The sequence below is a fragment of the Oryctolagus cuniculus genome, chromosome 2, assembly GCF_051225735.1.
Source record: "Oryctolagus cuniculus isolate XC-2025 breed Fujian yellow rabbit chromosome 2, ASM5122573v1, whole genome shotgun sequence".
Taxonomy (NCBI): Eukaryota; Metazoa; Chordata; class Mammalia; order Lagomorpha; family Leporidae; genus Oryctolagus; species Oryctolagus cuniculus.
The window spans coordinates 131,779,537-131,851,625 of NC_142868.1; the positions used below are offsets into that span (position 1 = coordinate 131,779,537).

At 37.8% G+C, this 72,089-nt stretch overlaps 1 long non-coding RNA gene across 1 annotated transcript; it reads left to right on the forward strand.

The window, feature by feature from the left end:
- The first annotated feature begins 29,506 nt into the window (after positions 1–29,506).
- On the forward strand, positions 29,507–48,061 carry LOC138848575 (uncharacterized). The gene is made up of 3 exons (XR_011386509.2): positions 29,507–29,748; positions 34,757–34,833; positions 47,708–48,061. It is a non-coding gene; the product is annotated as an uncharacterized LOC138848575 (long non-coding RNA).
- The last annotated feature ends 24,028 nt before the right edge of the window (positions 48,062–72,089 follow it).

The following is a 72,089-nucleotide window of genomic DNA, read 5'->3' on the forward strand; positions in this document are numbered from 1 at the left end:
GTAATATTTAAAGTAACAGAATGGACCCTGAAGCCAACTTATCTAGGATCAAATTTCAGTCCTATCATTTATTAGTCATAGAATACTGGCAAAGTAGTTAACCTCTCTATATTTCACCTTCTTCTTGCATTGTACTTCTCATGAGATTACTGTGAAGATTAGATGTGTTAATTTATGTAAAGCACATAGAATAAGGTCTGGCATATAGTGCTTATTACTGTTACTACATGTGTGAATTTGCTCAGTCCTTGAAACAATCCTAGGAGGGAGTCATTGTTAATTACACTTTAGGAGTTTGCTTTTCATCATATAAGCCTGTTTTGAAAATCAAGGCAGGAGGCCCGCGCTGCGGCTCAATAGGCTAATCCTCCACCTTGTGGCGCCGGCACACCAGATTCTAGTCCCGGTCGGGGCGCCAGATTCTGTCGCGGTTGCCCCTCTTCCAGGTCAGCTCTCTGCTGTGGCCAGGGAGTGCAGTGGAGGGTGGCCCAAGTACTTGGGCCCTGCACCCCATGGGAGACCAGGAGGAAGCACCTGGCTCCTGCCATCGGATCAGCGCGGTGTGCCGGCTGCAGCGTGCCTGCGGCGGCGGCCATTGGAGGGTGAACCAACAGCAAAGGAAGACCTTTCTCTGTGTCTCTCTCTCTCACTGTCCACTCTGCCTGTCAAAAAAAAAAAAAATCAAGGCAGGATTGCAAAGTGGTTAAAGGCAGTTTTTCAATGTCACTCATTTGATTGTGATCTTTTGCAAAATATTTCGTGCATAAGATATTTTGACCTATAAATTTTTATAACAGTAATGTTATCTCTCCTGGGTGATAGTACATGTTTTGAGGGAGGTAGATTTGCATTGGGACATTCTTAAAGGAGCCCAATAAGCCCCCATAGCCTTAGTGTGTGCATATCTACATCTTATATACAAAATCTTAAATGATGAACAAGTCCATAGAAAAATAGATAACATGTACAGTTGATAAAAGAAACTTGTTTGACTAACAAGCCTTAATAAAATTAACTTCAATATTGAAAAATGTAATTTAAACACCAATTTAAATTTAGGGGGTATACAATTAGAATAGATTTAAAAATGATTCTGACAGTGTAAATTCACACAATTCCTCAGCAGGGCAACTTTGTAATATGACAAATATACTTACATCATAATAGCCAAAAAAGTTTATCAAAATGAATGGATAAATAATTGTGAAATAATCATACTAAGGAAAACAATAAAAAAATCTAAAGTAAAAATAAAAAATCTAAATATTTAGATTTGTGGTATAAAATTAGGTTACACACAGACACACACACACACACACACACACACACACGAAACACAAAATGAATTGAGTAGAAGCAGCCAGAGTCATATATCTTTTATGTTTCAATTTATTTAAGTTTTAAGGGAGGCAAGTAAAAACTGTGATGACAAAAATAAAATAGGGTTTCTCTGACAGGTTAAGAGGGTGGTGGGTAAGGAGTACAGGAAGCAAACTGTCAAGAAAAGAAAATGAAAGAATATTCTAGAACACTGGAATAGTCCCTATTTTGACAAAGTGCCGTAATGTCCTCACACAGTGGAAGGGACTAGGCAGCTCACTGAGGTCTCCTTTAAAAGGACACTACTTTCACTCATGAGAGCTCTGCCATGTTGATCTGATGGCTCCCTGAAGGATCCCCTGCCTAATACTGTCACAGTCGTGATGAACCTTTGACATCTGAATTTTGAAGGGACACATTCAGATCATGGCAACCTCTCGTGGAACATTAGAAACTACTAAGTCATGGCAGAAAACATGAGAACACCCTTTACACGTTTCTGGACACACATTGGACAAGATCCTAATAAACTTTTCCCAAAAGAGTTCTGGTTTGTTCCTTTTAGTCAATTCCCTCAGAATGTCTCTAACATTTCCCCAGTAAATTTTTATTTTCTTAAGTACTTTAAGGCTCTTTGATAGAATTAAGTTCTTCAAAAATAAAAACTTTTAAATAGCCAGTATCTTCAAAAGCAAAACACCCAGTGAAATCATTTAATATGCTACTATAGTCATAGATATGTGCTATTGTAAAATTCTCCAAAACAATAGAATGTACGACACTAATATAAATTATGCACTTTGGTTTATAATGATGTGTCAGTGTCAAATACATCAACTTTAACAAAAGTATCATTCAGGTACTTTTGGAACGTGAGAAGCTATGCATGAGTTGGTGTGGGGAGGGTATACAGGAAGGTACATCTCTCTAAATTTAGATCACTTTTTCAGTGAACCTAAGTCAAGCCATTCAGAGGGGAGGAACTTTGAGAGATGTAGGGAGGGAGGGAGGGAGGGGGAGAGAGAGGAAGAGAATCATGAACACTCACAATGTAAAAAGGCTCCAAACAAAGAACCTTCCCCTCTCCCCGCTAAAGTAAAAACCTGAAAGAAAGCAAGCCCCATCCAAAGAAAAAAATCTGAAAGAAAAAACAAAAAAGAAAGGAAAAAGCTAAGACCTTCCCTTTAAACCATCCGGAGGCTGAGAGAGTGAAGTCTGGATTCAGCCTGTATGAATATTCAAAAAGGGGCAGAGTTTGGGGCGAGTCTCAAGTACTGCCCACTTCTGTGCCCTATTTTCAAAATATTGGAAGTATCACGACTTCAGGTGCATGATCAGAGTGGGAGTGCACCCCATGCCTATTCTATTACAGTGATATTATAATGACCTAAAGGTCATCAGGGGTATATATCCTACAGCCATACTGGGTATTTCCAGGCAGCTCTGGTTCTGTTTGCAACATTGAAGGACTTGCAGATTCCGTTATACAGAAAGGGCATGCGGAGTAGGGGTGAGATTTTTGTGGTGCATGGGAGCGAAGCTTGGGTTGTGCAATTCAAGTGCTTAACTAAGTAGATTCAGAAAAACTGGACAGGAATAGTTTCAGCAATGTGGTTATGAGTGCAATTGAGAAAACCAGTGAAACAGGCAATTAGGAAAACAAGACTGGATCTCAAAGTGATACTGTTTGTTGTGCATTGTACAAGCAAACAATTGAGATTGAACTCTGATGAGCTCACCACCTGGTGTGGGGCGGGGGGGCTTGCTGCCTGCCTAGCCAGCACACCAAGGAGCTGTGGTAATGGTCAACATACAAGTTACTTGCATAGTTTATGCAACTATGAATTGTTGGCTGCCACTTAAATGAAGTACTTTTTGGACTTCTAATACATTCACTTCTGTTTTATCCAACATGGTCCTATGAATGAATGAAATAAACTGGGTAAATATGGAAAATATAAAGGATTTTATTGTCCAGTGTCGTATGTTTTGCACCTTCGTTTTTTCATTATAAAACATGTCCAGTTACATCATCCATCAGCTGACAAGCTCCAAAGGTTTTACTGTTGTAAAATAAAAGTTAAAACAAATATTTTCACAAGAATATGTAAGTACAAAAATGAGGTCATTTATTGTATTTATATTTTTAGTGATGTATATATTTTTAAAAATTTATTTTTATGTATTTTCAGCTAATGAGAAGGCAGAGTGACAGAGAAAAAGAGAGATAGAAACTGAGACTGAGAGAAAGAGAGCTTTGATCTGCTGGTTCGCTCCTCAAATGCCTGCAACAGCTGGGCTAGGCAAGGAACTCTATCTGAATCTCTCATGTGGTGGCAGGAACCCAATCGAACCACTTGAGCCAACAACAACAACAACAACAAGCCAGTTTCAGTTTTCCTGCAAATATAGTGTTGTTAAAGTCTGTTTTAAATATTTGTCAAACAAATTGTTAATAAAGATATAACTACTATGGTGTTAATGTGTATGCATTATGACTATTTTACTGTATGAGTAAAAAAAAAAGTGGAATAGCAAAAAAAAAAAAAGTGGAATAGCATTATGAAATGGAATGTTGACATTCCAAGCCCTGAACTAACTGCTTTGCCAAACACCCACCACAGTGGTAAGTACTAGCAAAAGAAGAATGTCACAGTTGGTGTGAGCAGTGTGGTACAGCCAATAATGCAATACATGGATGTCCACATCCCATTTGGAGTGATGGAGTTCAAGTTCCACCTCTACTTCCTATCCAGCATCCTGCTAATCTGTACCCTGGGAGGCAGCAGGTGAGAGCTCCAGTACTGGGTCCCTGCATCCACCCGGCAGATCTAGGTGGACTTTGGCATGTGCCAGCCTTGGCTGTCAAAGCCATTTGGAGAATGTACTAGCAGATGGAGGATCTCTCTCTGCTGCTTTTTCACATTAATTAAAATAAATTTGAAGAAAAAGGCATGACTTTCCAGCTCTTGGCATGATTATCAGTGTGGCTACTACTTTTAAATGTATGATGTCCTTCAACAATATTAGCAACTTTCAGTATATATGTCTAGAAATATTTTCTTAGAAGATAATATCAGCTTTGAATTGGCAAAAAATGAGAAAACTAATTTGTCTTAAAAATTTGAAAACAGTGATTTTTATTACTTAATATTTCTAATATTAAATATTTTTAATGTTTTTTCAGGGGTTTTGATAATTCACAAAAGGCCCTAAATAAAACTTTTCCAAAGTTTGATATTATTAGTAAAAGAATCAAGAAGATAAATGTATGTATGCGTATATGATTACATAGGAATCTATGCACATGTATTCTTGAAATTCAGAAACATCATTTTAGCACCTAAATTTAATTTTTGCTTTGGATCTTCAATCTTTATGGTACCATGTTAAACAAATACTATTTAAAATTTCTCCATTACATTCTTATCTACTTGAATAATTGGTTTATCTTCCTCTTTTCAGATTTTCAAATGAAAAGAAAATTCCTTTTCCCCTTAATGAAAATATGCAGAACACTAAATGCATAAATGCGCACATACACATACAAAACCCAACAGAGCTAAGAATGGCTTTCCCAATCATAGGCAAATGCCTCTTCTGCTGGCTCCCAAATATTTCCACAACATCTTTGCGCTCTTTACAGGACTATTAACAAACCACTTTCATAGATGGATACAGTTGTGTGGTTTTCATTTGTTTTTAGTATCAGCAAATAGAAATGACCCATACCCGTTTATTATTTAACCCATGCAATGAACATTGAAATAGACCTCCTATTCTTTGATAATTTAGTTTTTATGTGTGCCCAGAGGGAAAAACAAAACAATAAACTTTTCAGAAATAATTTACGAAACACTTAAATATTTTAGGATGCTGGTTTACTCATGTGAAATACAGTAGAAAACACATTCCCATTAGTGGACTTGATTTTGGGGTCAGTTTTGACTTGCATGGTGCCTATAGCTCCCCATGGCACTGGCCGGTAAGTAACGATGTGAAAAGGGAGCTTTTGTATTCTGTATTCTCCCTTCTGTCAACTTCCCGTGGACCTCATGACTGCTCATTTCTCAGGATCAAGTCACACATTTCAGCCATGTGCAGTCTCAAGGACAAACAGTCCATCAATATGGGCGATCTGTGAGCCAGAAAGGTATGTATTTTTTTATGCCATTCATGCTGGCACATGCGGATTTACTGTTGCACAGGTGAAGCCCAATTCTAGTAACAAGATAAATGAATTCCTGGAAACTGGAAAAAAAGAAAACTCCAATTTCCTTAATTATATAAATAAATGTATGGCATGGCCATTTTTTTGTTTTGTTTTGTTTTGACAGAGTGCACAGTGAGAGAGAGAGACAGAGAGAAAGGTCTTCCTTTTTGCCATTGGTTCACCCTCCAATGGCCACCGCTGCCGGCGCACTACGCCGGCGCACTGCGCTGATCCGAAGCCAGGATCCAGGTGCTTCTCCAGGTCTCCCATGGGGTGCAGGGCCCAAGCACTTGGGCCATCCTCCACTGCACTCCCTGGCCACAGCAGAGAGCTGGCCTGGAAGAGGAGCAACCGGGACAGAATCCAGCGCCCCGACCGGGACTAGAACTCAGGGTGCTGGCGCCGCAGGCGGAGGATTAGCCTATTGAGCTGCGGAACCAGCCAAGCATGGCCATTTTCACTAGCATGATCTTTTTCATTAGTTTCTAGTACAACAATTTAGCTAACTTTATACTCCCTGGTGTAAGCAAGTCTGTTTTCCCTTTTAGGGAAACCTTGTTGACCAGATCAAGATGGATGAGTCAGGGCATCCCAGCTCCAGCTGTCCTCCATCTACCATCGTTCTCCTCAGAATGGAGAAGGGCAGCTCTTGGTCAAACATGAGTGAAAAGGTTGAGTAGAAATGGCCACTGACCTACTTTGATCTCATACTTTATTAAAATGCCTCTACTTTAATTTGATAATGTTATCAGGAAGGCAGTTTAAATTATATCAGAAGTTTTTACCATCTATCAAGGGAATATTTTTATCCTTTCAAGTATTAAGATGATAATTTATGCCATATATATCCAATGGTTGACTCATTTCTGAATTCCTGAAATAAATTCTAGTTAGTGATAATACATTTAGCTTTTGTTATACTCCTAGATTAGATTTCTTAAAATTTTATTTGGGACTCTTTAAATATGCATGCTGTTTCTCAGATTTTATTACTGGAATTATGCTAACTTTATAAAGTCAACTGAGAAAGCTTCCTCCATTTTCTATATTCTGGGAACCTGTAAAAGGCAAGGAATTATAGATATTTAGAAGTTTTCACTGGATTCACCTGTGGTTATGACCCAACTGCTTTTTGGGTGCTATTCATTAGCTTCCCAGTTGCTACCCTATGTGTAACTCAGCTGGGGTGACTCATTTTCCTTCAATGAATCTGTAGCTGTTTTTTCTAGATTTCAAATAAAAGAACACAAAATGGCAAGCACTAATATACCTGATTATTGCTCTGTTTAGTTCATACTACATGGATTTTTCTCTTTTTTTTCTCTTAACTAACCTTCCTTGGCATTTATCTATGTTATGGATTCTTCCAAAGAATTAGATGATGGATTTATCAAGCTTTTTGGTTTTTTTCCATTTTACCTCCTAATGTCTGCTTATATCCCTATAACTCCCTATTGCCGCCTTTAGATTTGTCTCTTTTCTAGCTTCTTGAAGTGGGTTCATTCTTAGGTCACCTGCATTATTCTTATTTATGATGGATCATTTGAAAATGATTTTGTTTTGAGTACCAATTTAAGTTTCCATATTTTCATCATTGCTAAGTGATTCGTAGCTAGATTTAAAAAAAAAAAAAAAACAAATATTTGAGAGGCAGAAAGAGAGAAAGAGAAGAGAGAGAGAGAGAGAGAGAGAGAGAGAGAGAGAGATCCCATTTGCTGATTCAACAACTAGACCTGGATTAGGCCAAAGCTGGAAGTTGGGAACTCAATACAGATCTTTCATACAGGTGGCAGGAACCTAAATTACTTGCGTCACCTCTGCCTCCCAAAGTCTGCATTGGCAAGCACCTGGACTCAAGAAAGGAGTCAAGTGTCAAATCCAGGTACACTGATGTGCAATGTAGACATCTTAACTGGTGACTTAACTACTAGGCCAAATGCCTGCTCCTATAACTATAATTTTGATTTCTTAAATAACTTGAATATTTGGAATATTTACAATACCTACCAATGTATCTGTAAATTTTTAGCCATTTATTTTTATATTTCTAGTTTTATTTCATTTTTAGGGATCTAGAGAGGAATGTAAAAGTCAATAGAAATATGTATGAAGGTAGAGATGGATTACAAACTACCAACAAATTGAAATAATGCAAAGGAAGGTAAGTGTGGAATTATTTCATTTTAAATAAGATTAATTCATCAGATGAAATACTGTCACTGAGAACTTACTGTAAGATTGTAGGTGAGCATTCTGTCATTGATAGGATACCAACAACACCAATGCATTATATCATTGAAAGAAAATAAAAACTAACATGACAGTAGCACCAGAGGACACTTGTATGCCGTGAACAGGACAGATATGTCTGTTGGTGGCCAAGAATGATGATATAAACCTACTGCACAAAGCAATGGCTCTATCAAGGCCTACCTGCAATCAATCCACTCCACAAAACTTACTGAAGTTTTACTTTATCCTTTTAAAATCCATTTTACTCTGTAATATTAGCACAAAAGCCTTAAATTAATATAGTCAAAATTCATCAGCTAGTGCATTTGCACATTTAAATGCAGAGAATATTGTGAAAACCTGGGTGTTTCAGATTTCAGAAAACATCTAAAAAGTTTGACTGTATAGAACATTCTAATTATATTCCAATAAGGCTAAATGTAAGGCTTTTGGCTTTTATCATGCCAGATGATTTATTGAAGATTATATTTTTTCCTTAGCCATCTCTTAGATTAATTATATTGTCAAGACTGTCAATTCTAAAACAGTAAAAGGATACTTCTCATCAGGAGACATGTCAATTTTGCCAGAAATCCTCTGTTCAAACTTAGCAATGTGTACATCTTCAGGCAAGTCTATTTCTATACTGTAGCCATTTTATCTATCACAGAGGAGTTCAAATAGACTTTACTTGGCTGATCAAATGCAACTTATGTCAAGGGCTTACAGTTTCATTATAAACATTAATTTCTGGTTTACTTTAGCTAGGGGCTCTCAGAATTAGTTAACTTTTATAGGTACCTATCATTTTAAATACATTAATTTTACAAAATTTCAAACTGACAAATTCAGGACAGTAATTTATATAATATGACTTGAAATTTTTCTCTAATTATTATACTTTCTGCATGATTCTATACAGGCATCCTCACAGCAATACAAGAAAACATTGCCCAGCTCAGGCATGGAATACTGAGGTAATGCCGAAGAAACCAGAATAGATTCTGGGGAGTTCTAAGGCATCAAGATAGTTTTGTGATCCGACAAAAAGGACTGAAAAGAACAAAAACAGATCTTCAAGGGAAGTAAGTAAGGTTATTTCACAGTTATTTACAGAGACACCAGTATAATGCATGGAGGTGTACATTACCTAAGTAGGCTGAGTTCATTTTAAGCTGATAGTCCTGTTTGTTTTAGCTTATGGACAAGTTTATGATGAAACTTTGACCAGAAAGATATGAGACCACTGCAGGGATGCTGAGAAGTTTTTCCTCTCAACTGGATAGAGTTTGATTATTTTACCTGTGAGAGCACCACCTGTTGGTGATGCCTGGAATTGCAGCAACAATGTGGGATTTCTCAAGGAAGCCAGATCACGCTAACGCGCTAAGGATTTCAGAGAAGAGAAATCAACAAAAAATCATGAGGACATCTCTGGGCCAGTGAGTTAATTGGACCTAACCTGATCTCCTGTGTGAACTGCAAAGCGTGTTATGAGAGATAATCAATGGCCCTAAAAGAATTAAAATTTTTCTTTCAACTTTTTTTCCCCCTGCGAAAGGAAACAGATAAACTCAGATTGGGCGTAATGGTAAAAAAAAAAAAAAAAAAAAAAAAAAAAGTGGAATTCAATTATGGCATACAGTTTCTGAGCCTCGGGATCATGTGGACTGTTCACCGGGGTGGTTCAACCTCAGAATTTCTCAGGAGGTGTTAGCAAACTGTCTGTTAGGACTGTATTCTCAGCTTCCAAGCTCATGCACATAGCCTCAGGTGGGAGGCACCAACTCCTTACCACCTGATGTATCCAAGGAACTGTTCCCGCTAGGCTCTTGCCTAAGCAAAGAATCCCACAGAAAGAGAGGAGCATACACACGTGAGAGGCAGCATGCACTCAAGATGGAAGAGCCAGTCGTTCTATAACCTTATCTTGGAAGAGATGCACCATCAAGCCTGCCCTACTCCACCCATTCCAAATTGCTACCTCCAGCACATACTCAACAGGGAGGCATTAACTTCCACTCTGAAGAAAGGAGAGTCAAAAATATTTTCTGGATCTATGTTTTGGAACCATCTGAACCTTGTTTCTAATACAAAGCCATTTGAAAATATCTCAGTAGTGCTCAAAATAATCAGCAAGACAAAGAATGTGTCTGTAGCTGGCATCTATTTTCTCTGTGTTAGAGAGTGAATGACTTGCTAAAGGTGTTTTGATAGGTGATAGGGTTAAAGGACTCAGAATGGAAAGGAATGGCCATCTCTAATGTTAACACTAGAGATATGATAAACTTTGTTAAAAATTATTGAATAATTTATGTATTATATATATAGCTCTACATGAATCCTTAATGAAATGGATACATTTCCATGAAACTAAAACCATAGTTGTCTTCAGAGAAATTAGACACCTTGATTTTAAGCTAAATAAGATAATTTGTTTAATTTTTCAAAGAATAAATCTCATCATACATGCATGCACACTAATATTGAAAGCATAATATACAAATGGTTTGCCTGAAGAATTCTTCTAAATACTTATGAGTTAATAAAATTTGCTTGCTAAATAAATTCTTTAAGAATTGACAAAAAAGGAAAAAAAATCACTTTACTGAATTCTCTCTTGCACAAATGTTAATTCAATCATTTAGATAATGAAAATAGATAAACTTAGTGACTTCTCTGGGGTTTTCACATAACAATGGGTTTTTGTATATCTCAAGATTCCCTATTACTGACCTTTTTTTTTGTATTTTTTTCCTAGAACAGTGTGAAAAACCATGCTGTATTAGACAGGTCATAGCAATGCATAAGAAAATTCAACAAAATTCAAAACAATGTAATGTACATGAGTGAAATTGGTAGGTTGAGAATTGATTATTGTCTACAGCCCTTATCTCAACTTTTGAGAAACAGTGCTCTTTTTTCCCTTACTTGTCGAATTCTTTATTTAGTAGAGGGTTAAGCTTATGAATATAAAGTATATTGAAAGAATGTTATTGTAAAAATTAAAAGAAAGAATCAGAAAGGAAGGAGGAGGAGGTGTGTAGGAGTGTCGGCAAGAGGGAGGGTTGAGTGGTATCACTATGGTCCTAAATCTGTCCATCTAAAACACATGGAATATGGTCACCTTATATAAATAAAAAATAAGCAAAAAACCTAAAAAAGGCAACTAAAGTGACTTAGCAAAATACAGCTAACACAACTATATATTAAGGGAAAATGAAATATGACTTTGTATAAGATAGTAATATCATTTTATGCCTCAGTTGATAAAAGAAGGAAATAGGGGAAAGCTGGTTGTCTTGATAAACGTTCGCAAACAATGTGATATAATTCAACACCATGGCTACTGGGAACTTGCTTAGCATAATGAAAGTATCTGAAGGCAACAGCTTACTTTATAATTGATAGTTAAAAATTAATTAGAATACACACGAAAGCCAGTGCAAGACAATTGCAAATGGAAGAAGAACTCATCGTCCAATTACTACCCCCACTCCCAGCAGAGATCTGCTTTAAAATCTGATCTAGCCCAAATTTAAAAAAATCTGTCATTTTACTACTTTGGCAGTACTTTGCATTGCTAATAGTGGAGAAACTGGAAGATGGCCCTTTAGCCAAATTATCTTCCTAATGAATACACGGTTTTTTGTACACACACAGTTATGCAAGTAGCCCAAATTTTTGGACAAAAATTCCAAATGTGTTTGAAAAGTGATATTTGTAAAAGCTTTCATGGTTTAGTAATAGTTAGATGACATGAGAAATATTCTATGTGGGACATTAAAGAGAATGACACCTAATAGTGAATTGTAAGCTGTTTTTACATCCTCTTTTTCTATGTAGACTCCCTTCCTTCTACTATCAATGTGTTCATGGTACATTGTGTTATAGAAGAAGTATAGTCACAAAAGCAGAGACCACAATAATTAGACCTATTCTAATTTAAAGTGAGAAATTTAAAATGAGATGAGATCACCGGAGAATATAAGCCCCAGAATTCTTAAACAGTGCAAAAGGAGTTGGACTCCTCAGAGATCTTGAAAGTAGCATCTTACCTTTTTCAATTAGAAAGTTAAAGAAAATGGAAATCTAGAGAATAAGATTTTACAAAGGTACCACCACTGATATTATTTAACTCTGCTTTTACATGTGTATGTAATGCAATCATACATGGAAAATGAATGCAGTATGTAGATATTGCAAGAGAAAGGGCAAAAATATCATTCTTTGGCAAAGGTATGGTTGTATATATCTGGAAAACTCAGAAAAATGAGAAAATTCAATGAGATAGCTTGATTAATATATGAAAAAATCAGTGCTTTTTTCTACTGGCAATAACCAGTTTGGAAGTGTGGTGACAAAAAGATCCCATTTACTATAGCAACCAGAATAGAGTTACTATATTCAGCAAATAAAAATCTGGGATGCCCAGTTAAATTTGAATCTTAGATACACAGTGTTTGGTATAAGTATGCTCCATCTAATATCTGGGACATTATTTATGCTAAGATATTATTTATTGTGTTTCTAAAATTTCAGTATAACCAGCTGGTCTGAATTTTACATACCTCCCCTAACCAGAAGTGTAAAATGTCACTTGGCAAAGCAGGATGCAGCTCATAGAGCTGTGTGAATATATTCACCAGCTCTACCATTCAACAATGATTTTCATTAGAGTCTGTACTTTAATATCCTTTTAAAATTGCATCTCAGTTGTGGAATATACCTTTAAGTAATTAAAATGAGTTTTAATTCTGAGTGAAAAAATTGGTTTCTCTGTTGTTGGCCCAGTGAGGCCTTCCCACATCTGGCTGGATTTCCCAGGCCTCCCATCTCAGATGGCCAAAGGTGATCAGCATCCTGAAAGCCATACTCCCTTCTCTAACAGAAGTCCACCTGCTGCACTCACACAGCCTTGGCAGCGTCTGCCGGCTCCGCAGCAGTGCCCGTCTGGTGCTGGTATCAACAGCACATTCAGCTCTCCCATATGGACTTGCAGGGCCCTAGGGAGTACTCAGGGCACACTTTGGAGGAGGAATCTGCGGCACTGCATTAAGCACTGACCACGGCACAGGAGGGTGAACCAGCTGTCCAGCCGGAATATCCTAGAATCTGACTTTGCAAACATTTTTTTTAAGGACAATGTTTCTGGCAGACAAGCCACATTTCCCTGAAGGGTGCTGTGTTCTTGGGAGGCAGCCATTCCAGTATTTCAAAGATTAAGTTATAACTGAACAATGTATGAGGATGTATAAAAAGTAATTTACCATTTTATAATTACTTTTAATTAACTATTTTATAATTACTTCCTCCATGGTAATGCCTTTGGGCCTAATTGTGAAAACAATTATAGGCTGGGAATTTGCATACCAGTAATAGGCCTTAACATAAACGCCATAAATGCAGCTATTTCTTGGTACTTATTTGGCATATCATGAAATCACAGCTCTAACTATGCATTACTCACTCTCAGCCTTCTTCCAAATTGGAAGGGAAAATAAAAGGAGAATATGCGTTTTTGAAAAAGACGTTTGAAATAATTACAGATTATTTTACTCAATTTTCACTTAAATGTTTTAAGGCTATCTACTTGCTCAAAGACCAAGTCAAAATGTTCTTTCTTGGCCTTCAAAATGTATTCCAGACCAACCCCACCTTTAACCAATTCCACTAAGCTCTCCCAATGTCAAAGATATGTCAGCACACAGGGACTGTCTACTTTTAAAAACTACAGTATGTGCTTTTGTCTGATGATTAATACCCTAACACTATCAGTTAGATCAATTACATTTCTTGAAATAAAAATAAATTTGCAAGTGTCAGAGAGTGAGAGAATCAGCCAAGGATTCGCAATAAAAATCCTACTTAAACGGAAAAAGAACAAGGAAGCAGAATGCCCTTCACTGTGAGTCTGGCTTTCTCTTTCTCATTAGCTTCAGTGTGGATTACTCTCACACCTGCGTGAGGAAAATTAACTGAAGGGTGGATGACCCTTGTCTGCATGTGCTGGCCACAGCGAACACATTATGGTTCCTTGGGAGAGACTAATGAGAAAATTATTAATAACTAAGGGAAGTTTATTGTCCCCTATTAGCCAGACACTGACGTAGCAGCCCTGACCTAAAGGTTAAAATAAATAAGACAGGAAAAGAGTCAGGGCTTTGGTCAAGCAAGCCTGGCCTTCAAGGTGTCCTCCATAGTCTAGCCCTTACAATACTGTGCTGTGCTCTTTCCAAGTGCGAATAGAGGAGGAGTCATCACATACAAAATGCCTACATTTTAAAAATTATTTTCAAGGCCATTACTCATATATTACTCAATGTTCTTATTATAAATGCCTCCGGAGCTGAAGGAAGGGAAATCAGTTGTGCTTTCTTACTTTCCTTTGGTTGTAGGAAGCTCAGAGATCAGTTCTTTTTCAGCAAGCAAGACTGTTGGGTAGAAATACCATCATTCTCTTTTAAATTTGCAGTTTTCCTTTTAGTTACTTAATAGGTGTTGATCTCTCACATATCTAAGCAATTGGGAATCCCTCTGAGGATAAACAGGTCAGATTGCTTAACTATAAACTTCAACATAATTATTTCATGAGATGTTCTACATTTTTCCAACCTCAAACTGCAGTAAGCCATTGAGGTAACCTGCTGAGTGGTGGCCAACCTTCTGATTTCAATCACAGAAATCCCTTTGCCATGCAAACCCTCAAATGTGGCCCTGAACTCACTTTCACAGCTCAGCACTCATTCTCAGCCACTGAGCCTTCCTGATTTGCAACCCAGTCTGATTTTCAGAACCCCAAAGCTGTTAGTATGGATGCTACTGTGTTCTTCAGTTAACTTTTTCTTCCAAGTCAGTGTTAAACACTGCCTCTTGAAATGATAAGCTTTTTGAGGCCAATATTCAAGTTCTTGCGCTTAAGTAGAAACTGGAGAAATGTTTAAGTTTCGGTCACTTACAAACATAACTTTCCTCAGTTGAACATTACTGGTGCCACATTATGGCTAGAACAAATGCCCAAAATTCACTCAAAATATCTCCAGAGTTTTTTTAGGATTCTATTTGCCAGTTGTTTGACCAAAGCACCTGATTCTTTCTTGTATTTGTTTTTACTTTGGGTTACCTGTGTTTCTGGCTACTAGAGAATATTATTCTTCTTATTAACAATCTTTTTACTAATCTTTTCCAAGAGCACACAATGTGCTAGCTAGTGTAGGGTATATAAACACAAGGCTCCCACAGTCTTCAGTTAATTTCTTTAATAATTTTAAGAAACTATTGCCTCCTAAGCTGTACTGATGCAATGCACTAAAATCAAAGCCAATTAAGAATATTATGCTACTTTATTCTTTCCTCAATTTTAAATTTTCAGGTTTTTTTTTTTTGTGAGTCTTTTAAAAAATCTATTTTAGAATTCACCGTTTTTATTTCAAGTAGCACAATTTTTCTGGCTAATCATGTTGTGATATTTTAATCAGCTTCTATAAAAGAATATCAAATAACACACCAAAAAATGGCAGTACTGAGGATATACACATAGTACGTGTATCATAAATGCTTGATTCACAAATAAAGTAGAATTCATAAAGGATGTAACACCAGTGGGATAAATAGTTAAATCCTGCTACCATCCATGATAAACAGGTTAACATCAAACAACAGAAATAATTCTGTTAAAACTATTAAGTGGACATCATAGGGTAAACAGTTGGGAAAGAACAAGGCAATTGGGTTTTCTGAAAAAATAAAGAAAATCTTCACACAACATAGCCTCTTTAGTGTATCCCTAGAGGCTTTAAGTAAAAAAGAAATAAGAATTTGAAAATCAATTTTCGTTCAAGTATAACATCCATTGGGATGATTTGTTCTTTACCATAAGGGTATGCATATTAAATTCAAAGGCTAGGAATCAGTTAGCTGGAACTTAGAAAGCATTGAATATTCAAAGAAGATGGAAATTCCAAGAGAATTATGTCTTTGAGCAAATCTGATTTGGTTAGAATTCTCCACACGTTGGTCATCCTGGTCCAAGAATATTAGTACTGAGTTTTCTATGACGCAAGGAAGGAAGTGAAGCCCCTCTGGGAAGAAATTGCATTAGGGGAGTAGTTAAACTTAGCAAATATGTGAAATTAAGATGCATGTGGTCTGTCAAGAAACTAACATCATAAGCACAAAACTAAAAATATACATAGGGACGATGGTTTTGTTTTTCTAGCCCATTACATAGCTGGTCTCTGATTCACTATTATTTGCATTTATGTTTCTCAATTATAAAATCTACAAATGCTGTTTTAAAATCCTAAACTTTAAATAAGGGGAAAAAAAGCTTTATTTAAAGTCCAATCTTTGAGAAAATTAATTATAATATTTTGTCATAAATCCTCAACTTCTTATTCACAACACAAATACAATTATTGCTTTTGATGCTTTATTTTATATTTCCAGAACAGTAACAATATTGTAACTATGCATTATAGTGGAAAGAATAATGCTCCTTTTCCCTCAAAATATCCACAATGTAATCCCTGAAACCTGTGAATGTGATAGGTTACATCATAAATAGAGACCGAAGCTGCAATTGTAATTAAGGATGCTAATACATTAACTTTGTGACTTTGAGTTTATCCTCGAATATGTAGGTGGAACCAACGTAATTATGAGGGTAATTATAAGTGGAGTTAGTCAGAAGAAAGAAAAATAGGAGGACCACACTTGAGAAAGACCAGACCGGATGCTCCCAGGATTGGGGTTGGGGGGGAAGGTCACAAACGAAGAACACTGGTGATCTCTATAAGCTGGAAAGGCAAAGACATCGAGTTTCCTGGAGCCTGCGGAAGGAACACGGTTCTGCTTACACTTGAATTTTACTCCAGTGAGATCTTTACTGGACTGCCCACCTCCAGAGTTATCATGTAATTGGTACTGTGCTAAGCTACTATATTCCTGCTAGTTTTTTTTTTTTTTTTAAATAGAAGCAGGAGAAGATATACTAGATGTCCATTATTTGATTCTATGTAGTATTTTATTTTTGGATGAATTATGAATTTTTTAACCAACTTGGGAGTTGATAAGCTTTTTCTTATAGAAACAAATAGCAAAAATATTTCTTTGTCTGCTACATCATCTGTATTGGAACTAGAGAACTCTACTATTATAGTACAAAAGCAGTCATAGACAATATGCAAACAAATGGAATTCAAAGTATTCCAACAAAATTTATTTATAAAAACAGCCTACAATTTGGTGATGCCTGAATGAATTCCCTAATGCATATTTAATTATTTTAAAGCACATAATTTGCTTTTGTAATTTTCTGATTAATAAAAAATGCAAATAAACAGGATGTACAATTTCTCACTGACATATGTTGTAAATATTACAATCTTTTTAAAAATATTTATTTATTTATTGAAATGCAGAGTTACATAGAGATGGGAGACCAGGAGAGAGAGAGATCTTCCATTCCCTGGCTTACTGCCCAAATGGCTCTAACAGCTGGGGTTGGGGTAGGGTTTCCATGTGAATGCAGGGGCCCAAGCACTTGGGACATCTTCCATTGCTTTCCTAGGCTAATTAGCAGGAAGCTGAGTTAAAGTCATGGGTGGCAGCTTAATCCACTGCACCACAACCTTGGTGTTAGTATTATCATCTTTAACTGTGATTTTCAAATCAGAACAAGCAAAAAGCACCTATTTACCTTGTAGTCAGGCACAAAAGTTTAAATGTTAAATGTTGCATTTTTGTTAACCAAGAATAGTTTAATTCAAAAAATGAATATGCATATTTAATGCAAAAAACTAAACTTCTGAGCCTCAAGCAGAGATGACTAAGAAGGCATTGATACATAAAGCCCTTTTCAAGTAATGGGATTTTAAGTTGTGTAATATACATAGCAAGAGACATCTGAGATAGACAAGATAGACACAGATTTTAAAGTAAACTTCCCACTCCCTGCATCCCATACAATTTGCCAGGTAAGGTCATACCTTAATGATTAGAAATACCATTGAAAAAATATCTAATATTTTGACTTTTCCAATGTATCAAAGCAGAGTTTTCTGTTTTTGAGGGCTTTCTGGATTTTTGAGACTGAGAAAAGGAAAGAATGGTAACTTTTACTTAACCACAGAGATTAGGATAAACTAAGATTTGGTGGGAGAAATGTTGGCATATATACAAATAAAACAAACAATCCTCTGATTACACTCCTCCCCAAAGCCACAGGAAATGAAAGAAGTGCTGATGAGCGTGTTTGACGGATATGTCTCATCCTCCTCCCGAAGCCGCGTTGACATCACAGAGACTCGCGGTCCCTCATCTCCTGAGTAATGTACGGACCCAAACGAGAGGGAATGTGCAGGTGGCAGACAGCATCAGAGAAGCGGATACTGTTATTTGCATCTGCAGTTTCTAAAGAAGAACTCAGACTTGCTGTGTGCTTCAAAAGCACTTATTTCATTTTAGCTGCCGCAAATCCATCACCCTACATTTTCAAAGTCTCCTTTCGCTTGGCGCTGATTAAATCCCAGTGCATTATGTGCTTCTCACTAGTGACTTCCTATTTGTGTACAGACACTGATTTTATCTTCTCCTTCAGTCCTTTCCAAATATTCTATAAAACTGTGGTAACTGAACTCAGAAAAGTAAAACAGAATGAAACTAAAGCAGTCTTAGGCTTCTAGGTGTGATAACAGGGCATGGAGTAGAATGAACCAAATAGCGGTACTTTATGTATGCTTTACTAACCGATATTTAGAAATGGGAGAGGACCGGCACCATAGCTCACTTAGTTAATCCTCCACCTTCGGTGCCGGCATCCCATATGGGCGCCAGGTTCTAGTCCCAGTTGCTCCTCTTCTAGTCCAGCTTTCTGCTGTGGCCTGAGAGAGCAGTGGAGGATGGCTCAGGTGCTAGGCTCCTGCACCCACATGGGTGACCAGAAGAAGCACCTGGCTCCTGGCTTTGGATTGGCACAGTGCCACCTGTAGCGGCCATTTGAGGGATGAACCAATGGAAGGAAGACCTTTCTCTCTCTCACTATCTATATATCTACCTGTGAAAGAAAGAAAGAAAGAAAGAAAGAGAGGAAGGAAGGAAGGAAGGAAGAAAGAGAAGAGAATCATCAAAGAGAAGAGAAAAAATTAACTTCAGGGTAAATATTGGCTAACCCCTGAAGTCAAAGTCTTTTTCTAAACGCAAATAAATTCTGGCAAAATTATGTATTATGAAAACAAATACATGCCAATAAATTAGAAAACCTACAGGAAATGGATTTTTTTAGATATATATAACTTGACAAGTTGAGTCAGGAAGACAAAGAACACTGAACAGACCAATAACAAGTAATGTAACTGGTAATAACGTGTCTCCCAACAAGCAGAAGCCCAGAACCAAATGCCTTAATTGATGAATTCTACCAAATTAAAAAACAAACAAACAAACAATTTATTTTAAAGGAGAGGGAGTGAGTGAGCAATCTCCAAACCACTGGTTCACTTCCCAAATGCCCACAACAGCCAGGGCTATGCCAGGCTAAAGTCAGAATCCAGGAACTCAATCCAGATCTCCCATGTGGACAGCAGGAACCCAACTACTTGAGCCATTACCCACTGGAGTCTTGTATTATCAGAAAGCTGGAATGGAGCCTGGCACCAGGACTGAGACTCAGGCACTGCAGTCTGGGAAGATGCCATCCCTTGAGGAGCATAACTGCTATTCCAAACATCAGAACTTACTAAACTTTTAAGAATGAACTATTGCTAATTATTCTCAAAGTATTCCAAAAAATGAGAGATAGAATGCCCCTAGGCTCCACAAGGCAAAACTACTTTGATTCCAAAACCAGATGAAGATGAGAGGAAAATGAAAATTTAGATCAATATTCCTGATGATGCAAAAATAGCTTTAAAATTTCTTGAGAATAGTAGGAAATAGAATCCAACAATGCAGCCAAAAATTATCCACCTTGAACAACTTGGGCTTAACCCAGGGATGGTTCACTACTCACAAGCCAGTAAACATGTTTCATCACATCAACAGAATTATGTACAAAAATATGATCAACAGATGCAGAAACAGCATCCAACAAAATTAAATACCCATTCATGATAAATACCAATATATAAATAATATATCTCGATAAAATAAAGGCTATTAAAGTGTACTTGTATTTCTTGTATAACTACTACTAAGTTGTGTATGTGTGTTTGTATTTTCGTGATACTTGGACAGGTAAGCAGCTCTGGAAGATGTTCTATTACATTATGAACTATTTCTTCTATCAAGGTTCTTGATGCCTTCTTTGAAATTGTCACATTTTAACTTGTGTTTCCACAAGAATCTCTTGGTTTAGGACATTTGATAGCTAAAAACTAATAATAGAATAATTACAACAATATAAGTTATTTAAATATGGAATATGTTAGAATAATCAAGATAAATATATTTTCAGAAAACATTTAACCATGGTCAACTGAAATCACAAAAAGGAAAACTAATGTAATTATACTATAAAATAATAATATATAATATTATATATGATATATGGTATATATTATATTAGTATAATATATTGTAATATGTTTAATATGTTAATAAAATATATATTAATATACATCATATATTCTACATGTTGTATTATATATAATATATAATACTATAATTCCTTGATAATTTTTTTGACAGGCAGAGTAGACAGGGAGAGAGAGAGAGACAGAGAGAAAGGTCTTCCTTTTGCCGTTGGTTCACCCTCCAATGGCTGCCGCGGCCGACGCTGCGGCCGGCATGCTGTGGCCCGCACGCTGTGGCCGGTGCACTGCGCTGATCTGGTGGCAGGAGCCAGTTACTTATCCTGGTCTCCCATGGGGTGCAGGGCCCAGGCACTTGGGCCATCCTCCACTGCACTCCCTGACCACAGCAGAGAGCTGGCCTGGAAGAGGGGCAACCGGGACAGAATCCGACCGGGACTAGAACCTGGTGTGCCGGCACCACAAGGCGGAGGATTAGCCTAGTGAGCTGCGGCGCTGGCCCTGATAATGCTTCTTTCAAAACTCTTTCAATAATAATTTCAAAATAATGAAACTCTAGAGTTTTCCACGTGGGTATTTTATCTTGTAGGAAAAAAAAAAACACTTCAGTATTCAAGCTGTCATATAACCCAGGGGTACCAAAGCCAGGTTCCTCTATTTTAGCAAAATTAGGAAGAAAAAAGGAGTAGTGCATCAAACACCATCAAGCTATTTAAAATTTGAATGACTACATGGGCGCATTGAAAATGCCAACGGATATCTGGAATCTCACATTATCCCCAAAGTCACACACAATCTGAGAAGGCATATTCTAATAGCCTCCAATCAAAAACCCATGCATGTTTTGGTAGATTTTTGATAAAATTGGTAGGTAGGATTACAGACAGTCAATTAGTGCCAAAAGCTGAGTAATGTTTCAAGGCGGCATCTGAGAACTGGAGATGCTACTCATCATTTCCTAATTCTTTCATAAGAATATTCTGTGTGCAAAATTTCCCTGACAGGAATCTGACTTGCCCCAAATGGTAGAGCTTGAAATGTGCCAGGGGATTCCAATTCAATCCCATCAAGGTGGCATGTACCAATGCCATCTCACTAGTCCAAGTGATCAATTTCAGTTCATAATTGATCACACTGATAGGTCTAATAGTCAAAGGGATCACACAAGCAAGACTAGTGTCTGCTACTACTATCTGATACAATTAAGAAGGAGAGAACGATCCAACATGGGAAGCAGGATACACAGCAGACTCATAGAATGGCAGATGTTCTAAATAGCACTCTGGCCTCAGATTCAGCCCTTAAGGTATTCGGATCTGGTTAAAAAGCCCATGAGAGTATTTTAGGCATGGAAAGCCAAGACACTCTGGCAAAAAAAAAAAAAAAAAAAAAAAAAAAAAAAAAAAACAAAACCTAAATGAAAGATCTCTGTGAGTGAGATCCCAGTAGAAAGAACACACCATCAAAGAAGGAGGTACCTTTCTCTGAAGGGAGGAGAAAACTTCCACTTTGACTATGACTTTGTCTAAATAAAATCAGAGTCAGCGAACTCAAAATGCTTCCATAGCCTTGGCAACTCATGACAAGAGCCTCGGGTGATTACTGACGCCATAAACAAGATTGTCAAATTGTTAAGTCAACAACAGGAGTTACTGTGCACTTACTCCTCATCTCTGTGCTTCATGTGTTGTACAATGTGAATTAATGCTATAACTAGTACTCAAACAGTATTTTACACTTTATGCTCTGTGTGGGTGCAAACTGTTGAAATCTTTACTTAGTATTTACTAAATTGATCTTCTGTATATAAAGATAATTGAAAATGAATCTTGATGCGAATGGAATGGGAGAGGCAGCAGGAGAGGGGAGGGTTGCAGGAGGGAGGGAAGTTATGGGGGGGAAGCCATTGTAATCCATAAACTGTACTTTGGAAATTAATATTAAATAAAAGTTAAAAAAATAAAGTAAAAAATGGTATAAAAAAAGAATAAAGCAGGAATACTAGGGGCCCAAGATTTCCTCCACAGTCTACGTGTCTGTGAAGGTCCTTTCCCCGGAGATATGGCAGAAAGCAAGTTAAGTCTCCGGGGAGGATGAAGGGCAGAGTCTGAAGTCATCCAAGAGGAAGATTAGTCATAGTCCAGAGGAGAAGGAATGAAGTGAATGCATGCATACCACAGACTGTGCCACTGAACCTCCCTCTGCCCAACACACCAGATACTATCAATCAAAGTCCCATCTGTCTATTCTAAAGAATTCCTCTATGAGACTCTGGTTAGCACAAGAGGCAACACCTGTATATACTGACATTTTAGGGCAGCTATAATGCAGCTTCCTGCCAATGGACACACAGTGAAGCCAAGCAGTCAATAATGCACACAGAAATTCCAATTATTTTGATTTCTGACCTTACTATGAAAGGACAGTAAGGGATAATCAGACATCGCAGAGAGCAACTATGGTAAAATTAAATTTCCATATGAATCAGAAAAAATGGTCTTGGAATAGAAAATATCAGGATTGGAAAACAGCTGTGCCTGTATTCTGAAACACACTCACGGTCACACAGAGCGTGTTCTAAACAGATTTTGAATGAGTCTTTGCTAGAGCACTAGACAGTTTCAGGTGCTAAAATCCAAAGTCCTCACTCTAGGGACATGAACCTCTATACCTCAATCAGCCTCAGTGGTTCATAAACTTGAGTCTAAAATTCCCTGGGGAGATTTTAAAAATGTATTTCTAGATGTCACTTTTTTTTTTTGATTCAGTAGGTATTGGATAGGTCCAAAAACTTATATTTCTGAAGAGTTCTTAGATGATTTTGAGGATGAGTGTTCTAGGAACACACACCTGTGGCCTAAGTTCTAGCATCCCTGTACATTCAACATTTTCACGTAATTGTGTTAAGAAAATAACTGGATAAATGCATGTGAAGGATTAAGGAATATTAATAGTAAGGAAATGATTGAGATTATATATATATTCTTTTTTCTTTTTGCTGTTAGGTGCTTTCAAGTGTTCATATATTGAATATGTACTTCTTGTATAACAATGTGACTACATTATATTTTTACAAACCATAGCTTGACTTTTAAACATCTTCTAAACACATATGGAAACCAAATGTCTCAATCACACCCACCATATTCACATAGTATATACTCCGATAAAAGACCACACTCATATAAATGCAGGCATATGTCATGTATGTGTTCAATGATACTCTGATTCATATGAGAATTAAAATTAGCTAGTTGAAATTAAAATATCCAGAGAATGAACAGAATGGGAGAAAACTCTGTGCTAATAAAAGTCATCTGGAAAAATTTGCATTGATTTTTAACATCACGATCCGTGTAGAGTCTCATTTTAACTGAATGATGCCAGAGGCTAAGTTCTGAACCCTGCCTGCTTTATGCCTCATAATTTCATTCCACCCAACCATTTTGTTCTTCACACAGTTTTGTGAAATAACTCTACTTTCTCTTTTCCCCCTGTGAAATAGTTTTCTAGACGTGGTGCTTGTAGCTTCCTATCTTTTTACTTAACAAAAGGATCACACACTTCAAAGCTTTGCTTCTGTTATTGAAGAGAGAAGTTGTATGATTACTAAAAATAAAATCTGACCCAGGGAACTCTGGTTGATTACCTTTGAGGACAAAGAATGGCTTAAAAGGAACAGTCAGATCATGCCCTTTGTTCCCTTTATCCTTTAGGACTAGAACAGGAAGTATTATACACACCCAATCAGGTCTTGAAGAGTTAGTCAATATAAGCCAAAGGCAAGGGAGAGATTATATATCAAATGTTTGCAGAACACTTCACTCTGGGTCATTAGTCATCTATTCACAAAGTTATTCTAATATGAACTGACAAGAGATACACAAACATGTCAATATTGTAGAATTGTCCCAGACTGTGACCTCAAACCAGCGAGTTCAGATGCCTAGAAAGTTTAAAAACTCCACAGGTACTTAAAGTATTGTCTATAGAATGAATAATGTCTAATGCCAACTCATACACATACCCCACATATATCCAGATATTCATTGTTTTGTCAAGGGATTATATTCATAGTTATGAATAAAATATAATTTACCCTAAAATAAATTTTGTTTCTTTTCCCTATAATTTATTTTCACACTGAGTATTTAAATTTCAACACATTATAAACAATATTTTCACAATTTAATTGAGAGGAGCTGTTGTCATTCTTTAAGTTAGAGTACCCTCAATGTAATTTTTAGACTTTATTCAGTAAGAGATGAAAAAGAGATTTTAAATAATGGACATGAGAATATAGGGGGAAAAATCATGGAAAATGGGGTAAGACTGCCTGAATTTAATGACCTGATTTCATCATTTGTAAGAGATCTGACATTGGACAATCTATTCTCTGCCCCTAGTTTGTTCCTTTTATAAATGGGAACAGTGCTGTTTAACATCAACCTGTTGTTTGTTGTGAAAATAAAATGAGTGTGTATGTGGAAAAACACAACAAGAACTGTCACTAAGTGAGGTAGATTAGATCATCATTTAGCAAAGATTCCCTCTCTTCCCAAAGTCATGCAAAGACTTGCCTCATTGATGCTGACCTTTGCCAATGGAGTAAGATGGAAGTCTCTAAACCAAGATCTTCAGAAGCTTCAACGCTTTCCAGTTGACCCTACTGTCACTTCTGTTATATCATCACACAGACCGTGGTGGTCGACCTGTAGCCTGGCCTAGCATGTGTGGCAGTCACCCGAACTACCCATGGGCACATGAGCAGGACTAAGTGCTTACTACCCTGTAACACTGTTTTCAGGTGTTTTGCTACACATTAATGACTAACCAATATACTAAAAGATAATGAACATTAGGTATGACTATTACACAAGTAGAGTGAACTGTTTTTTCAGGCAAAATTAGTGATAGTCATTGGGATTCTCCAAAAATATCTTGTCCTGCTCTCTGCTTCTAAGCACGTTGAAGGGTGGCACTTTCTTGCTCAATAAAACATACATAAACAGCTGGTCAGCTGTATTGGGTTGAGTAGGACTTGTCTCCCCAAAATTCATGCAAGATGTTTCAACCCAACCTTTTATTTTAGACATTTATTTATTTATTTAAACGTCAGAGTGAGAGAGAGAGAGATCTTTCATCCATTGGCTTACTCCCAAAATGGTCTCAAAACCAGAGATGAGCCAGGTCAAAGACAGGAGCCAGAGGCTTCTTTCAGGTCTTCCACATAGGGTGCAGGGCCCAAGAACTTGGGTCATCTTCTGCTGCTTTTCTCAGGCCATTAGCAGGGAGCTGGACAGACAGTGGGACAGCTGAGACTCAAATAGGCACCCATATAGAATGCTGACATTGAAGGCAGCTGCTTTCCCACTTTGCCACAACACTGGCTCCTCAACTCTAAATTTTAATGTAATTGGCAATGGATTAAGGGTGGAGACTTTAATTGTGGAGGATAGGAGGTGAGCAAACTGGAAAGTCTTTGAGTTATTGAGGGCTTGTCCTTGGAGGGAGGTTCTAAGCAGCTTGATTATTTGAGTTCAAGTTTCACCCAGCTATTCTCTCCACTTCCTGGCCCACCATGTGATGGTTCTGCTGGACACACCAGGATCAGCCTCTAGAGACACCATGTTATGGGACCACCTGATCCCGAACTGTTGCCTCCACCTTGTGAGTTTAAATCAACCCCTTTATTCCCAAGAATCTCCTCTCAGGTATGTTAGCTAAAGAAATGAAAAGCTAATACATCTGCCTTTAGTCATCATGAGCAAAATCAGTGTGTGTCATTTCCAGGTGGAAGCTTCAAGAGCCCATGTAGATTTTAAGGCATTCTCTTTCTTTTCCCATAGTCAACCACAGTGCTCCATATAGTCTCTCCAAAATGGTCTGGGTCTCAGAGTGAGTGTTAAAATGAAAAAATAAGAACCCTCAGACAAGATATGATCAACATATAGCATAAGTTACGGATAATTCATTTCTCTGCAGAAAATCTGGAATTGTTACCAATGTCTAACAGCTTATAATGACTGCTTAAAAAGATTGATATGCATTTGAGGTTCTGTTATACTACTTTAACAACAATAACTTTGTTAAGATACAATTCTCAAAAGATAAAATTCACCCCCTTTAAAGTATACATTTCAGTGGTGGTTTGCTTATTCACAGTCATGCATCCATCACTGCTGTCTAATTTTGGAATATTTAAATATTTTCATGACTCCAAACAACATTTTATAGCCATTAAAATTATACCCCACATCCCCCTCAAACCCTAATCTACTTTCCGACATAACTGAAAGTCATGGAGATATACTCCTGTATTCTCCACAAGTTTAATAATTTTTATTCTTATATTTAGGTAAAAATCCACTCAGTTATTTTTTGTATATAGTACACAGTAGAGTTCCAACTCCATCTTCTTCAATATCCAACCTCTGTAAATGTCTAGTATCTCTGAATATTTTGTTAAAAAAAACTACTTCCTAATAAACATTGTGGCATCCTGCCAAAACTTTTAATTAAAATATTTATCACTGAGTTAGGCACTTGACAGTGGTAGCTTAGAACCTAATTCTAGAGGTTGGCTGGATAGCTGTCTTCCTTACACAACAGTTAAACTGATAAAATGGCCACCTTCGTAACTTACAAAGCAGTAATGTTCTGAATAATCTTTAGCTCTGGGTGAAGAAACAGAATATTAGAGTCCTACTATAATCTGTTCGTTACCAGTTAACTGCATTTAACAGGAAAGGAAAGATACAAAATTATATATATCTTTTCATATATCATAAGTGTGCATACATGAAGTAATTAGAGTTAAATGGGATCATAAGGGTAAAGGTTTCATAACAGAATTAATGCCCTTACTAGGAGGTACTACAAAACGTGCTTATTTGCTCTCCCTTCTCTGTGAGGCCATGGGAAAAGGCAGCCAACCTGAAGCCATGAAGATAATCTTCATAAAACAAGATCAGCTAACACTTTGATCTTGGAATTCTCAGGCTCCAAAACTCTTAAATGTCTGTTGTTTAAACCACTCAATCTATGATGTTTTGATTTGTATTTATAAGCAGATTAAGAACTTGCAACGTTTTAAGAGAAACCTACTTCTCAACAGCATGCAACACTAGAGAAAATGAATGATTTCTAGTAACAATAAATAATTAAAACTTTAAATCTAAAGTATAACTGATATTCATTGGTAAATTTTATTAATGGACTTAATTCCAGTATATGTTTGAAATAACATTTCAGAGAGTATGATTAAACTCCAGATCCTTGTAATTAAGTCAACATGAACAACAACAAAAAAACATTTTATAAAGGCTTCTGGCACTTGGAATTGTCTGGAGCCTGGATTAATATTTGACAGTTGTACTAGGTTAAATAATGTTTTCCACAAATTTTTGCCCACTCAGAAATTATATATGTGACCTTCTATGGAATTTGGGTCTCTGCAGATGTAATTGGGTTGTAAAGAATTTATACTGGTGGTTTAAAGTGAAACATAATCCAGAGACTATTCCTCATGTGAGGAAGAGGAAGCTTGGATATAGACACAGACCAAGAGGGTAGAGCACAAGTGAATACAGAGGCATAGACTGCAGTGATACACCTAGAGGCCAGAAGTGCTGATAACTGCCATCAACAACCAGAAGCTAAATGGATTCTCCCTACCAACCCCAAGAAGAAAGGACCCTGGCAATACCTGTGTTGAACTTTTAGCCTCCAGAACTGCAAATGAATACATGTTTGGCTTTTAAGCTACCAAGTTTGAGGTAATTTCTTCAAGTAGTCCTAGGAAACTAATACAGAGAATTATGATGTCCAACACTCTCATACAAAGACTAAAAGAGACTGATTTTTCAAATGTTAAAATGACCCGTGGGCCAATGTTGAGAAATTTCCTCAGTACCCAGCAGGTCATTTTCTCCAATGTCCTTTTCCAGTGTAGCCAAAAGTTTTGTACAGTGGAACAGAGAGAGAAACTACTAAAAGGCAAAGCCGAAGTCTCCTGAGAACAAAGGTGCTGGCAGTCCCAGTCAGAGGAAGGGTCAGAGTTGCATCAGGGATGCTTCCTACACCAACGTAAGGTCACAGCAGCTCGTGTGACCCTTGCAGTTGTGCAGGGCTCCAGGTTCGGGTTAAAATCACACTTGGTTTAATGCTCTGTTGGAATTCTTCACCAAGGGCCCTACATTTTGATTTTGTGCCAGTTGATGACCCCCTTACAAATTCTGCACAGTGAGGTTTCAGAATCTGTTACAAACCAGTGACTATTCTGTGCGCCCTACTCTTGATGGGAGTGCTTTTAACTACTGGCCCATCCCCGTTCCACTACTGTAAAACAAATCTGTGACAATTCACTGTTCTGCATATAGGGAGCTGCATTCAGAGCAGAGCAAAGTTTTGGCAGTGATCAGTGAGAGAACCTGGACTTGAAGCTTGCTTCTGTGGCTAATCCCTTAAGATAGGGATAAAATTCCTTATGAAAGGGATGATATATTACTGTGTATGGAACAGAGTAAATATTTGGTGACAGAGGGATGGACCATCACAATCATTTAAGTATCTTTAACGTGTTACACGTCTAATCAAGACCATTACTATACCCTTCACGATATTGCCTAAGGAATGCTACGTGCATTCCTAACAGTGGCTTCTCTAATTTCCAGGTTCCAGATTGTAGACAACAGTGCCACAAGCCACAGCATCCACCCAGTACTCAGTGAACAAATAGTGTTAGTGATAAAAACCATTGATATTTAATGACTTTAGGGTTGCTTGTTACCACTGCTTAATTACCTCCCTTGCTGAATTAGGAGCTAACACCATTAAGCATTCACTTATTCCCAGAGAAGTTGATCATCTTTGTGGGCAATACACATTAAACATGATTAGGTGCTGCCACACACAGGTGTGAATGTTCAAACTTCTGTGCATGCACACACTCATTTGAAACATCAATGAAACTATTTAGATTTAAATAATGTCCTCATTCCAAGAAAATTTATTGCATGTTAAAAAGGTTAATTTGGGATTGTCTTATTATTCTGTTCGGGTTGCTCTAACAAAATACTATCAAGTAGATAGCTTATAAACAACAAGAATTAATTTTTAACAGCTTTTGTAAGCTGCAAAGTCCAACTTCAAATCTGGAAGTGCAAATTAAACGGCCAGCAGATTTGATGTCTATTAAGGCCGCCTTCCTGGTAGCTGGTGCCTTCTTGCTGTGTCCTCACATTCTGAAATAGGCAAGGCAGCTCTCTGAGCCTCCTTTATAAAGGCACTAATCCAACGAACAAGGTCTCCTGCTCTTGATTTAATCACATCTCTGAGTCCCACCTATTAATACCATCACTTTGGCTACAAGGATTTGGACATATGAATTTTGGAGCAGCACAAACATGCAGACCAGAGGTGGGAAGCTGACCACACTCTATGTGCAGGACTGTAAGTATTTGATGTACTCTCCTCAGAATGAGATCCTGTCATTATGCTTTAGTTGTGCCTCAAATTTTGGGCTAAAATTTTGGAAAGAGAAGTGTTAGGGAAATTTTTTACCTTTTGATAATGAAGCTGTAACAGACTAGAGATACATACAAGTGCACACACACACATAGTTTGGCAAAACAAAATGTTGAAAATTAAAAGAAGACTAGTGCTCAAACAGTATTTTGCACTTTGTGTTCTGTGTGGGGGCAAACTGATGAAATCTTTACTTAATATACACTAAATCGATCTTCTGTATATAAAGAAAATGAATCTCGATGTGAATGGAATGGGAGAGGGAGCGGGAAAGGGGAGGGTTGTGGATAGGAGGGAAGTTTTTTTTTTGGGGGGAAGCCATTGTAATCCATAAACTGTACTTTGGAAATTTATATCTACTAAATAAAAGTTAAAAAAAATTAAAATAAGTCTAACATTAGGAAATTTACTACCTTTTATTTGTGAACACTGCATTCAAACAAATCTGTACAAAGATGAGACAAAGAGCTGCTTCTCAACATTAAGCAACCTATGTATGATCCATCTCCAAGGTCTTCTAAATGGAAGCTTTGGTTATCTCATATTTCAACAGCTGTCAAGGATTGGCCCAGGGTGGTGTGAAATGCAAGCCATCTGCTACCAGCTGGAAAACTGATTACTCAGGAAGCAGGGTGCTTTCCCATCACTTAGAGGGCCACATGGTGCTTAGCCGCAGAGGAACAGGGATAAATGGGACATTCATCGTGGAAGCAGGTGCTGTCCAGAAAGACTTCAAAGAATCGTAAAACTGATCCAAATTTAACACTTCCAGAGCATAGGAATGTGTGTATTTTTCTCCCTACAGGAGTGGTCCATCATTGGAAACATGCAAAATAAAACACAATCTGAGAAAACACTTGAGTGAAACACAAAGTAAAGATATCCAATATGAGTATATGAAAATAATAATTATATTTCATTGTCCTATTTCAAGAGTCAAATATCTAAATATCACAGATACTTATATATCACAGGTCCCTGCAAGGTCATGATCAAATGATCTAAGCTTTCTTGCCTTCCATTCCTTATGAATTTCAGTGGGTTATTCCATCTTACTGACCAATGTCATTGTGTTTTTTTATGAAATTCTTATGGCATAATATTAACACATTGTTTTGTGTAAAAGACAATGCACAAAATGCCAGGTGCAGGTACAATGACCCAAGATCAATAACTCAAACACCTCCACTCATCTGGATTGAATGCATTCTTGGCACTAAGCACCAACCTGAATGAAATAATTTGTAACTTTGTTCTAAGGTGAAGAATATGGTAAAGACTACTAGTTTTATATACAATATTCCTTTGTTTCCTCTTGCCCCAGAATAAGAGGTTAAGAAACAGAAAGCAGTAGCTGAGAAGTTAGCAGAGTTTTTGAGCACTCATAGAAAAGGAGAACAAAAAGTTGAATCCTGTGTTGCAAAAGAATACAGATTTGACAAATGCCAGAGAATTTTATCTGGGATTTCTGAAGGAGTGCACTTTCCTCCCTCACAGATATTAAGCAGAGGTGACAATTGATCCAATACCCGAATAGATCTATAATGTTACACATCAAGCTCGTGGAAAGCAAATCCCCTTTCAGATGAAGATAACTTCATTAGATGGAAGGAAACTTTGTTTCCTCTGGGAAATTCATGTATGATTTATTTCACTCTTTTCCACATACTTCACATTCTTTCTTATGTTTTACATCTCATTTCTCTTTCCATCAATGTATTTTCTTTCATCTTCAGCTTATTAAGTTTTCTGCTCTACATTAAACACTTGTTGATTTTCAGTTTCCATCATGTTTCCTATCATAAAAGTTCTATGTATCATTTACAGTTTCTGTCAATAATTTGTCATCTTTGTAAGGAAGAACATGGAGAATTTGACTTTCTGTGTCTGGTTTATTAATGTTATAATGATATCCTTCCATCCCATCCATTTCATTGCAAGTGACAGAACTGCATTACTTTTTATGGTTGAATAGTATTCCACTGTGTATATACACATTTTATTTATACATTCATCTGATGAACACCTTAGTTAATTCCATGTCCTGACTTTCATAAACACTGATGCAATAGTCACAGCTAAGCAAGTACCTCCTTGATACAATGATTTCATGTCTTTTGGATATATGCTAAGCAATGGGATAGCTGGATCATATTACAGTCCTATTTCTAGTTTTTTTTTTTTTTTTTAAGGAATCTCTATATTGTTTTCCATAGTAGTTATACTAGTTTACATTCCTAACAACAATCTATAAAAATTCCCCTTTATCTACATTCTCACCAGCAATAGTCATTTTTTTTTTTTTTTACCAGGCAGAGTGGACAGTGAGAGAGAGACAGAGAGAAAGGTCTTCCTTTGCCGTTGGTTCACCCTCCAATGGCCGCTGCGGCCAGCGCACTGCGCCAGGAGCCAGGTGCTATCCTGGTCTCCCATGGGGTGCAGGGCCCAAGCACTTGGGCCATCCTCCACTGCACTCCCTGGGCCACAGCAGAGAGCTGGCCTGGAAGAGAGGCAACCGGGACAGAATCCGGCGCCCCAACAGGGACTAGAACCCGGTGTGCCAGCGCCACTAGGCGGAGGATTAGCCTGTTGAGCCGCGGCGCTGGCTATTGTCTTTTGATAATACATCGCACCAGAGGTGAGGTGATGTATCTCACTGTGATTTTGACTGGCGTTTTCCTGATGTCTAGTCATTTTTTACATTTGTTGACCTTTGGTATTTTTTCTTTTGAGAAATACCTGTTCAGCTTTTTCCCCATTTCTTGTGTGGATTTGTCATTTTTTGTTGCTGAGTTTTTTGAGTTCTTAACATATTCTGTATATTACTCCTTTGTTACCTAAGGAATGTGAAAACATTTTCTTTCATTCTTTCCTACTTCTCTTCACTTTGGTTGACTATTTCCTTTGCTGTGCAGAAGCTTCTGAGTTTGACAAATATTTCTCTAGCTTTACATTCTTATTTTTTTTCTTAATCTTTATCTTTTTTTTAACTTTTATTTAATGAATATAAATTTCACAAGTACAGCTTATGGATTACAATGGCTTTGCCCCCCATAACTTCCCTCCCACATGCAACCCTCCCCTTTCCCGCTCCCTCTCCCCTTCCATTCACATCAAGATTCATTTTCAATTCTCTTCATATACAGAAGATCAGTTTACCATATATTAAATAAAGATTTCAACAGTTTGCACTCACATAGAAACACAAAGTGAAAAATACTGGTTGAGTACTAGTTATAGCATTAATTCACATTTACAGCACATTAAGGATAGTGATCCTACATGAGGAGCAAGCGCACAGTGACTCCTGTTGTTGACTTAACAAATTGACACTATTGTTTATGGCATCAGTAATCACCTTAGGCTCTTGTCATGAGTTGCAAAGGCTATGGAAGCCTTTTGAGTTCACTGACTCTGATCATATTTAGACAAGGTCATAGTCTAGCTTTATTTTCATTGCCTGTTCTTTTGTATTCTTATCAGAGACTTACTACCTACATGGACATCTTTTTTTCACACATATAAAGGCACAGTTCTGGGCAGGAGCAGGGAAGGTATCTCCCATCCACTGATTCAATCTCCTAATGGTCTTTACTGTCAGGGAGCTGTGGCTGGAGCAAGAACACCAGATATCCCATCCCACTAGATCCCTCATGGGGGTGGCAAGGGCCCAAGGACTCAGGTCGCCTTTTGCTACCTTCCTATGTGCATCATCAAGGACCTGGATTAGAAGCAGAGTATCCAGGACTTGAATCTGGACTCCAGTAATGGAGGACAGCATCATTTAATCCACTGTGTCACAATGCCTACCCCCACACCAATATCTGAAGATGTTTCTCTGTTTTTTTCTAGCAATTTCAGTGTATTAGATCCCAACCTGATTTTTGTATGTGGTGAGAGGATAGGATGTAATTTATCTTTCTACATATGTATATTCAGTTTTTCCAGTACCATTGAGTCACTAATCTTTCCTGAATACAGGTCATTGGTATCTCTGTCAAATTCACTTGACCTTATGTACATAAGTTATTTTCCGAGTTTTCTGTTCTATTCCATTTATCTTTTTTGTCAACTCTTTTTCCTTTCTTTTTTTTTGCAAGTATCATGCTGTCTTAATTCCTGTAGCTTTAGGGTATGTTCTGAATTTGGATATTATGATGTCTCCAGCTTGTTTTTTTTGTTTGTTTGTTTGTTCGTTTTTTTTTTTTCTCAAGATCACTTTGGTTTTTCTGGATCTTTTGTGGTTCCATATGAATTTTAGAATTATTTTTCTAATCCTGCAAAGAGTATCATTGGTATTTTCAGGGGATTGCATTGAATCTATAGGTTGCTTTGCATAGCACAGACATTTTCACAATTTATTTCTTCCAGTTCACTAAAAATGAATATTTTACATTTGTTATATCCTTGATTATTTTTTCATCAGTGTTTCATAATTTCCTCACAGAGATCTTTCACTTATTTGGTTAAATTGATTTCTAAATATTTTATTTTTATGGAAATTGTGAATACAATTTCTTAGTTTCCCTTTCACAAGACTATTATTAGTGTATTAAATTGCTACTGCTATTTTAATGGTAGTTTTATAAACTTTATTAGTTCTAAGAGCATTTTTGGTGGTGTATTTAGGTTTTTCCATACACAAAAGTCATAATCTGGAATCTTAGATATTTTGACTGACTCATTTCCTTTGTATTACTCTTTATTTCTCTACTAGCTACTGCTAATACTCTCAATAATATATTTAATAACAGTGATGACAATAGACAATTTGTCTTGTTCTAGATCTGATAGCAAATATTTCCAACTTTTTCACAATTGTTTGGTTATTGTTACCTATTTCCTTTGTTATTTTGAGGTATGTTCCTTCTATATCTAATTCATTTTTATCATGAGGAGATGTTGAATTATCTTACATGCTTTTGTTTTTCAGTCTGTTGACTTGCCATGTTGACTTGTCAATTTTCAAACATCCTTGCATCCCTAGGAATAATTCCACCTAATCTTGAGGTATGATTTTGTGTTCTAGTGCTGGATTCAGTTTACTAATATTTTGTTGAAAATTTTTCAACTATGTCCATCAAGGATATTGGTCTGCAGTTTTTGTTTTATCTTTAGTTTTGGTACCATAGTTATATTGGCCTTATATAAAAATTGTTTGGCTTAGTTGTATACTTTTTAATGCATTTGAATAGTATAAGAAGTAATAGTTAATTCCTTTTAAAATGGTTTTATAGTTTTTTTTTTTTTATTCCTGAAATTCACTCTGATATAAGTAGCTATTCCTGCTAAGTAACTCTTATGCACTGTTGCTTGGAATGCAAATGAGTACAGCTACTATGGAAAAAAGTATGGAGATTCCTTATAAAATTAAAAATAGTTCTTCCATATGATCCAGTAATCCCACTACTGGGTATATATCCAAAGGCACTGAAAATCAAAGAGACATATACACTCCCACATTTATTACCATACTATTCACATTAGCCAAGAAATGGCAACAACTTAAGTGCCCAAATGACGAATGTATAAAGAAAATATGCCATGCACACACACACACAATGAAAGCTTATTAAGCCATAACAAAGAAGGCATTCTTGTCATCTGCAGTAAAAATAATGGAAGTAGAGGACATTATGTGAAGTAAAATAAGCCAGGGGAGCTAGTGTTTTGGAATCATGGGTTAATCTACTATCTTCAACGTGGGCAGTCTATATTGGAGTAACAGTTTGAGTTTAAGTTACTCCACTTTTTTGTAAAGATTTATTCATTTAAGTATTTGAAAGGCCAAGTTCTAGAAAGGGGGGTAGGAGACAGAGAAGCATAGAGATCTTCCATCCACTAGTTCACTCCCTAAATGGAAGCACAGGCTGGTGCAGGGCCAGGCTGAAGCTAGGAGACAACAGCAACATCCAGGTCTCCTATGTGGGTGGCAGGGGCACAAGCATTTGGGTAATCCCCTGATGCTTTCACAGGCACATTAGCAGGGAGCTGGATAGGAAGTAGAGCAGCCAGGACTAAAGTCAGCATTTCTATACAAATATAAAAATATTCATAATTAAGAAATTTTAATAAAAATTAAGAACTACTCACAGAGGATCTCCAATTAGACTCACAGCAGAATTCTGATCAGAAAGCCTGCAAGCTAGGAGGGAATGGTGAGATATAGCCCAAGTAAGTACTAAGAGAAAAAAAACTGCCAGCCCAGAATATTATACCCTGCAAAGCTCTCATTTGTGAATGAAGGTGAAATCAAGACATTTCGTAGCAAACAGAAATTGAAATAATTTGTCACCACTCATCCAGTCTGCAAAAGATGCTTAAGGAAGTGTTACACACAGAAACACGGGCATCAATACAAAAGAAGGTAAAGGAAGAAAATCTCCCAGTAAAAGATCACAGGAAGTTCCAAGCATATATTAGAAATATCTTTGGGAACATGGCACGGCAAAGTCATTACTTATCAATAGTCACATTGAACATTAATGGCCTCAACTCTCCAATTAAAAACACAGACTGGCTGAATGGATTAAAAAGCAAAACCCATCTATTTTCTCCTTACAAGAAACACATCTTTCCAACAAAGATGCATGCAGACTGAAAGTGAAAGGCTGGAAAAAGATATTCCATGCCAACAGAAATGAAAAAAGAGCAGGCGTAGCCATCTTAATATCACACACAACATAAACTTTAACACAAAAAGTGTTAAGAGAGACAAAGAGGGGCACTATATAATGATTAAGGGATCAATTCAACAGGAAGATATAATGATTATCAATGTATATGCACCTAATTACAAGGCACCGGTTTATTTAAAAGATTTGTTAAGGGACTTAAAGAGAGACTTAGACTCCAATAAAATAATACTGGGGGACTTCAATACGCCACACTCAGAAACAGACAGATCAACAGGACAGAAGATCAACAAGGAGACAGTAGATTTAAATGACACTATAGCCCAAATGGATCTAACAGATATCTACAGAACTTTCAATCCTACATTTGAAGAATTTACATTCTTCTCAGCAGTACATGGAACCTTCTCTAGGATTGACCACATACTAGGCCATAAAGCAAGTCTCAGCAAATTCAAAAGAATTAGAATCATATGATGCAACTTCTCAGACCATAAAGGAATGAAGTTGGAAATTAGCAACTCAAAAATTCCTAGAGTATATGCAAACACATGGAGATTGAACAACATGCTCCTGAATGAACAATGGGTCATAGAAGAAATCAAAAGAGAAATCAAAAACTTTCTGGAAGTAAATGAGGATAACACAACATACCAAAACTTATGGGATACAGCAAAAGCAGTGTTAAGAGGAACGTTTATATCAATAGGTGCCTACAACAAGAAATTGGAAAGGCACCAAGATGAGCTTTCAATTCATCTCAAGGATCTAGAAAATCGGCAGCAAACCAGACCCAAATCTAGTAGAAGAGAAATAATTAAAATTAGAGAAGAAATCAACAGAATTTTATCCAAAAAAATTACAAAAGATCTGCAGAATGAAGAGCTGGTTCTTTGAAAAGATAAACAAAATTAACACCCCATTGGCCCAACTAACTAAAAAAAGAAAACACCCAAATCAATAAAATCAGAGATGAAAAAAGGAATGTAACAACAGACAACACCAATATAAAAATGTCATCAGAAATTACTACGAAGAGTTCTTTGCCAGCAAACAGGGAAATCTATCAGAAATGGTAGATGCCTGGACACATGCAACCTACCTAAATTAAACCAGGAAGACATAGAAAACCTAAACAGAACCAAAACTGAGTCAAAATTGAATCAGTAAAAAAGGCCCTCCCCACAAAGAAAAGCCCAGGACTAGATGGATTCACTGCTGAATTCTACCAGACATTTAAAGAAGAACTAACTCCAATTCTTCTCAAACTATTCAGAACAATCGAAAAAGAGGGAATCATCCCAAATTCTTTCTATGAAGCCAGCATCACCTTAATCCCTAGGCTGGAAAAAGATGCAGCATTGAAAGAGAATTACAGACCAATATCCCTGATGAACATAGATGCAAAAATCTTCAATAAAATTCTGGCCAATAGAATGCAACAACACATCAGAAAGATTATCCACCCAGACCAGGTGAGATTTATCCCTGGTATGCAGGGATGGTTCAACATTCGCAAAACAATCAATGTGATACACCAGATTAACAGAATGCAGAAGAAAAACCATATGATTATCTCAACAGATGCAGAGAAAGCATTTGATAAAATACAACACCCATAAGCTAATCCCAAAGGGACAAATACCACTTGTTCTCCTTGATAGGTGACAACTAACTGAGCACCAAAAAGGAAAGCTGTTAAAGTGAAATGAACACTATGAGAAACAGTGACTTGATCAGCCATCACCCTGACTGTTGATGAGCAACTTGATATGTTATCCCTCTTAGTATTTTTTTTGTTTGTTCTACTTAATACTTTTGGTTGAATACTGTAATCAATACACAATTCTTCTTAAGTGCTGAAACTTAACTGAAAAGAGTTCGCTGTTAAATATAAAAGTGGGAATAAGAGAGGGAAGAGATGTGCAATTCGGGACATGCTCAAACTGACTTGCCTCAAACAGTGGAGTTAGAAACATACCAGGGGATTCCAATTCAATCCCATCAAGGTGGCATGTACCAATGCCATCTCACTAGTCCCAGTGATCAATTTCTGTTCACAATTGATCATAATGATAGGACTAAGAGCCAAAGGGATCACATAAACAAGAATAGTGTCTGCAAATACTAGCTGATAGAATCAAAACGGGAGAGAATGATCCAACATGGGAAGTGAGATACACAGCAGACCCATAGAATGGCAGATGTCCTAACAGCACTCTGGCTTCATAATCAGCCCTTAAGGCATGCGGATTCGGCTGAAATGCCCATGAGAGTATTTCAGGCATGGAAAGCCAAGACACTCTGGGGGAAAAAAAAAACCTAAATGTGGGGAGCAACTCGGACTAGACTAAGTTACTGGAATTAAGACTTATTCTATGCATCTGCTCTCCCACAATATGTTGCTGGGAGAGGAGGAAACAGCTTCTACACAGCTGCCTCCAGTTCAACCAATAAACAGCAGCGTACTCGGCGTGTGGGTAGCAGAGTTGGGATTGGCGGAAGAGGACTATAAAGGAGGAGAGAGACAATACGCACCAAGGAACATCTATCTGAAGGAACACCTGAGCAGCCCACGAGAGAGCCGGCCGGCAGTGTGCCGCTCCCCCGCGGAAGTGGGGAAAGTGGCAGGGGGAACGGCCCTTCCACGGAGGTGGAAGGGTCGGTAGCCAACCCGGGAAGAACCAGCAGCAAACCCGGGAAGGGCCGAGCAGACAAAAGAACAACGCAGGGTCCTGTGTCGTTCCTCCACGAAGAGGGGGAGCGACATAATGGTGCCGTGACTCGGATATGAAGCCTAGGCAGGGTTTAGTGTCATTCCGCTACGAAGAGGGGGAGCGACATAATGGTGCCGTGACTCGGATATGAAGCCTAGGCAGGGTTTAGTGTCGTTCCTCCATGAAGAGGGGGAGCGACACCTAAATGAAAGATCTCCACGAGTGAGATCCCAGTTGAAAGAATGGGTCATCAAAGAAGGAGGTACCTTTCTCTGAAGGGAGGAGAGAACTTCCACTTGATCATGGCCTTGTCTAAATATGATCAGAGTCAGTGAACTCAGGGGGCTTCCATAGCCTTGGCAGCTCATGACAAGAGCCTAAGGTGATTACTGATGCCATAAACAAGATTGTCAAATTGTTAAGTCAACAACAGGAGTCACTGTGCACTTACTCCTCATGTAGGATCTCTGTGCTTAGTGTGCTGTACATTGAGATTTAATGCTATAACTAGTACTCAAACAGTATTTTTCACTTTATGTTTCTGTGTGGGAGCAAACTGTTGAAATCTTTACTTAAGGTATGCTAAACTGATCTTCTGTATATGAAGAGAATCGAAAATGAATCTTGATGTGAATGGAAGGGGAGAGGGAGTGGATAAGGGGAGGGTTGTGGGTTGGAGGGACGTTATGGGGGGGGAAGCCATTGTAATCCATATTCTGTACTTTTGAAATTTATATTCATTAAATAAAAGTTAAAAAAATACAACACCCTTTCATGAAGAAAAATCTAAGCAAACTGGGTATGGAAGGAACATTACTCAATACAATCAAAGCAATTCATGAAAAACCCACGGCCAGCATCCGATTGAGTGGGGAAAAGATGGAAGCTTTTCCACTGAGATCTGATACCAGACAGGGATGCCCACTCTCACCACTGCTATTCAATATAGTTCTGGCAGTTTTAGCCAGAGCTATTAGGCAAGAAAAAGAAATTAAAGGGATACAAACTGGGAAGGAAGAAGTCAAATTATCCCTCTTTGCAGATGATATGAATATTTATTTAGGGGATACAAAGAATTCTACTAAGAAAAGAATTTTTCTACTCAGAGAAGAGTTTGGCAAAGTAGCAGGATATAAAATCAATGCACAAAAATCAACAGCCTTTGTATAGACACAGGCAATGCCATGGCTGAAAAAGAACTGCTAAGATCAATCCCATACAAAATAGCTACAAAAACAATCAAATACCTTGGAATAAACTTAACTAAGAAGTCAAAAATCTCTATTATGAAAATTACAAAATCTTAAAGAAATAGAAGAGGATACCAAAAAATGGGAAAATCATCCATGCTCATGGATTGGAAGAATCAATATCAATATCATCAAAATGTCCATTCTCCCAAAATCAATTTATTCATTCAATGCAATACCAATCAAGATACCGAAGACATTCCTCTCAGATCGAGAAAAAAATGATGCTGAAATTCATACGGAGACACAGGAGACCTCGAATAGCTAAAGGAATCTTGTACAACAAAAACAAAGCCGGAGGCATCACAATACCAGATTTCAGGACATACTACAGGGCAGTTGTAATCAAAACAACATGGTACTGGTACACAAACAGATGGATAGACCAATGAAACAGAATAGAAACACAAGAAATCAATCCAAACATCTACAGCCAACTCATATTTGATCAAGGATCTAAAATCAATACCTGGAGCAAGGACATTCTGTTCAATAAATGGTGCTGGGAAAACTGGATTTCCACGTGCAGAAGCATGAAGCAAGAACCCTACCTTACACATTACACAAAAATCCACTCAACATGGATTAAAGACCTAAATCTATGACCCGACACCATCAAATTATTAGAGAACATTGGAGAAACCCTGCAAGAAATAGGTACAGGCAAAGACTTCTTGGAAAAGAGACCAGAGGCCCAGGCAGTCAAAGCCAAAATTAACAATTGGTATTGCATCAAATTGAGAAGTTTCTGTACTGCAAAAGAAACAGGAAAGTGAAGAGGCAACCAACAGAATGGGAAAAAATATTTGCAAACTATGCAACCAAGAAAGGATTAATAACCTGAATCTACAAAGAGATCAAGAAATTCCACAACAACAAAACAAACAACCCACTTAAGCAATGGGCTAAGGACCTCAGTAGACGTTTTTCAAAAGAGGAAATCCACGTGGCCAACAGGCACATGAAAAAATGTTCAGGATCACTGGCAATCAGGGAAATGCAACTCAAAACCACAATGAGGTTTCACCTCACCCTAGAACAGCTCAAATACAGAAAACTACCAACAACAGACACTGGCAAGCAAGTGGGGAAAAAGGGACCCTAACCCACTGTTGGTGGGAATGCAAACTGGTCAAGCCACTATGGAAGTCATTTTGGAGATTCCTCAGAAACCTGAATATAACACTACCATACAACCTAGCCAACCTACTCCTTGAAAGTTACCCAAAGGAAATTAAATTATCAAATAGAAGAGATGTCTGCACCTAAATGTTTATTGCAGCTCAATTCACAATAGCTAAGACCTGGAACCAACCTAAATGCCCATCAACAGAAGACTGGATAAAGAAATTATGGGACATGTACTCCATAGAATACTATACAGCAGTAAAAAAAAAAATGAAACCCGATCATTTGCAACAAAATGGAGGAATCTGGAAAACATCATGCTGAGTGAATTAAGCCAGTATCAAAGGGACAAATATCATATGTTCTCCCTGATCAGTGACAACTAACTGAACACTTAAAAGGAAACCTGTGAAGTGAAATGGACACTATGAGAAACAATGAATTGATCAGCCCTTGTCCTAACTGTCGAGGAACAACTTACTATTTTATTCCTTTTAGTATTTTTTTGTTCTACTTAATACCATTGGTTGAACTCTTTACTTAACACACAATTACTCTTAGGTGTTTAAATTTAACTGAAAATGATCCCTGTTAAAGATAAGAGTGGGAATAACAGAGGCAGGAGATGTACAGTTCGGCATATGCTCTCGGAATTAGCTCTAATGGTAGAGTTAGAAACGTGCCAGGGGATTCAAATTCACTCCTATCAAGGTGGCATGTACCAAATCCATCTCATTAGGCAAAGTGATCAGTTTCAGTTCTTAATTGATCATAATGATAGGATTAAGTGTCAAAGGGATCACATAAACAAGACTAGTGTCTGCTAAACTAACTGATAGAATTAAAAAGGAGAAAACAATCCAACATGGGAAACGGGATACACAGCAGACTCATAGAATGGCAGATGTCCTAAATAGCACTCTGGCCTCAGAATCAGCCCTTAAGTCATGCAGATCCAGCTGAAAAGCCCATGAGAGTATTTCAGGCATGGAAAGCCAAGACACTCTGGCAAAAAAAATGACATAAATGAAAGATCTCTTTGAGTGAGATCCCAGTGGAAAGAACAGGTCATCAAAGAAGGAGGTACCTTTCTTTGAAGGGAGGAGAGAACTTCCACTTTGACTATGGCCTTGTTTAAATAAGATCAGAGTTGGCAAACTCAAGAGGCTTCCATAGACTTGGCAGCTCATGACAAGAGCCTCAGGTGATTGCTGACGTCATAAACAAGTGTGTTCTTTGTTAAATCAACAACAGGAGTCACTGTGCACCTACTCCCCATGTAGGATCTCTATCCTTAATGTGTTGTACTATGTGAATTAATGGTATAACTAGTACTCAAACAGTACTTTATACTTTGTGTTTCTGTGTGGGTGCAAACTGTTGAAATCTTTACTTACTATATACTAAATTGATCTTCTGAATATAAAGATAATTGAATATGAATCTTGATGAATGGGATGGGAGAGAGAGTGGGAGATGGGATGGATGAGGTGGAATGGAAGTTATGGGGGGGGAAACCGCTATAATCCAAAAGTTGTACTTTGGAAATTTATATTTATTAAATAAAAGTTAAAAAAAGAAAAGAATGTACATTTTATAACTGCTTGGTGCAGTGTTCTGTGTATGCCTGTTGGATCATACTTGCTAACAGTTCTGTTCAAAGCTACTGTTTGCTCTCTGCCTTTTAAAACTCTGCTTATCAATTACTGACAACTGTGTTAAAATCACTGTAGTTTGAGTATTATTGTCAATTTCTCCTTGTAAGTCTGTCACTTTTTGTGTCATATTTTAAACTTACAGTATAGAAGCATATAGAGTTTTTTTTTTTCTCATATCTTCCTGGAAAATTGAACCTTTTAACCAAACATTAAAGATCATCTTTGGCAATAAAAAAAACCATAGCAGTTTTTTGGTAGAATTGAGAAGCTGAATTTAAAATTTATACAGAAATACAAAAGTACAGGAGCAGTCAAGTGAGTTCTTGAAGAACAAATTTGGGGGTCTTAAGCCACCAGATATCATGATCTAACTTACAGTTCTTTGTTCTAATAATAAACTCATCTAAAGGACTCACAGTTTTTTCCACTCTAAATGTCTTACCTCTGTTCATTTAATGCTTAATTAACTTAGAAGAAACATTCTGCATCTTTCCAGTCAACTATGTATAGGTGACATATTTACAAACAGAATATATACATAAACAGACTTATATAATTGTAAAAATTCAGCTCAAAATATATTAGAGTTTTTGATAAATATAATTCAAAGATAATTTTGGTATGATATTTCTTGAAATCCATGCATAGTGTTTTTTATATAACACATATTTCCCATAAACTTTGAGATAACTCCTCATTTGCATGGATTTTAAAATTACTCTGGCACCAAAATAATTTTTTTACTCCCCTCTCCAAGAACTTTTTGAAGTACCCTATACATGTGGAATATTGGATTCTATGAAGTGAAATGGCAGGGACAGATAAATACATCACAAAAGTAGAATACTGAGTCATGACATCAATTTCTTATATTGTTTACATGTGGGCAGTTGATTTAAAAGAAAGGTGATGCTGAAGAATAGTCAAAATAGGGCAAATTTTTTGGTAAATTTTATTACATCTACTATACAGAAAAGCTGGATGACTATCTCAAAACACACAACTCAATTTTACCATGATTGAGATCAAATATTGAAAGTAAAATAATACATTTCCTGATCATAATAGGAAAATGTATTCACAAATTTTTGATAACTAAATACTTATTAATAGCATCAATCACTAAAGAAAAAGATGGGTCAACCAGAGTAAATGAAAAATTACGGGCCCATTTATAAAGTCAAAAGGCAAATTTGATGGTCAAGAAAATGTATGCAATATATACTTGACAAAGGCTTCAGTGTGGGATGTATAAAGGATTGCTTAAAAAATCAATAAAAAGAGCCCAGTAAATATAACAAGTTGAAACTTTCATTAGTCATTTTTACAAAAGATAAGTTCTAAAATACTTAGATAATGTTGTGCTGTCATATTAGTCATTATGGAAATGCAATTTTTTTTATAATGGTATATCACTACCTACTCAAAAGCTACAGTTTAAAAAAATGCCATTGTAATCCATAAGTCGTACTTTGGAAATTTATATGCATTAATGCTGAGTGAAATAAGCCAGTCCCAAAGGGACAAATACCATATGTTCTCCCTGATCGGTGACGACTGACTGAACACCAAGAGGGAATCCTGTTGGAGTGAGGTGGACACTATGGGAAATGGTGGCTTGATCAGCATAGCCCTGACTGTTAATGAGCTCCCATAATTGCCAATAGAAATGTTTAATGGTACCAGAACCAAGAAATTAGGTAGGACATGCTTAAGTTGAACACATAAATAACCTACAACTATGCAATTCCTGCAAGTGTATGCTCAAAGAATTACATATTACTCAAATCTAAAGACATCAAAAATAATGCCACAGTAGCAGTATTTATAACAGTGGAAAAACAGACAAGTCCAATTAAGTGTCAATTAATTTTGCTCCAGGAAAAATAATAAGCTATTATCACATACAACACAACAGCATCTCACAGCACACCACACAATCACCCATCTCATGAATTGTAAACAATGTTGAATGACAAAATCTCAATATAGAAATATAGATTACATGATTCCCACATACATATCCAAAATAGGCAAAACATAATTGAGATATTCATAGAAGGTTAAGGGTTATATTTGGAGAAAAGTGTAAAGTTAGTGACTTTAAGATTTCCAGATCATTGATAATAATTCTGTTCTTTTAATATGAGTAATAGATACATGTTAACTTTATAATGATTCATTTGTTTAGATTATTTTCCTGCAATGTGTATATGTTATAGTTCATTAAAACAGGCATTATTCATATAAAAGGAATTGGAAACAATGTATGAAGAGTAATATTTTTAAATACATATTCGATACTTTCATGATTACTTTGACATGATTTCTGGATGAGGAATTGCTAGCCCAAGCAATGTTATAATCTCAAAAGCTCAACTATTTTTTCCATTGTGTTGACAGTGAATTCATATCTAATGAGAAAGGAAGTCAGTTTCCTTCAGGGCTTTTATGCCTCCACATAATATCACCTGACTATTACCATAACAGCTACTACATTCTACTGACAAGGCAACTGAGTTGCTGAAAAAGTAAATACTTAGCCAAACAGCTCACATATACTATCTGGGAGAACAGGAACTCCAAATCGGGCCTGATTCCCAATTTTTCCACAATAAACAATATAAACAAGAGGCTGAAACTTAAAAAAATGTAATGGCATAGCACTGTTATCATTTAATAAACAGTGAATTTACACACACAAAATCCCATGCCGAAGTCCAGGACTGGGATCACTTTTACACACCATCTGTGTAGCATCACTAAAAGCAGAACATTCTTATGTAAATTGAGGGGACCAATACAACCTTAGGAAAGGATGGGAGAATTTTTAACCTGTTCTCAGAAGTGACAGACTATGGGCAAACATCCAAAAATTCCTTTATTAAATCTGGGTCCCAAGGATTTTCAGAATTTATAAGGCTTTAATAATAAAATGACCTCATTGGCTTTGAATTTTATTTCCACCCTAAATACCTGACATCTGAACCTACTGTTTAATTAAAATAACCCAGCAGAAGCATTCAACTTCTTCCTAGGCAGCTAAACTTTGCTGCTGCTGACATGAATTTACTACTTCATTCAACAGAGTTTGAGAGCCCACAGTATGCTAGCAGACATATTAAGCAACACATGTAAGACAAAAGGTAGGCTCTGCCTTTTGCAAACCTTCTCACTGTAAGATAGGAAATGAATCACCAGGCATTTAAAATTTACAGTTTCTGTGAAAGCTGTACAGTGTCCAGTGCAGGAGAAAAGAGAGCCAGATCAGGTCAGAAGCAAAATGAAGATATCAGAAAGGGGATATGATTGGAGCTAGGCAAAAGTAGTCAGGACAATTCCCAGAGAGCAGCCCCTGGTAGAGAAGGAAGGATGAGAATCAGAAAGTACTCAAGAGATCTGAGTACTTTCAAGAGATTTGAGTATTGAGTTTAAGAGGAATGTGTGTCAAAAGGTAAATCAGGGTAAATCCACAGCAAATATACTATAGAAGACTTTGGGTTTCATTTTAAGAAATTCAGACTCCTCACAAGGGTAATGTAATGTGAATAAATAATTCTGAGATTCTGGTTTAAAACGACCCCTTTGTTGGCAGGTGTTGGGGCTCAGCAAGTCATGTTGTCATTTGAGATGCCCACATTCCATGTTCGAGTGCCAAGGACTGAGTCCCACTTCTGTTTGATTCAGTTTCATAGTGTGTGACCTGGAAACAGTTGATGGCATAATTACTTGTGTTCCTGCCACCCATGTGGAAGACCTGGGTGGGACTTCTGGCTCCTGGTTTCAGTCTATTTCATTCTTGGCCCTTGTAGGTGTTTGGGGAATGAACCAAATAATGAAAGATCTCAATCTCCCTCTCTCATTTGTCTTCTCTTCCTCTGTGTGTCTAGCTGCCTGCCAAATAAAATAAATAATCTTAAAAACTTTGGGTTCAATGTGGAGTAATATAGGAAATGGACAGGATTAGCATCAGGGAGATACATGGACGTGTTTTTAACAACCAGTCAAAAGATGAAGGTGGCCTGAATTAGAGAAGACTGGACAGCATGGAAGTATATATGTAACAGAAGATATTATAAGGGATCAGTGGATCTAGAGCTGACTTCAAGAAAGAGGTCAAGGATCCAGGCTTCTGACTGGATATGTAGAAGCACCCTCCAGTTAAACAGTGACTAACAGAGTGTGGGGAGCACACTTAGAAGGATGATGTTAAAATGTTTTCTATTTGTTCAACGGAAGATACTTTGGGAGCAATCATGTAGAGTTCTGTGGCCAAGTGAACACACAGACCCAGGCCCCAAAAGAAAGAGCTGGCTAAAAGCTGGAATGTGACAATCAACAGGACACAAAAAGTTTTTGAAGGTATTCATGAGAACAAGCTCACAAGAGAGGAGGTAATTATTAATAGGTCAATAGGCATCATTGGCTATTGGGGTTTCATAGAACATGACACTGCCTCTCATATTCTTCCCTGCTTCTTTCCTTTCCTCACACAGGTAACTTTGTCAAAGCAGCACAAAATAATCTAAAAACTGAGTAAAGTAACACAGAAGACCATTCTTCCCCAAACAAAGCAAGACCCACTTTCTTGAGGCATCTCATACTACAGTGCCTGGATTCGATTCCCTGTTCCATTCCAATTCCAGCTTCCTGCTAATGTACACTGCAGGAAGTACGAGATGATGGATCAAGTATGTGGATCCCTGCCACGCATGTGGGAGACCTGGAGCGAATTCCCAACCCTTGGTTTCATCCATACCTAATCCTGGTTATTGTAGGCCTTTGGAGAATGCACCAGTGGGAGATCCCAGTGTCTTGTTTCTGTGCCTTTCAAATAAAAAAGATTTCTGTCTTGCAGATTTTGCTAAAGATCATTCTATTTATTGGTGTCTCGTACTTGCAAAGTGATGTACAGTTTTCAAAACACTTTCACACATGTAGTTCCATTTCAGTCTAATAACAACTCCACATAGTGCACTATTATCCCCATTTCATTGACAAACACAGTAGAGAAGTGGACACCTCTCACCTATTTGTTGATGTCAGTAATCCCATGTTCTGATGCCAGCTGTACAAAGTGAAAGTCAAATATGAGTTGGGTTGATGTCACTTCCTAAAAGTCACAACTGCTTACAATTCTTCATCTGCACTGGTCTGCATTCTGATTTTGTTAGAAGAAAAGCAGCAGGTCTATGGCCAAAACTACACTCAAGGTCAGGCAAGGAGACTAGCATTCCTGCCTCAGTGCTGTTCTGTAGACTCACTTGTACACGCCCAGACCTTACTATTCATGAAATGAGGACACCAGCACCTGTCTCAGGATTGCCTTTGTTGTTGGGGGTCACATGCCAGGCACAGTGGGAGACAAAGATATGTACACTTCCTTGTGCAACTCAACCATCTAGGGAGTTCTTGAAAAAAAGAATTGCTGAAGCCTGGGCCTCACCCCAAATATTTTTCCATCATAATTTCTAAGACTAAGTTCAGAAATTACAGTTGAAAAGCACTAATTGAGGAGCATGACTGCTACATGTTTGTGTTCAGGACGCAGATGTCCCCAAACAAATCCAAGGCTCTGTCACTCACTGTGTGATATGAGCAAACTGCTTCGCCCTGTGATCCGCAGTTGCTTTTGTACTAATTAAACACATGTAAAGACTTAAACATCACTCCTTGTGCAGAAAAAAAAAAAAAAAAAAAAAACCTTCCAAGCAGTTGCTGGTGCTATACACGTTAATCCAATGCTTCCTGAACCATGAGCTGAGTGATTCACCGAAGCCTGATCCTGCAGCTTCTGGTTCCAGCACCATAGTCCTGGATCCTACTCCCTGGGGGGGCCATTTGCCTTCCCACTTCAGAGACAAGGAGCATCAAGACCTCTGCTACCAACCTCACTCATTTGTACAATCTCTTTCCAAGTCTCCAGAAAAACGCAAAAAGACCATGAAGCTTAGAAAATTCCTTGTGATAGATCTGTTGAAAAATCACAAGACAGGTTTGAAAATATGTTCTGAAACATCCTGCAGAGATTAGTGTTAACTCCTGACTTCTGTTTCCTCCCCTTTCCACTTCATGAGGCATGGACCACGTAGGATCCCAACTGAGACGGAGCCACAGGAACTAGAAGTTCTGCCACAATGAGGTCAGTGCATTCATACCCCTTCTGTGTGGTGAGGATGAGACCTTCATTTAAAGAGGAAGAAATTGAGTCCTGGGGAGTTGGAGACACTGACCAAGGCCCATGTAGTTTTAAGAAAAATTCTCACCTTAGTGATCCTAGCAGGATGACTGAAAGCCTCTTTTCCACACGTAGCCATGAGCTCTATTTTCTATTTCCTTACTACGGGAAGTATACCTAGGTACCCAACACATGGGTTCCACCTAGAAGCTTCTTAGAAATGCAGCTTTATCCCAGATCAACTAAGAAAGAATTTGTACATGAATGAGATTCCTGGATAAACTGAACACATATTAAATTTTGAGAACCACCAATGTGGTGCTTAAACATACAGACTCAATGCTTAGACTGCCTGGTTTCACATTCCTGCTCTGTCCTCCAGTTTTATGATGGGAACAATTATGAATATGTCACTTTTCTGTAAAGTGGTCATGAAAGCAGTGCTTGTCTCCTGAATTTGTATGTAAAACACCTGGTGTAGAGCAGGCACTGCTTGAAAAATCTTAGGTAGCATGTTACCACAACACCACCTCAGAGGACAAGTTGTTTTCTTCAGACCTCTCAGTGCAGAAGTTCTTGGTATGGGCTCTTGACTTCTCTGCCCAGCCAAGTGCTCACAGTACTATCAGCTTCACATCACTGTTACTACTACTCCTATGGAACTATATGTAAGGAAAAGTACTTTTAAAATACATCCATCTGTAAATCTTATCAAAGGCAAGGAGAACCCCAATTGAGCATGGCCAGAGCTAGCTCCAACAGTATAGTGATTATGCAGACAACACTAGGTAATCAACCTGAGAAGTTTATTGCCCACCCAATTGAGAGTTTAGTGTTATTAGCTAATTAAAGAGAGAATCTGTCTTCTTTTATATATTACACTTAATGGATGAGATAATCCCAGCATAGTTACCATGGTATACTATTTATAAAGACCTGTCCTTTAGTTGTAATTTTTCCACTGATTAGGGCTCAATTTCTCTCTTAAATTGCCTATAAGTAACAAATATACTGTAGGGGGGTGTCCAGGTTTATGGCAAAGCGAAATTTATTTGCTTGGGCTTCCTTGCATCTGAAGTAAAGCATAGCACTAGGATTTGCATTGCCGGCATATCCAGATCTATCTGAGCAAGAAAGACACTGATGAATTGCCTACAATAGAAAGGAAACTACACAACTGCAATGGAAAAGAAACAGTGACTTTTCCTTTAAATATATTATGTTCTGTTGTTGCCTTGTTTGTATCTTTCTGGAATGACAAGACATTTGTATAAAAATAAAAAGGAGACCTTCTACCTGAACATATTTGATTTATTTTTCACTCGAAGCCTTTAAATAAACCAGATCATATTATGTTCTCGTTCTCTCCCTCTGCCTCTACCACCCTCTGTCTCAAATGTATGTACCTCATTACAACAAACGTCACTCATTTTTAGATTCCAAGTTGCCACCATCCCACACAGACCTGCTGTTCCATCTCCCCATGTTAATTCCCATAAATAACTGATATCAAAATGCAGAGCCTTGGAGACACACTTCATAAAACTTCTTGTGTTGAGAAGCCAGGCACTAGAAGGCTATTCAAGGCACTGGAAGTTGCTAGAGGTTTGTTTAATCCTTCCCTGAGGCTTCAGCAACACATTAATGGCAGAAGGGTAGCACTGTCCACTGTACAAATGCTGTAATAGATAAAGTATAGCAAATGTGTCTTTAAAAAAAGCCCAAACAACTTCCAAGTAACCCATATGTTCATAGGCAGCTTATATAGATGAAAGATAATTTATGTACCAAACACATATGTGATTCCTAAGACATACTTAGGAATGTACAGTGTTTTAAAGGTTTTTAAATTGAGATCTTTATCTATTTGTATATATGACTTGATGATGAGTGTCTACACCAGGCTTTCAAGTCTATCTAAAAAGAATACACTACATTTTAAGTTTGCTGCAATGTTCTGGAAACTTAATGCCTAACTTCTAAAGCTTATGGAATGTGAATTTGCGAGTAGCCAGAGCAATCAATTTACCTTCTTTTCCCCGCTAAGGAATGGGCCTTCAAAGAATTTTAAGACTCAGGCAGGCAGTCTAGAGGCCCGGATCAGAAATCGGACCTGAAGTGTTGAGGCTGCAGTGTTTGAAAATGTTAAGTTCTAGGGGGGGCGGAGCCAAGATGGCGGAATAGTGAGGGCGTGCACCGATAGTCCGGGAAAATTCAGTTTAATAAAAGCGGAGTTACGGTAGCCTCAGAAAAAGGATCAGGAAAAAATTGCAGAGGAAACTCTTCCGGAGCTAGTGGCTGTGACTCAGAGGACCTACTGGGAGAGCAGGGTCGCCCACCGCGCGGAAGCCGAACCGCAGGAGCCGCAGAGTCTGAGAGCCAGTGCGGGAAGGGGAGTGGATGTCGCACAGACACCAGCAAGGAGAGCAGGGACGCCCAGGGCTCTGAGTCCACACATCGGCACTGGAAGCGGAGGTGAGCTCAGTAACCGGAGACATTGGTGGGGAAACGGCGGACAGAATTTTAGAGGGAAGCGGGCTTTGAAGTGGGAAAGTTCACCAGACTGACTACAGGAGAGAAGGAAAAAAAAAAAAAAAAGGTGGGGGCATACTGGTACAGACAAGTTCCTCTCTCCGCAACCTTGCAAAGGCAAGCAAGAGACAAAGAACTGGGATATACATAATAAAAGCGGAGAGTTAAGGCTACAATTTAGTAGCCTAGGCAACCCAGTGGGAGTCCGCAGGAGAACCCAAGTGTGCACAGACTCTTGGAGTAGAAGCCAGAGATCAGAAGCTAAATACCATCCATTCTGCTCAGCCTTGCAGTATTACTTATCTCCTGAATAAAAAATAAAATAAAATAAAATAAATGAATAAATAAATAAATAAAGAGAGATTTACCACGCATAACCTGAGGGTGTCACCTTTGCACACCTGTAACCCTGAAGAACCAAGCAGAGCTCTCAGGCCACACCCATCTCAAGCCTCCAAGGCTCCTCCAACAGCAAGCAGTCCACTTAATACGGACATAGAAAAAAAAAAAACTCACAGTGAGGGAAAAAGAATTAACCATGCCAAGCAATAAGCACAGAAATCGAGGGAACAAGATCAACGATGACACTATGACGCCTCCAAATAAACAAAACACCCCAAGCCAAGATTATGAAGATGATGAGATAGAAGAAATGCAAGATACGGATTTCAAAAAATTTATGATAGGAACATTTAGAAGTTTTCAAAAGCAAATCCTTGAACTACAGAAATCCTTATTGGACAGGATTGAAAATCTCTCTCGTGAAAATGAAATTTTAAGGAAGAATCAAAATGAAATGCAGAAACTAGTAGAACAGGAAAGTGTGATAGTGAAGAGAAATAAAAATGAAATGAAGACCTCAATAGATCAAATGACAAACACATTAGAGAGCCTTAAAAACAGAATGGGTGAAGCAGAAGAGAGAATATCGGACTTAGAATACAGAGCACAGGAAAGGATACAGTCAAACCAAAGAAAAGAAGAGGAAATTAGAAATCTAAAAAATATTGTTGGGAATCTACAGGATACTATTTAAAAAACCAACATTCGAGTTCTAGGAGTTCCTGAAGGCATGGAGAGAGAGAAAGGATTAGAAGGCCTTTTTAGTGAGATACTAGAAGAGAACTTTCCGGGTTTGGAGAAGGACAGAGACATCCTAGTACAGGAAGCTCATAGAACCCCCAATAAACATGACCAAAAGAGATCTTCACCACAACACGTGGTAATTAAACTCACCACAGTGAAACATAAAGAAAAGATCCTAAAATGTGCAAGAGAGAAACGTCAGATTACTCTCAGAGGATCTCCAATCAGACTCACAGCAGACTTCTCATCAGAAACACTACAGGCTAGGAGGGAATGGCGAGACATAGCACAGGTGCTAAGAGAGAAAAATTGCCAGCCCAGAATACTGCTAAGCTCTCATTTGTGAATGAAGGTGAAATAAAGACCTTTCATAGCAAACAGAAATTGAAAGACTTTGCCACCACTCGTCTGGCCCTGCAAAAGATACTTAAAGATGTGCTACACTCAGAAACACAGAAACATGGCCATCAATATGAAAGAAGGTAAAGGAAGAACACCTACCAGTAAAAGAGCATGGGAAGCTCAAAGCATATACTAGAAGATATCTCCGGAAAAATGGCAGGGCAAAGTCACTATGTATCAATAGTCACATTAAACGTTAATGGACTTAACTCTTCAGTTAAAAGACACCGATTGGCTGACTGGCTTAAGTAACAACACCCAACTATTTGTTGCCTACAAGAAACACATCTCTCTAACAAAGATTCATGCAGACTGAAAGTGAAAGGTTGGAAAAAGATATTCTATGCCAACAAAAATCAAAAAAAAAGCAGGTGTAGCCATATTAATATCAGATAAAATAAATTTAATACAAAAACTGTTAAGAGAGACAAAGAAGGGCACTATATAATGATTAAGCGTTCAATTCAACAGGAAGATGTAACTATTATAAATGTATATGCACCTAATTACAGGGCACCGGTCTATTTAAAAGATATGTTAAGGGACTTAAAGGGAGACTTAGATTCCAATACAATAGTACTGGGGGACTTCAATACTCCACTCTCAGAAATAGATAGATCATCCACACAGAAGATCAACAAGGAAACAGCAGATTTAATCGACACTATTTCACAAATGGATCTAACAGATATCTACAGAACTTTCAATCCTACATCTAAAGACTTTACATTCTTCTCAGCAGTGCATGGAACCTTCTCTAGGATTGATCACATACTAGGTCATAAAGCAAGTCTCAGCAAATTTGAAAGAATTAGAATCATACCATGCAGCTTCTCAGACCACAGCGGAATGAAGCTGGAAATTAGCAACTCAGGAAACCCCAGAAAGTATGCAAACACATGGAGACTGAACAACATGCTCCTGAATGAACACTGGGTCATTCAAGAAATCAAAAGAGAAATCAGAAACTTTCTGGAAGTAAATGAGGATAACAACACAACATATCAAAACTTATGGGATAGAGCAAAAGCAGTATTGAGAGGCAAGTTTATAGCAATAGGGGCCTATATCAAGAAATTGGAAAGACACCAAATAAATGAGCTTTCAGCACATCTCAAGGACATAGCAAACCTGCAGCAAACCAGACCCAAATCTAGTAGGAGAAGAGAAATAATTAAAATCAGAGAAGAAATCAACAGGATTGAATCCAAAAAAAATTACAAAAAATCAGCCAAGCGAAGAGCTGGTTTTTTGAAAAATAAAACAAAATTGACACCCCATTGGCCCAACTAACTAAAAATAGAAGAGAAAAGACCCAAATCAATAAAATCAGAGATGAAAAAGGAAACGTAACAACAGACACCACAGAAATAAAAAGAATCATCAGAAATTACTACAAGGACTTGTATGCCAGCAAACAAGAAAATCTATCAGAAATGGATGGATTCCTGGACACATGCAATCTACCAAAATTGAACCATGAAACAGAGAAAACCTAAATAGACCCATAACTGAGACAGAAATTGAAACAGTAATAAAGGCCCTCCCAACAAAGAAAAGCCCAGGACCAGATGGATTCACTGCTGAATTCTACCAGACATTTAAAGAAAAACTAATTCCATTTCTTCTCAAACTATTCAGAACAATCAAAAAAGAGGGAATCCTCCCAAATTCTTTCTATGAAGCCAGCATCACCTTAATCCCTAAGCCAGAGAAAGATGCAGCACTGAAAGAAAATTATAGACCAATATCCCTGATGAACATAGACGCAAAAATCCTCAATAAAATTCTCGCCAATAGAATACAACAACACATCAGGAAAATCATCCACCCAGACCAAGTGGGATTTATCCCTGGTATGCAGGGATGGTTCAACATTCGCAAATCAATCAATGTGATTCACCACATTAACAGACTGCAGAAGAAAAACCATATGATTATCTCAATAGATGCAGAGAAAGCATTTGATAAATTTCAACACCCTTTCATGATGAAAACTCTAAGCAAATTGGGTATAGAAGGAACATTCCTCAATATAATCAAAGCAATCTATGAAAAACCCACGGCCAGCATCCTATTGAATGGGGAAAAGTTGGAAGCATTTCCACTGAGATCTGGCTCCAGGCAGGGATGCCCACTCTCACCACTGCTATTTAACATAGTTCTGGAAGTTTTAGCCAGAGCCATCAGGCAAGAAAAAGAAATTAAAGGGATACAAATTGAGAAGGAAGAAGTCAAACTATCCCTCTTTGCAGACGATGTGATTCTTTACTTAGAGGATCCAAAGAACTCTACTAATAGACTATTAGAACTCATAGAGGAGTTTGGCAAAGTGGCAGGATATAAAATCAATGCACAGAAATCAACAGCCTTTGTATACACAAGCAATGCCATGGCTGAGAAAGAACTGCTAAGATCAATCCCATTCACAATAGCTACAAAAACAATCAAATACCTTGGAATAAACTTAACCAAGGATGTTAAAGATCTCTACGATGAGAATTACAAAATCTTAAAGAAATAGAAGAGGATACCAAAAAAATGGAAAAATCTTCCATGCTCATGGATTGGAAGAATCAACATCAAAAAAATGTCCATTCTCCCAAAAGTAATCTATAGATTCAATGCAATCCCAATCAAGATACCAAAGACATTCTTCGCAGATTTAGAAAAAATGATGCTTTAATTCATATGGAGACACAAAGACCTCGAATAGCTAAAGCAATCTTGTACAACAAAAACAAAACTGGAGGCATCACAATACCAGACTTCAGGACATACTACAGGGCAGTTGTTATCAAAACAGCATAATGGAACAGAATTGAAACACCAGAAATCAACCCAAACATCTACAGCCAACTTATATTTGATCAAGGATCTAAAACCAATTCCTGGAGCAAGGACAGTCTATTCAATAAATGGTGCTGGGAAAACTGGATTTCCACGTGCAGAAGCATGAAACAAGACCCCTACCTTACACCTTACACAAAAATCCACTCAACATGGATTAAAGACCTAAATCTATGACCTGACACCATCAAGTTACTAGAGAACATTGGAGAAACCCTTCAAGATATTGGCACAGGCAAAGAATTTCTGGAAAAGACCTGGGAGGCACAGGCAGTCAAAGCCAAAATCAACTATTGGGATTGCATCAAATTGAGAAGTTTCTGTACTGCAAAAGAAACAGTCAGGAGAGTGAAGAGACAACCGACTGAATGGGAAAAAATATTTGCAAACTATGCAACAGAAAAGGGTTAATAACCAGAATCTACAAAGAGATCAAGAAACAAACAACCCACTTAGGAGATGGGCCAAGGACCTCAATAGACATTTTTCAAAAGAGGAAATCCACATGGCCAACAGGCACATGAAAAAATGTTCAAGGTCACTAGCAATCAGGGAAATGCAACTCAAAACCACAATGAGGTTTCACCTCACCCCAGTTAGAATGGCTCACATGCAGAAATCTACCAACAACAGATGCTGGCGAGGATGTGGGGAAAAAGGGACACTAACCCACTGTTGGTGGGAATGCAAACTGGTCAAGCCTCTATGGAAGTCAGTCTGGAGATTCCTCAGAAACCTGAAGATAACCCTACCGTTCAACCCAGCCATCCCACTCCTTGGAATTTACCCAAAGGAATTTAAATTGGCAAACAAAAATGCGGTCTGCACCCTAATGTTTATTGCAGCTCAATTTACAATAGCTAAGACCTGGAACCAACCTAAATGCCCATCAACGGTAGACTGGATAAAGAAATTATGGGATATGTACTCTTTAGAATACTATACCGCAGTAAGAAACAATGAAATCCAGTCATTTGCAACAAAATGGAGGAATCTGGAACACATCATGCTGAGTGAAATAAGCCAGTCCCAAAGGGACAAATACCATGTGTTCTCCCTGATCGGTGACAACTGACTGGACACCAAGAGGGAAACCTGTTGGAGTGAGGTGGACACTATGAGAAACGGTGACTTGATCAGCATAGCCCTGACTGTTAATGAACAACTTAATACATTATCCCTCTTAGTAGTTTTTTTTGTCTGTTCTACTGAATATGACTGGTTTAATTCTGTAATTAATACACAGTTATTCTTAAGTGTTGAAACTTAACTGAAATGTGATCCCTGTTAAACATAAGAGTGGGAATAAGAGAGGGAAGAGATGTACAATTTGGGACATGCTCAAGCTGACTTGCCCCAAATGGTAGAGTTAGAAACATACCAGGGGACTCCAATTCAATCCCATCAAGGTGGCATGTACCAATGCCATCTCACTAGTCCAAGTGATCAATTTCAGTTCACAATTGATCATAATGAAAGGACTAAGAGTCAAAGGGATCACATAAACAAGTCTAGTAACCTGCTAATACTAACCGATAGAATAAATAAAGGGGAGAGTGATCCAACTTGGGAAGCGAGATACTCAGCAGACTCATAGAATGGCAGATGTCCTAAACAGCACTCTGGCCTCAGAATCAGCCCTAAAGGTATTCCGATCTGGCTGAAAAGCCCATGAGAGTATTTCAGGCATGGAAAGCCAAGACACTCTGGGGAAAAAAAAAAAAAAAAAAAACTAAATGAAATATGTCCGTGAGTGAGAATCCAGTGGAAAGAACAGGTCTTCAAAGAAGGAGGTACCTTTCTCTGAAGGGAGGAGAGAACCTCTACTTTGACTATGACCTTGTCTAAACAAGATAAGAGTTGGAGAACTCAAGGGGCTTCCATAGCCTTGGAAACTCATGACTGGGGCATAGGGGATTACTGATGCCATAAACAGGAGTGTCAATTTGTAAAGTCAACAACAGGAGTCACTGTGCACTTACTCCTCATGTAGGATCTCTGTCCTTAATGTGCTGTACATTGAGACTTAATGCTATAACGAGTACTCAAACAGTATATTTCACATTTCACTTTGTGTTTCTATGGGGGTGCAAACTGTTGAAATCTTTACTTAATGTATACTAAACTGATCTTCTGTAAAAAAAAAAAAAAAAAAAAAAAAGAAGAAATTATCAATTCCCAACTTGACTCTCACTGGGATTAAACATGACAATATGTCTGATCTGATTTCATCATCATTTAAAAAATCATCTATTATTTTTCACTTTATGTTTCTGTGTGGGAGCAAACTGTTGAAATCTTTACTTAATGTATGCTAAACTGATCTGTATATAAAGAGAATCGAAAATGAATCTTGATGTGAATGGAAGGGGAGAAGGAGTGGGAAAGGGGAGGGTTGCAGGTGGGAGGGACGTTATGGAGGGGAAGCTATTGTAATCCATAAGCCGTATTTTGGAAATTTATATTCGTTAAATAAAAGTTAAAAAAAAAAAAGAAAAAAAAGACTCAGGCACACAGAATAAAAAACAAGACCTAGAGAACCAAATGACCTGTCCAAGGTGAAGCCCTGAGTAGGACTTGTCACGATTAATTAGTCTGCCTATCAAAACCTTATGGCATTGACACCTATACCCCAAAGTTACCAGGTTTTCAAGCTCATTTTTCAGTGCAACTGGAAACCTACATGTGTTCTTTGAAAATTCGTATTTATTTCTCTACAAATCTGTGTACCACCTTGTGACACCATGTTTTGGTATTTCTTTCCAGGGGGTACCATTGGATGCTCCAATAAATAAAAGCCATGAATGGCATCAGAGAGGAACAAATTTAGCCCGAATTGTTTTTCCATAATTCAATAATTTTTAAATTGCTCTCATTGTAATCCTACAGCATCCACGATGGTCTGTCAGAGCCCACTAAGGAGGAGAGAGAAAAGGAGCCAAGCATCTGAGTCTGGCCCCTCTGTAACCAGACCATCTCCATCTGATGAGCTTTCTTTTTTCGTTTTAAGATTTATTTATTTATTCATCTGAAAGAGTTACAGAGAAAGAGAGAAAAGGCAGAAAGAGAGAGAGGTCTTCCATGCACTATCACTCCCCAGTTGACTGCAATGGCTGGGGCTGCACCGATCTGAAGCCAGGAGGACCCATGGACTTGGGCCATCTTCTACTGCTTTCTTAGGCCATAGCAGAGATCTGGATAGGAAGTGGAGCAGCCGGGACTCAAATTGGCACACATTGGCCGGTGCCACGGCTCACTAGACTTATCCTCCGCCTCTGGCGCTGGCACCCCGGGTTCTAGTCCTGGTTGGGGCGCCAGGTTCTGCTGTGGCCCAGGAAGGCAGTGGAGGATGGCCCAAGTGCTTGTGCCCTGCACCCGCTTGGGAGACCAGGAGGAAGCACCTGGCTCCTGGCTTTGGATTGGTGCAGCACACAGGCCGGAACGGCCATTTTGGGGGTGAACCAACAGAAGGAAGACCTTTCTCTCTAACTATGCCTGTCCAAAAAAAAAAAAAAAAAAAAAAAAAAAAAAAAAACTGGCACACATATGGGATGCTGACATCGCAGGCACCAGCTTTTCTTGCTATGCTACAGCACCAGCCCCCTGATGAGCTTTCTATAACAGATCTCTATACCAGACTTTATGGGATTTACTAGTTAACAATTTTAAGAACTTTGAACACTGCTCTTCTAAAATATCAGAAGGAAATAATTCCAAGAGATGTGATATTCTAGTGTGGTAACCAAATGTATCACTTTTCAGATACATGAATCACTAATAATTATATGGAAAAGAAACTGTAAACTGAATTTCTACTTATAACCTCTATGGGGCAGAAAATTATCTCAGTTTAAAATAGCTGTCTTGGAAGTCCCTTTCAAAAGGGTCCAAGATAGAATTAGAAATTATATAGTCAACCAATATGAGACACATAAATAGCCCTAGTACAACGTGAAATGAATTTCCTTGTTCAAGTCTACTTTAAATTAACATTTAGAAAAAGATTCACTAACACAACATACAATGCAATTCTGTACGGGGCAACTCTGAATCATGATATATAATTGCTCTGTGGGTGGGCGGGGGAAGCAAAATTCAGTCTAATGATAATGTTGTCCTCTAACTAATTCTACCTGAATGTTCATAAATACTCATATAATCATTTACAACCTTCCTATAACAGTCAACACTTAATAGAACAGTTCACTTTAGTTTTCTTGTGAAGTTCCAGATAGTAAATATTTTAGTTTACAGACTTTCTGGACTTTGCTAGAACTAAACAAATCTGTGATTATAGCAGAAATGCAGCTATAGAGGATATGCAAATGGATGACTGAAGTCATGTTTAATAAAAAACAGTGGTTCAGATTTGGCCTATGAACCATAGTGTGTTAGCCCTGGAATAGATGGTAAACAGAAATTCAGTTCAACATCTTTTATCCATAAAATTGGTACTTGAGTAATTTGTCAAAGTAACGATATGAGAAGTAATTCCCTTATGTAAAGTATAAACTGTTGTCAAGGTCTTCTGCAGAGTTGTAATTAAGATGACTTATTAACATTAGATTGAAAAGGACCGGTTGTCCTAGGTACTCCAAATTCATATTACAACCACTCAAATGAATTGCCTGCCTGTATGTATTTTGTCTTCAGCGTGGGAAACCTTGACATAATGGTCCATCCAGTACACTAATCAACCTAATTAAGGAATAACAGCATAGTAACATGCATATCCTTGGTTAATATTTCTTTTATAAGGGGTCATGAAAAGAATCTGAGTTTTCAAAAGCATCTGAACCATGAAAATTATAATTTATTTATTTACTTCCTGAATAAGAGATAGTCACTGCTTTCCTTCCACCAAATGGAATGCTTCCCAGAGGCATGTCTGAAGGGGGTTATGCTGATGTATAGAAAGCTGATCTACAAAGACTAATGCATTTGTTAAGTAGATATGTCAGCTGACCTCCAGTATTTGAAAAACACTTAAAAAGTTCATAATCATGAAATACACATGAAAACTCTGACTAGCCCCACTCATGGCTTCACTTAGAAAATGTCATTTCATTCTCCAAGTCTTATATCCTGTATGCAAACTTAGGTATTTATTCAGATATCAAAGTGTCACCCTACACATGAGGCAATGTACCAGAGAAACAGGAGGCCAGGGTTCGATCCTTTCTTTACCTACATGGTGATGATAAACAAGTAACTAACTTTTCAAAGCTTATAATGTAGAACTGATTACTATACATAAAAATTTGTTAGTTTTATAAAACCCAACATAGAGTAAATATTAATTACTTTTGATATATGGTAGATGGAAATTCCAGGAAAGAAGTTGAAAGCAATCACTTTTAAATCCTGCAAATCCAAAGATATATACATAAACCAAACAATGGAAGTTTCCCCAAAACTGAAAATATGACCTAGTTAATTCATTTTCTTCAGAAAAGTATATAGAAGAGATACCTGTACTCCTAAGTCCACTGCAACACTACTCACAATATCCAAGATATGGAACCAGCTTTGGTGTTAATAAATGGATAGAGAAAATGTGGCATGTCTACAACTGAGTAATATTGATCAAAAAATAAAGCCAACATTTACAATGTTTCATTATGTTAAATGTATTATTAAGCAAAACACAGAAAGATGAATATCACATGTTCTCTCTCATAAGTGAAGGTTAAAAAAGAAGTAGCTCTAGATTTAGAATAGTTACTGGAGGCTGGATAGGGTGGGGAGAGGAATCAGAGAGAGAAAGACTGAATAACAAGGACAGACCTATAGTCAGAAGTAACAAATTCTAGTGTTCTGTAGCATAGTGGAATGACTTACAGTTCACAGTAACGTATAAAGAATTCCAAGAGAGGAGCTGGTTGGCTCCAAACACAAAAAAATAAAAGGAAAACTAAGTTGTCCAGGATGATCAGTTTATGTTGTATATACAGAGCATTTGGCACAACAGTGGAGATGCCCACATCCCATATCAAAATACTTGGGCTGAAATTATGACTCCACTTCTAAATTGAGCTTCCTGCTAACATGTATCCTGGAAGGCAGCAGATGATAGCCAAGTACTTGGGTCCCTACCACCCATGGGGGAGACACAGCTTGAGCTTTCAGCTCCCAGTTTCAACCTGTTCCAACCCATGCTGTTGTGTGCATCTGGGGGAGTGAACTAGTGGATGGAAGCTTTCTGTTTCTGCTTCTCAGATAATTTTTAAAATTTAATAAACTGATAAAAGAATATACTTAAAGAAATAAAGGCAAACTATGACAAAAAAACAAGCACCCAATATAACACTTAATAAAATAAACATAAGTTCAGAGATGTGGAATTCCAGATGTAAGTAGGAAAAATCCTCTCTTCTTTGTGGATTTGTGAATAGTATTTGTTAAGTAACTTATTTTTAAAAAATTCTTCCAGAGAAATAATGAGAAATTACAAAAATAATATATATGCCCTAATAATGGGGAAAGATAGGGCCTGGTTGGATATAATTCCCTTAATTTATACTAAAGACAATCAGATTTCTCAAAGAAGAGAGTAAGAAACAAATATATAAAATAATTCCTAAATAAATGCAAGAGCCTTCAAATCAAAGGGCTTCATGAATACCAATGCTGTAATGGAGAGTCTTGTAACAACCAAAGGCAAGAAGAGGGACAAAGAACCAAGGCAAGACTCAAGGTAGACAACCTGTGCATGATCTACCATAAAGAACAACCTGGATTGACCAGAAGGACCTGCAAGGTCCCTATGGCAGAATTTGTCATAGATAAAAAGCCAAGTATTAAATATCATAGGCTTTGTGCACTGTACATAATGTTACAGAAATCAACTGATGTTTTTAGTGTAAAATCAACTATTAACAGCTTCAAAAATATTGTTGATGAGTATAGCTGCTTTCTGGTTAAAATTAAAAAAAAAAAACAGAAAAATGCCAAATTTAGCCAACTAAATTGTCAGCCCCTGATTTATACTATATTCAATTTTTTTACTTTTGTTAATTCCTTAGATGAAAAATCTCTCTCAATAATAGCTTCAGGGAGTGCATGTTAATGCTCTTACTTCTTGAATCTATGCCTTTCTTAGAATATACTCCTGTGACCTTTACACAAAGGTCATAGCTTAGCTAACTACAGAATTCATACAAGCCAGTTGGACTCCAAGTTTCCTTCTCTGTCACTAATACGGTTAAGAATGCCTACAGAGCATTTCCGATTTTTCTCCATTTTAGTTGTCTCAAGATCCTAAATGTTCCTACATTACATTTTGTCTAGCATGATGTGCAGTACCAAGTGATTTTTTTTTAAAGTTACTGATTAAAAAAAATAGAAGAAAATCAATAAACACATGGGTGGGGGAATTCATGGGCTTCACAACCAAAGAGCACATAACATTGAATGGACAATCAGCGGGTGCCTCCATTTACTTCGTTCTCTTGCAAAGCTTTGAAGGATATGTGGTGAGACAATAAGAGGTGGGGGCAAAAAGAAAGATTGACTTTAGGTCTTCATTTCTTTCAGAGTTTTAGATTAAATATACCATCTTCTTAAATCTGTGTGAATCTGAAAAAATAATTCTCCAGAACCGTGTACTTTTTTCTATGACTAGCCTCTCTCACCCGGGACATTGCATAAATAAGCCACCTACTTGAAATTTTGAACAGTTTTACATGTCTGGTGCTTTTCCTCTATTGGTTCCCTTGACAGAGAACATTCTCACAAGTGCTGACAGAGAATGGCCCCTGGCCGCCACAACAGGACACAATTTTTTTTTTTTTGGACAGGCAGAGTTAGAGAGAGAGAATCAGAGAGAAAGGTTTTCCTTACATTGGTTCACCCCCAAAATGGCTGCTACGGCTGGAGCTACGCCAATCCGAAGCCAGGAGCCAGGTGCTTCCTCCTGGTCTCCCATGCGGGTGCAGGGTCCAAGCACTTGGGCCATCCTCCACTGCCTTCCTGGGCCACAACAGAGAGAGACTGGAAGAGGAACAACCAGGACAGAATCTGGCATCCCAACCGAGACTAGAACCCGGGGTGCCAGCACCGCAGGCGGAGGATTAGCCTAGTGAGCTGCGGCGCTGGCCTCTGTGGTTTGTTTTACCAGGTTAGCATCCAGTTATTTATGAATGGATAAAAACTTCAGCTAAACACAGGAGTCTATCAGAGAACTGCCTTGCTCTGCTAGACATTTTTATAACTTTTCAGCAACACAAAGACAACTGGAGCTTTATCTCTGCCTGACTGGCAGTTATCTTCAAGTCCATTATGAAATAGCCCCTCAAAATGATCATAATCTTCCCACCAAATAAATAGACTTACAACTCCATGCCCTATATATTAACATGTATTCCACTGAATATGTTAGCCTTGTTAACATTTTTTGGGTAGGGCCAAGAACATTATTAGTAGTACTCTGGCTCCAATTTTCCATTTCATGTGGGAAATGGCATGAAGTCAACCCTTTTCTGAACCTACTTTATCTTCAACAGAGAATGATCTCTCTCTCTCTCTCTCCAGTGTTAATTAGGACTATCTTTTCATCAGTTTACCTTTACATAGGTTTTACAGTTTACTTTTAACAGGGATTGTGACTCAATCTTATAGACACACACACACACACACACACACACACACATTTAATACTGAAAGATTGAGCTGTAGATTGATTACAGTAGATGCCCTTGGCCTCAGAAGGAATAATACTTTGTCCTTACGGGACATTTATTTCCCTTCCTTGTTGGCAATTTTTCTTCCACCTATGGTCTAATACAAAGTCATTTTCACTCCCATTCTGCAAGTGTTGCTTCCAAACAAGGAACTCACTTTACATGAAGGAGTTTACATTGTGGGCTTAACTCCAAGAATTTGGTGGGCTTAACCACATGTAGCATCACATGAAATAATCTTTTCTCATAGTAGAGATATTGCCCTTTGAAAGCCAACCCACTCTATCGATAATCTCTTGCTGCCAAAAGTTACCACAAAACTGTGGATTAAAATGACCTTTTAGTTCTAACAATTTTGTGGGCTGAATAGGAGGTTCTACTCATTCATATGGGCTCACTTATTTGTCTGCAGTCAGCTGGGTGCTATGTTTCAGCTAGAGGGCCAAATTGGATACCTCAAAAGTATCTGAGAAGCCTGGCTTCTCATTTAAGGTTCTTCACACAGTGGTGGGAACACTTAAAGAAAGTAAGTCATGAAGGACGAACACGTGTAAGACAACTCTTATGTCAACAGTACACATTGGCTAAGAACCCATGCTAATATAAGAAAGGCAAAAAAATATAATAACCTACCATAACTTACTACATTGGGATTTTGAGCAGAGTCTTCCCATGTTAAATTTTATTAATTATGAATATTAGGTAAAAGTTACTTTAACTTGCTGAACAGATGCTGCAAAAATCGGACATGGAAACGTAACAAAGTGTGCAATGTTGACTTTTGGCTTTGTTTCCCAGTGAACAATTACCTTTCAAATATGTGGTTTGTAATATACAACCTTACCTTTATAGTCTTTTGAAATTGGATTTCAAGTCTTATTGATAGCCTTAGTAGTGAATGTGTATGATAAATTTATAGTTAATGGTCTTTTGAAGTTCTTGAATTTTTAAATAAAGCTTTCAAAAAAGATTCCTTTGTATAATGCAGATTTCTGTCTTCACTTTGAAGCTATTTTAAGATAATTTTATAAATTATTTATATTTACTGCATGATAGTGACAAGTAGCAAATATTCCCTGAAAAGTTCCAATAGATTTACTATGAATTTTCAAAGTCCTTAGAACAAGATGAAAATTTTTGCTACATGTGCTTTTGATGAATAATTTCTCCCAATATAATTATAGATATAATTCAGCATTTATCACCTGTCACCATTGAGCAAACAGCAAAGAAGGAATCAACCCTTAGAATTAAATGAACATCAAAGAGCTAAATGCTATAGGAATAAAAATATTTATTCAAATGCTAATGCAATATTTGGCATTAAAATTAAATGGCATAAAATGTTTTTCATGTAAGCATGCAAAACTACCATTGATATCATGCTTATAATTTTTGTAGGCTAAACACTAAAATGTTTAAATTAGTAATAGATTTTTAAAATTTTTTATTAAAGCTGAGGCTATGGCTACAAATAAAGTTCATATCTTAGGATCTACATTTTTATGTGGTCATAGACGCAAACTCATTTCACAATATTGGCTATCAAAGGAACTCTTACTCTTGTGGTATGTTTGAATAATGCCAAAATAATTCTGCTATCATGTAATCTGATTATTGCCAAGCTTTCCTTTGAAGTTATTTCTTAAAATCTTGGAATCTGTTACTAATGATGTCAGTGTATGTCACATTGATCAGAATGTAGTCACACAGCCACTCCCAGCCAAAAAGGAGGCTGGGAAACAACCTTCATTTGCATCTGCTCAGCTTAATATTCTACTTTGATATTGCCTGATCCATCGTTTCTCTTCTTCACATTCTCTGTACTCTTCCCAGTACCTAACAGCGTCGATGTTAAATTGTTGAATAAACTAATAATGAAAGAATGAATGGGTGGAGCAAAGTAGTGCATAAATACATAAATATTTCAATGTCAATTTTAAGAGATTTTAAGAAAAATGTACTTAAAACTGGCTGTTAATGAATGCAATTCAAGCTTCCAAAATATTACCCTACTCAGTTTCTCAAACTTTTTGGAAAATACATTGAAATAGATGTTGACTCTTAAATTTTAAAATGCCAAGTAAAATATATATATGAGCTTACGATGGGACTGGTATTTGGGCTAGCAGTTAAGATGCTGGTTACAATGCCTGCAACCTGTATCAGTATACCTGGGTTCAACTTCTGGCTCAGTTTCCAATTCCAGCTCCCTCCTAATGTGCACCCTGAGAGGTAACATTGACAGTTCAAGGAGCTGGGTCCCTGCTACTCACTTACAAGGTTTGTTTGAGACCTCAGATTCTGGTTTCAATTCCTTATCTGGGTCATTGCAGACAATTAGGGAGTAAAGTAGCAGATGGGGGTGTATTCACCTCCTTCTCCCTCTCCCTCTCAAATAAAATAATCTTTCAAAAAAAGATAGTTTACTTAAAATAATTTCAGAGCGTATGGGTATACAAATCAATGAGAAGTGAATCGAATGTCCTTTCTTAGCTGTGAAAAATAGTAACTTGAACAATGAGTAGCTGACCACGTATGTGGAATTCCAAGTGCTGTACCACACGTATCATCTCATTTGATCTTTCAAGTGTGCCAGACAATGAAACCCAGGCAAACCATCCCAGAGATGAGGAACTTAACTCCATAGACACAAGATAAATTTCCCATCATCACAGGACCAGACATGGAGCTGACTGCCTCTCAAACCTTTCTACACCATGAGAGTATCAGATAGAAAACGAGGGAATGAGGCTGGATTGGCAGCTTAGAGGCAGACAAGGGATGGCCTTGAAATCAGGACAAGAGAATGCTGCTTTATTCTGACACAAACTGGAAACTGCTATAAATGTTGAAGAATATAAAAAAAAATAAGATCTTACAGATATTATCTTGAGAGCATTGCACAAGGTCAGTAGAAGGTGAACGAGTAGAGGTTGATTTGGCACTCAAAGTTCTTCAGCAGTTTAGTATGTGTCTAGACTAGAATTGCAGCTCCAGAATTTAAAACATTGTTATGTACATAGATATATTTCAAAACAGGAGGAATTAGAAGGGCAATGGGTGCACAACAGGTTTCAGAGGCTGTGAAGTCATAGAATGCTCTTCCATTGCCTGATTTCCCACACACTAACATGTCCTTTAGTGCACCTTCATGCTAGCTGTCAACAGAGTTATACAGCACTACAAAAGCTTTCATAACACCTTCAGACCAGCATCCCATTGGGCTGAGCACTCAAAGTCTTAAATAATACTCTTCTCTCACCAAGTCTCTGCTATTCTTTCCTTTCTTGAAATTTTTTAACTACTTGAGGGGCAGATAGAGGAAGGGAGCTCTCATCCACTGGTTTATTCCCCTAATGCCCACTGGCTAGGACAAGGCCAAGCTGAAGATGGCAACAAAAAACTCATTCCACATCTCCCATCTAAATGGCAGGAACTCAAGTACTTGAGCTGCAACCCAAGTTCTGCACTTCCAAGAAGCTCTAATCAAAAGCCAGAGCCAGGAATCTAACCCAAGTACCCTAATGTGGGACACAGGCATCTTAACTGATATTTTAACAAGGACAAACATTCATCCTCCAGATGTTTTCTCCATCCAACATAAAACAGGGTGCTCTTATGGGAAGCAGAGGTATCCACAGTAACCATAAGAACCTCCACACCCACCTATCACACACTGTAGTTGTGGACTTCCACTTAGGTTTCTCTGGTCAATCCACATTGCAATATGTATCAATGTGTCACTCCCCCACACCCCTGAAACTGTTTATTTATGCAAACTTCATGTATTTAATAAATACAACTTTAGGAACAAAGTGAGTCTTCCCACCCTACCAGCCCTCCCACTAGCACTCCCCACCTTCTTCCTCCTCCCTCTCCTATTTCATGTGTTTTTATTATCACAACAATATACAGTCTGGGTATATTCATTTTATTTATCCATTCATCAGTGATGGGCATTTGAATTGTTTCAACTGTTTAGCAATGACAAATGATACCACAGATGTTCATGTACAATTTTGTGTAAGTACATAGCTTTCTTACTCTCCGGCATACATTTGGAGTCAAAGTTCTGGATCATGTGGCCATTCCAGGTTCAAGTATTTGAGGAATTGCTAGACTCCTTTCAAAGTAGCTGCACTGTCTCACATCCTCACAGTCAGTGTATATAGGTTTCAATTTACCTATGCATTATCAATAATTACTTTTATCTGTCTTCTTATAAAGCTTTACTTATTTAAAAGGCAGAGTGACACCGACCTCAGATTCAGCCCTCAAGGCATTCAGATCCAGCTAAAAAGCCCATGAGAGTATTTCAGGCTTGGAAAGCCAAGACACTCTGGCAAAAAAAAAAAAAAAAAAAAAAAAAAGCAAAACACCTGACCTAAATGAAAGATCTCTGCAAGTGAGATCCCAGCGGAAAGAACGAGTCATCAAAGAAGGAGGTACCTTTCTCTGAAGGGAGGGGAGAACTTCCACTTTGACTATGACTTTGTCTAAATAAAATCAGAGTCAGCGAACTCAAAATGCTTCCATAGCCTTGGCAGCTCATGACAAAAGCCTCGGGTGATTACTGACACCATAAACGAGAGTGTCAATTGTTAGATCAACAACAGGAGTCACTGTGCACTTACTCCCCATGTAGGATCTCTGTCCTTAATGTGTTGTACTATGTGAATTAATGGTATAACTGGTACTCAAACAGTACTTTATACTTTGTGTTTCTGTGTGGGTGCAAACTGTTGAAATCTTTACTTCGTATATACTAAATTGATCTTCTGAATATATAGATAATTGAATATGAATCTTGACGTGAATGGGATGGGAGAGGGAGCAGGAGATGTGATGGTTGTGGGTGGGAGAGAGGTTATGGGAGGAAAAAGCCACTGTAATCCAAAAGGTGTACTTTGGAAATTTATATTTATTAAATAAAAGTTAAAAAAAACATACAGGGCCAGCGCCGCGGCTCACTAGGCTAATCCTCCACCTTGCGGCGCCGGCACACCAGGTTCTAGTCCCTGTCGGGGCACCGGATTCTGTCCCGGTTGCCCCTCTTCCAGGCCAGCTCTCTGCTGTGGCCAGGGAGTGCAGTGGAGGATGGCCCAAGTGCTTGGGCCCTACACCCCATAGGAGACCAGGATAAGTACCTGGCTCCTGCCACTGGATCAGCGCGATGCGCCGGCCGCAGCGGCCATTGGAGGGTGAACCAACGGCAAAGGAAGACCTTTCTCTCTGTCTCCCTCTCTCACTGTTCACTCTGCCTGTCAAAAAATAGAAAAAAAAAAATATACGGTTCTGACATGTATAAGAAAAAAAATAAAATAAATGGCAGAGTGACAGAAAGACGACAGACAAAAATAGATTTTTCTATTCACTGTTTAACTCCACAAATACCAGCAATAGCCAGGACTAAGTCATGTTGAAGCCAGGAGCCTAGAACTCCATCCAGGTCTCCCACAGGAGTGGCAGGAACCCAAGTAAAGGAACTATCACCTGCTGCCTCCCAGGTGCATTAGCAGAAAGCTGGATCAGAAGCAGAGCTAAGACTAGATCCAAGGTATTTCCATATGGGTTATGAGCATCCCAAGTAGAGCCACATGCCATGCCATGTCTGCCCCTTTTTTATTATAGTCATCTTAATAGATGTCAAGTACTATTGTATGGTTGTTTTGTTTCAAATTTTCCAGATATGTATTGATGTGCAGTATACTATCATGCTTATTAATAGGCCATTTCTTTATCTTCTATGGAGAACTGTCTATTCAGATTCTTTGTCATTTTTACTTGGGTTATTTGTCTTTTTACTATTGAGTTATATAGACATTTTATATCAGAGATACAAGTGTCTTATTAGATACGTGAGTTCCAGCATTTTCTCCCATGTTGTGGTTTGTGGTTTTTTTTGTTTGTTTGTTTGTTTTTTCAAAGAGCCATTGGAAGCACAAAAACATTTTAATTTTTATATGTTCAGTATTTTCTCTTCTATTTTGGGTCATATCTAAGAAACAATGGCCTAATCCAAGTCATTAAGATTTAATGCTATGCTTTCTTCTAAGAGATTTATAATTTTAACAATTACATTTAGATCTTTGATCCACTTTGAATTTTTACATAGTGTGTATGGTAGAGGTCCAACATCATTCTACATGAGGATATCTAGTTGTCCCAACCTATTTGTTGGAAATACTATTTTTGCTCTATTGCATTATGTTGAGGCCCTTGTCAAAGATCTCTGAGCTCTAATTCTAAAGGCATATTTCTAGGTTCCCAATTATATTTCATTGGTCTATCTTTATGTGAATGCCACATTCTGTTTTTTATAGTAATTCTGCATTATGTTTTGAAATCAAGAAAATAGCCTTCCAATTTTGTTTTTGTTTTTCAAGATTTTTTTGGCATCTATGCTTCTATGGCTCCTCTGAATCTCCAAATTAATTTTGGAATTTGCTTGAAAGTTTCTCAGCCAATATTCAATAGGGAGCATTTTTTTTTTCATTTGACAGAGTTATAGACAGTGAAAGAGACAGAGAAAGGTCTTCCTTCCATTGGTTCACCCCCAAAATGGCCGCTACAGCCGGTGCTGTGCCAATCCAAAGCCAGGAGCCAGGTGCTTCTTCCTGGTCTCCCATGCGGGTGCAGGGGCCCAAGCACCTGGGCCATCCTCCACTACACTCCTGGGCCACAGCAGAGAGCTGGACTGGAAGAGGAGCAGCCGGGACCAGAACCTGGTGTCCATATGGGACGCTGGCGCCGCAGGCAGAGGATGAACCAAGTGAGCCATGGTGCCGGACCCCGGAGCACTTTTTCTTGAGATCTTTTGAAAAACAGACCATCTTGAAACTTCAAATACACTTATCTAAAATGTAGTCCACGTGAAAATTTTTTCTTCTGTTAGTGGTGGCTGAATCTAGTCTAGTACCCCAATAAATCTGTGGTTTATTTAAGCTCTACAGTACCTTCTTCAGGTATGTTGGCAATCTTCCTTCCCTATATCATGCCACTATTTAACAAGTTTCCAAAGACCAATTATCAGAATATATCCCTAATCTTACCAAAAGTAGAAAATGCATCAGCTGAAACATCAATTTCATTCATCTCACTAACTAAAAGCAAACTCCTATTATTAGCACATCCTTACTAATTACC